General features: G+C 40.7%; 1 protein-coding gene across 1 annotated transcript; it reads left to right on the top strand.

The window, feature by feature from the left end:
- Positions 1-44,115: 44,115 nt before the first annotated feature.
- Positions 44,116-71,637, top strand: LOC135557109 (72 kDa type IV collagenase-like). The gene is made up of 13 exons (XM_064990350.1): positions 44,116-44,493; positions 44,902-45,128; positions 46,511-46,659; positions 47,260-47,388; positions 47,640-47,813; positions 49,102-49,275; positions 55,192-55,365; positions 55,646-55,801; positions 56,047-56,173; positions 63,477-63,613; positions 68,384-68,543; positions 68,941-69,050; positions 70,604-71,637. The coding sequence occupies exons 1-13, from the start codon at positions 44,338-44,340 to the stop codon at positions 70,708-70,710; spliced, it is 1,980 nt and encodes a 659-aa protein (XP_064846422.1). The 5' UTR covers positions 44,116-44,337; the 3' UTR covers positions 70,711-71,637.
- The last annotated feature ends 452 nt before the right edge of the window (positions 71,638-72,089 follow it).

Raw genomic sequence — 72,089 nt, 5'->3', positions numbered from 1 at the left:
ACAATATGACATATAGGTTACTGTAGACTAGAACAATATGACATATAGGTTAATGTAGACTAGAACAAAATTACATATAGTTTAACGTAGACTAGAACAATATGACATATAGGTTACTGTAGACTAGAACAATATGACATATAGGTTGCTGTAGACTCTAGAACAATATGACATATAGGTTACTGTAGACTTGAACAACGTGACATATAGGTTACTGTAGACTAGAACAATATGACATATAGGTTACTGTAGACTCTAGAACAATATGACATGTAGGTTACTGTAGACTCTAAAACAATGTGACATATAGTATACTGTAGACTAGAACAATGTGACATATAGGTTACTGTAGACTAGAACAATGTGACATATAGGTTACTGTAGACTAGAACAATGTGACATATAGGTTAACGTAGACTAGAACAATATGACATATAGGTTACTGTAGACTAGAACAATTTGACATATAGGTTAACGTAGACTAGAACAATATGACATATAGGTTAACGTAGACTAGAACAATATGACATATAGGTTAATGTAGACTAGAACAATGTGACATATAGGTTAATGTAGACTAGAACAATGTGACATATAGGTTAATGTAGACTAGAACAATGTGACATATAGGTTACTGTAGACTAGAACAATGTGACATATAGGTTACTGTAGACTAGAACAATATAACATATAGGTTACTGTAGACTAGAACAATATGACATATAGGTTACTGTAGACTAGAACAATATGACATATAGGTTACTGTAGACTCTAAAACAATGTGACATATAGGTTACTGTAGACTAGAACAATATGACATATAGGTTACTGTAGACTAGAACAATATGACATATAGGTTACTGTAGACTAGAACAATATGACATATAAGTTACTCTAGACTAGAACAATATGACATATAGGTTACTGTAGACTCTAAAACAATATGACATATAGGTTACTGTAAACTCTAGAACAATATGACATGTAGGTTACTGTAGACTAGAACAATATGACATGTAGGTTACTGTAGACTAGAGGAATATGACATATAGGTTACTGTAGACTAGAACAATATGACATATAGGTTACTGTAGACTAGAACAATTTGACATATAGGTTACTGTAGACTAGAACAATATGACATATAGGTTAACGTAGACTAGAACAATATGACATATAGGTTAACGTAGACTAGAACAATATGACATATAGGTTAATGTAGACTAGAACAATGTGACATATAGGTTAATGTAGACTAGAACAATGTGACATATAATGTAGACTGAGAACAATACATATAGGTTACTGTAGACTAGAACAATATGACATATAGGTTGATGTAGACTAGAACAATATGACATATAGGTTAATGTAGACTAGAACAATATGACATATAGGTTACTGTAGACTCTAGAACAATATGACATATAAGTTACTGTAGACTCTAGAACAATATGACATATAGATTACTGTAGACTCTAGAACAATATGACATATAGGTTACTGTAAACTCTAGAACAATATGACATATAGGTTACTGTAGACTAGAACAATGTGACAGAGGTTACTATAGACTTGAACAATATGACATATAGGTTACTGTAGACTAGAACAATGTGACATATAGGTTAACGTAGACTAGAACAATATGACATATAGGTTACTGTAGACTAGAACAATTTGACATATAGGTTACTGTAGACTAGAACAATATGACATGTAGGTTACTGTAGACTAGAACAATATGACATGTAGGTTACTGTAGACTAGAACAATGTGACAGAGGTTACTGTAGACTTGAACAATATGACATATCGGTTACTGTACACTAGAACAATTTGACATATAGGTTACTGTAGACTAGAACAATATGACATGTAGACTGTAGCAGAACAATATGACATATAGGTTACTGTAGACTAGAACAATATGACATATAGGTTACCGTAGACTAGAACAATATGACATATAGGTTACTGTAGACTAGAACAATATGACATATAGGTTACCGTAGACTAGAACAATATGACATATAGGTTACCGTAGACTAGAACAATATGACATATAGGTTACCGTAGACTAGAACAATATGACATATAGGTTAATGTAGACTAGAACAATATGACATATAGGTTAATGTAGACTCGAACAATATGACATATAGGTTACTGTAGACTCTAGAACAATATGACATATAGGTTACTGTAGACTCTAGAACAATATGACATGTAGGTTACTGTAGACTCGAACAATATGACATATAGGTTACTGTAGACTAGAACAATATGCAATATAGGTTAACGTAGACTAGAACAATATGACATATAGGTTACTGTAGACTAGAACAATATGACATATAGGTTACTGTAGACTAGAACAATGTGACATATAGGTTACTGTAGACTAGAACAATATGACATATAGGTTACTGTAGACTCTAGAACAATATGACATGTAGGTTACTGTAGACTCTAAAACAATGTGACATATAGGTTACTGTAGACAAGAACAATATGACATATAGGTTAATGTAGACTAGAACAATATGACATATAGGTTGATGTAGACTAGAACAATATGACATATAGGTTAATGTAGACTAGAACAATATGACATATAGGTTACTGTAGACTCTAGAACAATATGACATATAGGTTACTGTAGACTCTAGAACAATATGACATATAGATTACTGTAGACTCTAGAACAATATGACATATAGGTTACTGTAAACTCTAGAACAATATGACATATAGGGTACTGTAGACTAGAACAATGTGACATATAGGTTACTGTAGACTCTAGAACAATATGACATGTAGGTTACTGTAGACTCTAAAACAATGTGACATATAGGTTACTGTAGACAAGAACAATATGACATATAGGTTAATGTAGACTAGAACAATATGACATATAGGTTAATGTAGACTAGAACAATATGACATATAGGTCACCGTAGACTAGAACAATATGACATATAGGTTGATGTAGACTAGAACAATATGACATATAGGTTAATGTAGACTAGAACAATATGACATATAGGTTACTGTAGACTCTAGAACAATATGACATATAGGTTACTGTAGACTCTAGAACAATATGACATATAGATTACTGTAGACTCTAGAACAATATGACATATAGGTTACTGTAAACTCTAGAACAATATGACATATAGGTTACTGTAGACTAGAACAATGTGACAGAACTATATTGAACAATATGACATATAGGTTACTGTAGACTAGAACAATGTGACATATAGGTTAACGTAGACTAGAACAATATGACATATAGGTTACTGTAGACTAGAACAATGTGACATATAGGTTACTGTAGACTAGAACAATATGACATGTAGGTTACTGTAGACTAGAACAATATGACATGTAGGTTACTGTAGACTAGAACAATGTGACAGAGGTTACTGTAGACTTGAACAATATGACATATAGGTTACTGTAGACTAGAACAATATGACATATAGGTTACTGTAGACTAGAACAATATGACATGTAGGTTACTGTAGACCTAGAACAATATGACATATAGGTTAATGTAGACTAGAACAATATGACATATAGGTTACTAGAACAATATGACATATAGGTTACTGTAGACTAGAACAATATGACATATAGGTTACCGTAGACTAGAACAATATGACATATAGGTTACCGTAGACTAGAACAATATGACATATAGGTTACTGTAGACTCTAAAACAATGTGACATATAGGTTACTGTAGACAAGAACAATATGACATATAGGTTAATGTAGACTAGAACAATATGACATATAGGTTAATGTAGACTAGAACAATATGACATATAGGTTACTGTAGACTAGAACAATATGACATATAGGTTATGTAGACTAGAACAATATGACATATAGGTTAATGTAGACTAGAACAATATGACATATAGGTTACTGTAGACTAGAACAATATGACATATAGGTTACTGTAGACTAGAACAATATGACATATAGGTAGACTAGAACAATATGACATAGGTTACTGTAGAACAATATGACATATAGGTTACTGTAGACTAGAACAATGTGACAGAGGTTACTGTAGACTTGAACAATATGACATATAGGACTTATCGGTTACTGTACACTAGAACAATATGACATATAGGTTACTGTAGACTAGAACAATATGACATGTAGGTTACTGTAGCCTAGAACAATATGACATATAGGTTAATGTAGACTAGAACAATATGACATATAGGTTACATGTAGACCGTAGACTAGAACAATATGACATATAGGTTACTGTAGACTAGAACAATATGACATATAGGTTACTGTAGACTATAGGTTACTAGAACAATATGACATATAGGTTACTGTAGACTAGAACAATATGACATATAGGTTACTGTAGACTAGAACAATATGACATATAGGTTACTGTAGACTAGAACAATATGACATAGGTTACTGTAGACTAGAACAATATGACATATAGGTTACTGTAGACTAGAACAATATGACATATAGGTTACTGTAGACTAGAACAATATGACATATAGGTTACTGTAGACTAGAACAATATGACATATAGGTTACTGTAGACTAGAACAATGTGACATATAGGTTACTGTAGACTAGAACAATATGACATATAGGTTACTGTAGACAGAACAATATGACATATAGTTACTGTAGACTCTAGAACAATATGACATATAGGTTACTGTAGACTAGAACAATATGACATATAGGTTAATGTAGACTAGAACAATATGACATATAGGTTACCGTAGACTAGAACAATATGACATATAGGTTAATGTAGACTCGAACAATATGACATATAGGTTACTGTAGACTAGAACAATATGACATAGGTTACTGTAGACTAGAACAATATGACATATAGGTTACTGTAGACTAGAACAATATGACATATAGGTTACTGTAGACTCTAGAACAATATGACATATAGGTTACTGTAGACTAGAACAATGTGACAGAACTGTAGACAATATGACATATAGGTTACTGTAGACTAGAACAATGTGACATATAGGTTAACGTAGACTAGAACAATATGACATATAGGTTACTGTAGACTAGAACAATATGACATATAGGTCACCGTAGACTAGAACAATATGACATATAGGTTGATGTAGACTAGAACAATATGACATATAGGTTAATGTAGACTAGAACAATATGACATATAGGTTACTGTAGACTCTAGAACAATATGACATATAGGTTACTGTAGACTAGAACAATATGACATATAGGTTACTGTAGACTCTAAAACAATGTGACATATAGGTTACTGTAGACTAGAACAATGTGACATATAGGTTACTGTAGACTAGAACAATATGACATATAGGTTACTGTAGACTAGAACAATATGACATATAAGTTACTGTAGACTAGAACAATATGACATATAGGTTACTGTAGACTCTAAAACAATGTGACATATAGGTTACTGTAGATTTGAACAATATGACATATAGGTTACTGTAGACTAGAACAATATGACATATAGGTTAATGTAGACTAGAACAAAATTACATATAGTTTAACGTAGACTAGAACAATATGACATATAGGTTACTGTAGACTAGAAAAATATGACATATAGATTACTGTAGACTCTAGAACAATATGACATATAGGTTAATGTAGACTCTAAAACAATATGACATATAGGTTACTGTAGACTAGAACAATGTGACAGAGGTTACTGTAGACTTGAACAATATGACATATAGAAGACTAATGTGACATATAGGTTACTGTAGACTAGAACAATGTGACATATAGGATAACGTAGACTAGAACAATATGACATATAGGTTACTGTAGACTAGAACAATTTGACATATAGGTTACTGTAGACTAGAACAATATGACATATAGGTTAACGTAGACTAGAACAATATGACATATAGGTTAACGTAGACTAGAACAATATGACATATAGGTTAACGTAGACTAGAACAATATGACATATAGGTTAATGTAGACTAGAACAATGTGACATATAGGTTAATGTAGACTAGAACAATGTGACATATAGGTTACTGTAGACTAGAACAATGTGACATATAGGTTACTGTAGACTAGAACAATATGACATATAGGTTACTGTAGACTAGAACAATATGACATATAGGTTACTGTAGACTAGAACAATATGACATATAGGTTACTGTAGACTCTAAAACAATGTGACATATAGGTTACTGTAGACTAGAACAATATGACATATAGGTTACTGTAGACCAGAACAATATGACATATAGGTTACTGTAGACTAGAACAATATGACATATAGGTTACTGTAGACTAGAACAATATGACATATAGGTTACTGTAGACTCTAAAACAATGTGACATATAGGTTACTGTAGACTAGAACAATATGACATATAGGTTACTGTAGACTAGAACAATATGACATATAGGTTACTGTAGACTAGAACAATATGACATATAAGTTACTGTAGACTAGAACAATATGACATATAGGTTACTGTAGACTCTAAAACAATGTGACATATAGGTTACTGTAGATTTGAACAATATGACATATAGGTTACTGTAGACTAGAACAATATGACATATAGGTTAATGTAGACTAGAACAAAATTACATATAGTTTAACGTAGACTAGAACAATATGACATATAGGTTACTGTAGACTAGAACAATATGACATATAGGTTGCTGTAGACTCTAGAACAATATGACATATAGGTTACTGTAGACTTGAACAACGTGACATATAGGTTACTGTAGACTAGAACAATATGACATATAGATTACTGTAGACTCTAGAACAATATGACATATAGGTTAATGTAGACTCTAAAACAATATGACATATAGGTTACTGTAGACTAGAACAATGTGACAGAGGTTACTGTAGACTTGAACAATATGACATATAGGTTACTGTAGACTAGAACAATGTGACATATAGGTTACTGTAGACTAGAACAATGTGACATATAGGATAACGTAGACTAGAACAATATGACATATAGGTTACTGTAGACTAGAACAATTTGACATATAGGTTACTGTAGACTAGAACAATATGACATATAGGTTAACGTAGACTAGAACAATATGACATATAGGTTAACGTAGACTAGAACAATATGACATATAGGTTAATGTAGACTAGAACAATGTGACATATAGGTTAATGTAGACTAGAACAATGTGACATATAGGTTACTGTAGACTAGAACAATGTGACATATAGGTTACTGTAGACTAGAACAATATGACATATAGGTTACTGTAGACTAGAACAATATGACATATAGGTTACTGTAGACTAGAACAATATGACATATAGGTTACTGTAGACTCTAAAACAATGTGACATATAGGTTACTGTAGACTAGAACAATATGACATATAGGTTACTGTAGACCAGAACAATATGACATATAGGTTACTGTAGACTAGAACAATATGACATATAGGTTACTGTAGACTAGAACAATATGACATATAGGTTACTGTAGACTCTAAAACAATGTGACATATAGGTTACTGTAGACTAGAACAATATGACATATAGGTTACTGTAGACTAGAACAATATGACATATAGGTTACTGTAGACTAGAACAATATGACATATAAGTTACTGTAGACTAGAACAATATGACATATAGGTTACTGTAGACTCTAAAACAATGTGACATATAGGTTACTGTAGATTTGAACAATATGACATATAGGTTACTGTAGACTAGAACAATATGACATATAGGTTAATGTAGACTAGAACAAAATTACATATAGTTTAACGTAGACTAGAACAATATGACATATAGGTTACTGTAGACTAGAACAATATGACATATAGGTTGCTGTAGACTCTAGAACAATATGACATATAGGTTACTGTAGACTTGAACAACGTGACATATAGGTTACTGTAGACTAGAACAATATGACATATAGGTTACTGTAGACTCTAGAACAATATGACATGTAGGTTACTGTAGACTCTAAAACAATGTGACATATAGGTTACTGTAGACTAGAACAATATGACATATAGGTTACTGTAAACCCTAGAACAATATGACATATAGGTTACTGTAGACTAGAAAAATATGACATATAGATTACTGTAGACTAGAAAAATATGACATATAGATTACTGTAGACTCTAGAACAATATGACATATAGGTTAATGTAGACTCTAAAACAATATGACATATAGGTTACTGTAGACTAGAACAATGTGACATATAGGTTACTGTAGACTAGAACAATGTGACATATAGGTTAACGTAGACTAGAACAATATGACATATAGGTTACTGTAGACTAGAACAATTTGACATATAGGTTACTGTAGACTAGAACAATATGACATATAGGTTAACGTAGACTAGAACAATATGACATATAGGTTAACGTAGACTAGAACAATATGACATATAGGTTAATGTAGACTAGAACAATGTGACATATAGGTTAATGTAGACTAGAACAATGTGACATATAGGTTAATGTAGACTAGAACAATGTGACATATAGGTTACTGTAGACTAGAACAATGTGACATATAGGTTACTGTAGACTAGAACAATATAACATATAGGTTACTGTAGACTAGAACAATATGACATATAGGTTACTGTAGACTAGAACAATATGACATATAGGTTACTGTAGACTCTAAAACAATGTGACATATAGGTTACTGTAGACTAGAACAATATGACATATAGGTTACTGTAGACTAGAACAATATGACATATAGGTTACTGTAGACTAGAACAATATGACATATAAGTTACTCTAGACTAGAACAATATGACATGTAGGTTACTGTAGACTCTAAAACAATATGACATATAGGTTACTGTAAACCCTAGAACAATATGACATATAGGATAACGTAGACTAGAACAATATGACATATAGGTTACTGTAGACTAGAACAATTTGACATATAGGTTACTGTAGACTAGAACAATATGACATATAGGTTACTGTAGACTAGAACAATTTGACATATAGGTTACTGTAGACTAGAACAATATGACATATAGGTTAACGTAGACTAGAACAATATGACATATAGGTTAACGTAGACTAGAACAATATGACATATAGGTTAATGTAGACTAGAACAATGTGACATATAGGTTAATGTAGACTAGAACAATGTGACATATAGGTTACTGTAGACTAGAACAATGTGACATATAGGTTACTGTAGACTAGAACAATATGACATATAGGTTACTGTAGACTAGAACAATATGACATATAGGTTACTGTAGACTAGAACAATATGACATATAGGTTACTGTAGACTCTAAAACAATGTGACATATAGGTTACTGTAGACTAGAACAATATGACATATAGGTTACTGTAGACTAGAACAATATGACATATAGGTTACTGTAGACTAGAACAATATGACATATAGGTTACTGTAGACTAGAACAATATGACATATAAGTTACTGTAGACTCTAAAACAATATGACATATAGGTTACTGTAGACTAGAACAATATGACATATAGGTTACTGTAGACTAGAACAATATGACATATAGGTTACTGTAGACTAGAACAATATGACATATAAGTTACTGTAGACTAGAACAATATGACATATAGGTTACTGTAGACTCTAAAACAATGTGACATATAGGTTACTGTAGACTAGAACAATATGACATATAGGTTACTGTAGACTAGAACAATATGACATATAGGTTAATGTAGACTAGAACAATATGACATATAGTTTAACGTAGACTAGAACAATATGACATATAGGTTACTGTAGACTAGAACAATATGACATATAGGTTACTGTAGACTAGAACAATATGACATATAGGTTACTGTAGACTGAACAACGTGACATATAGGTTACTGTAGACTAGAACAATATGACATATAGGTTACTGTAGACTCTAGAACAATATGACATGTAGGTTACTGTAGACTCTAAAACAATGTGACATATAGGTTATTGTAGACTAGAACAATATGACATATAGGTTACTGTAGACTCTAGAACAATATGACATGTAGGTTACTGTAGACTCTAAAACAATATGACATATAGGTTACTGTAGACCCTAGAACAATATGACATATAGGTTACTGTAGACTAGAAAAATATGACATATAGATTACTGTAGACTAGAAAAATATGACATATAGGTTACTGTAGACTCTAGAACAATATGACATATAGGTTAATGTAGACTAGAACAATATGACATATAGGTTACTGTAGACTAGAACAATATGACATATAGGTTACTGTAGACTAGAACAATATGACATATAGGTTACTGTAGACTAGAACAATATGACATATAGGTTACTGTAGACTAGAACAATTTGACATATAGGTTACTGTAGACTAGAACAATATGACATATAGGTTAACGTAGACTAGAACAATATGACATATAGGTTAACGTAGACTAGAACAATATGACATATAGGTTAATGTAGACTAGAACAATGTGACATATAGGTTAATGTAGACTAGAACAATGTGACATATAGGTTAATGTAGACTAGAACAATGTGACATATAGGTTACTGTAGACTAGAACAATGTGACATATAGGTTACTGTAGACTAGAACAATATGACATATAGGTTACTGTAGACTAGAACAATATGACATATAGGTTACTGTAGACTCTAAAACAATGTGACATATAGGTTACTGTAGACTAGAACAATATGACATATAGGTTAATGTAGACTAGAACAATATGACATATAGGTTACTGTAGACTAGAACAATATGACATATAGGTTAATGTAGACTAGAACAATATGACATATAGGTTACTGTAGACTCTAAAACAATATGACCTATAGGTTACTGTAAACTCTAGAACAATATGACATGTAGGTTACTGTAGACTAGAACAATATGACATGTAGGTTACTGTAGACTAGAGGAATATGACATATAGGTTACTGTAGACTAGAATAATATGACATATAGGTTACTGTAGACTCTAGAACAATATGACATATAGGTTACTGTAGACTAGAACAATGTGACATATAGGTTTATTGTAGACTAGAACAATATGACATATAGGTTACTGTAGACTCTAGAACAATATGACATGTAGGTTACTGTAGACTCTAAAACAATGTGACATATAGGGTACTGTAGACTAGAACAATATGACATATAGGTTACTGTAGACTAGAACAATATGACATATAGGTTACTGTAGACTAGAACAATATGACATATAGGTTACTGTAGACTAGAACAATATGACATATAGGTTACTGTAGACTAGAACAATATGACATATAGGTTAATGTAGACTAGAACAATATGACATATAGGTTACCGTAGACTAGAACAATATGACATATAGGTTACTGTAGACTAGAACAATATGACATATAGGTTAATGTAGACTAGAACAATATGACATATAGGTTACTGTAGACTCTAGAACAATATGACATATAGGTTACTGTAGACTAGAACAATATGACATATAGGTTACTGTAGACTAGAACAATATGACATATAGGTTACTGTAGACTAGAACAATATGACATATAGGTTACTGTAGACTAGAACAATATGACATATAGGTTACTGTAGACTCTAGAACAATATGACATATAGGTTACTGTAGACTCTAGAACAATATGACATATAGGTTACTGTAGACTAGAAAATATGACATATAGGTTAATGTAGACTAGAACAATATGACATATAGGTTACTGTAGACTAGAACAATATGACATATAGGTTACTGTAGACTAGAAGAATATGACATATAGGTTACTGTAGACTAGAATAATATGACATATAGGTTACTGTAGACTCTAGAACAATATGACATGTAGGTTACTGTAGACTCTAAAACAATGTGACATATAGGTTACTGTAGACTAGAACAATATGACATATAGGTTACTGTAAACCCTAGAACAATATGACATATAGGTTACTGTAAACTAGAAAAATATGACATATAGATTACTGTAGACTAGAAAAATATGACATATAGATTACTGTAGACTCTAGAACAATATGACATATAGGTTAATGTAGACTCTAAAACAATATGACATATAGGTTACTGTAGACTAGAACAATGTGACATATAGGTTACTGTAGACTAGAACAATGTGACATATAGGTTAACGTAGACTAGAACAATATGACATATAGGTTACTGTAGACTAGAAAAATTTGACATATAGACTGTAGACTAAACAATATGACATATAGGTTAACTAGAACAATATGACATATAAACGTAGACTAGAACAATATGACATATAGGTTAATGTAGACTAGAACAATGTGACATATAGGTTAATGTAGACTAGAACAATGTGACATATAGGTTAATGTAGACTAGAACAATGTGACATATAGGTTACTGTAGACTAGAACAATGTGACATATAGGTTACTGTAGACTAGAACAATATAACATATAGGTTACTGTAGACTAGAACAATATGACATATAGGTTACTGTAGACTAGAACAATATGACATATAGGTTACTGTAGACTCTAAAACAATGTGACATATAGGTTACTGTAGACTAGAACAATATGACATATAGGTTACTGTAGACTAGAACAATATGACATATAGGTTACTGTAGACTAGAACAATATGACATATAAGTTACTCTAGACTAGAACAATATGACATATAGGTTACTGTAGACTCTAAAACAATATGACATATAGGTTACTGTAAACTCTAGAACAATATGACATGTAGGTTACTGTAGACTAGAACAATATGACATGTAGGTTACTGTAGACTAGAGGAATATGACATATAGGTTACTGTAGACTAGAATAATATGACATATAGGTTACTGTAGACTCTAGAACAATATGACATATAGGTTACTGTAGACTAGAACAATGTGACATATAGGTTTATTGTAGACTAGAACAATATGACATATAGGTTACTGTAGACTAGAACAATATGACATATAGGTTACTGTAGACTAGAACAATATGACATATAGGTTACTGTAGACTAGAACAATATGACATATAGGTTACTGTAGACTAGAACAATATGACATATAGGTTAATGTAGACTAGAACAATATGACATATAGGTTACCGTAGACTAGAACAATGTGACATATAGGTTACTGTAGACTAGAACAATATGACATATAGGTTAATGTAGACTAGAACAATATGACATATAGGTTACTGTAGACTCTAGAACAATATGACATATAGGTTACTGTAGACTAGAACAATATGACATGTAGGTTACTGTAGACTCTAGAATAATATGACATATAGGTTACTGTAGACTAGAACAATATGACATATAGGTTACTGTAGACTAGAACAATATGACATATAGGTTACTGTAGACTCTAGAACAATATGACATATAGGTTACTGTAAACTCTAGAACAATATGACATAGGTTACTGTAGACTAGAAAAATATGACATATAGGTTAATGTAGACTCTAGAACAATATGACATGTAGGTTACTGTAGACTAGAACAATATGACATGTAGGTTACTGTAGACTAGAAGAATATGACATATAGGTTACTGTAGACTAGAATAATATGACATATAGGTTACTGTAGACTCTAGAACAATATGACATATAGGTTACTGTAGACTAGAACAATGTGACATATAGGTTACTGTAGACTAGAACAATATGACATATAGGTTACTGTAGACTCTAGAACAATATGACATGTAGGTTACTGTAGACTCTAAAACAATGTGACATATAGGGTACTGTAGACTAGAACAATATGACATATAGGTTACTGTAGACTAGAACAATATGACATATAGGTTACTGTAGACTAGAACAATATGACATATAGGTTACTGTAGACTAGAACAATATGACATATAGGTTACTGTAGACTAGAACAATATGACATATAGGTTAATGTAGACTCTAGAACAATATGACATGTAGGTTACTGTAGACTAGAACAATATGACATATAGGTTATTGTAGACTAGAACAATATGACATATAGGTTAATGTAGACTAGAACCACATGACATGTAGGTTACTGTAGACTAGAACAATATGACATATAGGTTACTGTAGACTAGAACAATATGACATATAGGTTACTGTAGACTCTAGAACAATATGGTTACTGTATAGAACAATATGACATATAGGTTACTGTAGACTAGAACAATGTGACATATAGGTTTATTGTAGACTAGAACAATATGACATGTAGGTTACTGTAGACTCTAAAACAATATGACATATAGGTTACTGTAGACTCTAGAACAATATGACATATAGGTTACTGTAGACTAGAACAATATGACATATAGGTTACTGTAGACTAGAAAATATGACATATAGGTTAATGTAGACTCTATATGACATGGTTACTGTAGACTAGAACAATATGACATATAGGTTACTGTAGACTAGAACAATATGACATATAGGTTACTGTAGACTAGAACAATATGACATATAGGTTAATGTAGACTCTAGAACAATATGACATGTAGGTTACTGTAGACTAGAACAATATGACATATAGGTTATTGTAGACTAGAACAATATGACATATAGGTTAATGTAGACTAGAACCACATGACATGTAGGTTACTGTAGACTAGAACAACATGACATATAGGTTACTGTAGACTCTAGAACAATATGACATAGGTTACTGTAGGCTCTAGAACAATATCACATATAGGTTACTGTAGACTAGAACAATATGACATATAGGTTACTGTAGACTAGAACAATGTGACATATAGGTTACTGTAGACTCTAGAACAATATGACATATAGGTTACTGTAGACTCTAGAACAATATGACATATAGGTTACTGTAGACTAGAACAATATGACATATAGGTTAATGTAGACTAGAACAATATGACATATAGGTTAATGTAGACTAGAACAATATGACATATAGGTTACTGTAGACTAGAACAATATGACATATAGGTTACTGTAGACTCTAGAACAATATGACATATAGGTTACTGTAGACTAGAACAATATGACATATAGGTTAATGTAGACTAGAACAATGTGACATATAGGTTAATGTAGACTAGAACAATATGACATATAGGTTACTGTAGACTAGAACAATATGACATATAGGTTAATGTAGACTAGAACAATATGACATATAGGTTAATGTAGACTCTAGAACAATATGACATATAGGTTACTGTAGACTAGAACAATATGACATATAGGTTACTGTAGACTAGAACAATATGACATATATGTTACTGTAGACTAGAACAATATGACATATATGTTACTGTAGACTAGAACAATATGACATATATGTTACTGTAGACTAGAACAATATGACAAATAGGTTACTGTCGACTAGAACAATATGACATATAGGTTACTGTAGACTAGAACAATATGACATATGGGTTAATGTAGACTAGAACAATATGACATATGGGTTACTGTAGACTAGAACAATATGACATATGGGTTAATGTAGACTAGAACAATATGACATATGGGTGTGCCATTTCAAACAATAGCTAATCAAAAAAATCTTGGAATTTGATTATGAAGTTCAAGATAAGTTCAGAGTTAAATTTGATCATTTATGTTGATGATATTCATAGCTCTCAGTTTTATTTGAGTGAATGTAAGAGTCCCAAAAGACTTCAAGTCACTCATCACATTCTGATAAGTCAAGATTCTGAACTGGCCTCTCTCATGCTCATAGGAGGAACAGTCAAGATCCAGCAGGCCATCTTATCTCACCTGCCACATGTGACCCCAACACAATGCACATCTAGAGAAAGAACCTCCTTACAGTGTCACTACTCAACCTATGTTAATATGCCACAGAGGAAATATGAGGACAAGTTTTGTTGTTGAAGATGTTTGGTTGGGTATCTAGGTCTGTTTGTATTAGTGTATATGTGTGGGTGTGTGTATCAGTGTGTGTGTGTGTGTGTGTAAGGATTAACTAGAGATCATAGAGATCAGGAGTGTGTGTGAGTGATGTGGGCATTAGCCACAGTATGGGGCTCTATAGGGGCCAGTCCCAGCCCCCCTGCACCCCTGTGTGTGTTACCCCTGTGTCCTGTCCAGGGGCGAAGTGATCACCTCTGTGTGAAAAGGCCAGACTGAATTACCGGAGAGGTGGCTCAACGTGGCGTGCGTATCTCTGGAATTAAGCCATGCGTGACGTGACTGCACTCCCCTTTAAAACATGCAAGAGAGAGCTAGAGCCAGCGGGATCTCAAGGCGGCTTTGGAAATCAGTGAAAAGAATCAATTACTGTAAATACATCAGGAGCAGCCATGCATGAAACACATGACATATCTTAGCATTTCAGCCAGCCCGGGCCTCCTGGACTACCATCACGGGGGCTATTGCTATCTATTGTGTGATTGTGGAGGTGTTAGATGTGGAGGGTGTCCATATTCTAAACTAATATCCCTAATATATAGGCAAGTGTATGTCATTAAATTACACTTTTTACGATGAATTGTTGCCCCCTCTTTTGTTGAACAACTAATATCAAAGCGTGTCAGATGAGATGTCTTGTATCTGGCACCAAATAGCACATTAGTTGTATGGTGGATGTTTTCAGGCTGTTTTTCAATCATAGGAGTAAAATGACCCCCCCCCCCCTTTCAACACAAACCCATCTTTCTGAGAAACATTTTTCTTCCTTGTAAAAAAGAAAATCATGGTTTACTTATAATTGTATGTGGTCATACAATGTTTGTATTAAAAACATTGTTTAGTTTATTTGATTTTGTTTACAACAATATTTTGATGCCTGTTCAATAGATTATAATGTGTCATTGATGCACTATAGTCTCAAAATGTTTTCAAAATACACAACATAACATTACTGAGCATAGGATTCAGTTGTGTCCTCTGAATACATTTCAGAACATTAGAGCCAAAAAACATTAAGGAAAGAGGAAATGTTGTTGTCATCTTTTAGCCTACCCCAAATCTCCCCAATATCACATAACCTGCCGTGACCCCAATCAGCCCAAAAGCCTTTCTTTAGCTTTATATCAAGAGTAACATCCCTAATCTGATGTCCACCAAAATAACACATCACAAAAACATCATCCCATAACATCATCCAACCGCCTGTGCCTAAATCTTTTTCCCATGTTGCTCCTGAGTGGACAAGCAATGTTTATTACTGTCAAACAAGGCAGGGACAAGGTTTAGGATCCCCCTGTAGACACGGTCTGAAGACCAAACCACTGTTTTCACATCCATTCCCAATGTCTACACGCTGTAAACCCACGCTGGTATCAGACACAAACCTTTGTTAACACTCGTTTATAGGTGGCTTCTCTTGATTAGATAGCTGGTCAAAATATTGATCGTTACACATTTCAGACATTGTCTGCATGTATACAGGACAGCAACCTTTAAAGTGGAGACGAGGATAGGATTCTCTCTCTGGATGGAAGAGAGAAACGGGAACAGGCCCTGTCTAATACTGTATGTGCCCACAGAATTATGGCACCAAACACACACACACACACACACACACACACACACACACACACACACACACACACACACACACACACACACACACACACACACACACACACACACACACACACACACACACACACACACACACACACACACACACACACACACACACACACACACACACACACACACACACACACAGGCCTCTGTGTTCTCACTCCTCTGTTCAGTTTGAGGGGCATTAGCTGATCGTTCATTATTAGCTCCCGTCTGTCAAACGAAACAATGAATGGACTGCTCAGAATTGATGACTATATAGAAGTGCATATGAGCAAAAAGCCTTCCATTTAGTGCCCTACCTCTCTGTATAAGAGGTGACAGCCATGATGGATATGACACTATACACCAGATTTATCTTGGAAATTGAATAATTACCCAGTGGATGCATGGCTGGTGGTCTGCATTAATACTGATAGCTAACAGGACACCCGCCCACCCACCCACGCTACAGCCAGGATATGCATAAAAGGGAGATGGGGGGTCAGATGGTGTGACGATGGTGATGGTTAAATCCCAAAGGCCTTATAGCAGTGCATTGGAAATCTTCACTATGGGAAAATAGATTTTCCTGGTTCAAGGTTAAGACACTAGTCTAATGTTATGCAAAGTGGCACTCTGACTATGTCACCTCCATCGGGGATAAAGAAGCTCATAGCAAGGTGACCCCAGAGCACCCAATGGTGACTAATACGCCTGTAGAGAGAAGCCAGGGGTTACCAGGTGCCAGGCCATTTACACCCAGACCAACACGAGTTCACATCATGGATCAATAGGGGAAATTACACATCCCTCCACCTTTCTTTTGTCCCATTCCTTCAAAATCTAGTGAGGAAACACATCCTGGTAATGTAGAAATAATGTCGATGTTCTAATCGACTCCCTAGGTTTTACATAGTGAAGTCGATACATCAACGTAGAGCCATGTAAATGCTCCACTGTTTCAATAGAATGATTTTCCATTACAAGTTATCAGTTGAGTTGTTCTGCTCTGTCTGGAAACAGAACAAACAGCTCTACTATGCACTGAGCCTTTATAATTGACTGTGTGTTTCCCAGACATCAAAACAATCAGAATGTGTCGGCTTTGGGCCGCTCTGTCTCTCTCTCTCTTCATCATATCAGCCTAACTTCGGATAGGCTTTGTTTTCTCTCTCTTCTCTTCTCTTCCTCTCTCTCCTCAGGGATGAAGCAATCCTTCAGTGGTGTCATGGAGGGTGTTTTGTAAAACACAAAGGAGAATCATCTCCTCTCTCAGAGGTATATTTTCTTTTACAGGTATCAGTCATCCTGCTGTCAATCCTGCCCAGCAGATTTCACACGCCACTGCCACCTCTACTCCACAGTCGCACCTCACACTCACACACATATACACACACACACACACTTTGCATCTCACCTCCACGTCCTGATTGCATTTATATATACACCCGCCAGTCTGTTCCACAGTGGACTGACTGCATCCAATTCCACAGCAACTCAAACATTTCATGCAAGTACATGCACAGGCCATCAGAGGAAGGAAACCATCAACTAATATACAGTAGGAAGCCATTTGAGGATGGTGGGACTGTGGGATTGTGGTTGTTGTTCCAGATCGCAAGACTACAGATCCACTCACAATTATTAGTTACTGTGTTGTGATGTGAAGCAGGACTGTGGATGAACTCACTCCACTACAGTGACGAAACAAGAGAGAGGGAGGGAGTGAGAGGTACAACACTGAGTAATGCAAACAGTAGTTAAAAAAATCTTTTTTTTTAACCTTTATTTAACTAGGCAAGTCAGTTCAAATCAAATCAAGCCAAATTGATTTATATATCCCTTCGTACATCAGCTGATATCTCAAAGTGCTGTATAGAAACCCAGCCTAAAACCGCAAACAGCAAGCAATGCAGGTGTAGAAGCACGGTGGCTAGGAAAAACTCCCTAGAAGGGCCAAAACCTAGGAAGAAACATAGAGAGGAACCAGGCTACGAGGGGTGGCCAGTCCTCTTCTGGCAGTGCCGGGTGGAGATTATAACAGAACATGGCCAAGATGTTCAAATGTTCATAAATGACCAACATGGTCAAATAATAATAATCACAGGCAGAACAGTTGAAACTGGAGCAGCAGCACGGCTAGGTGTACTGGGGACAGCAAGGAGTCATCATGCCAGGTAGTCCTGAGGCATGGTCCTAGGGCTCAGGTCCTCCAAGAGAGAGAAAGAAAGAGAGAATTAGAGAGAGCATACTTAAATTCACACGGGACACCGGATAAGACAGGAGAAATACTCCAGATATAACAAACTGACCCTAGCCCCCCGACACATAAACTACTGCAGCATAAATACTGGAGGCTGAGAAAGGAGGGGTCAGGAGACACTGTGGCCCTATCCGATGATACCCCCGGACAGGGACAAACAGGAAGGATATAACCCCACCCACTTTGCCAATGCACAGCCCCCACACCACTAGAGGGATACCTTCAACCACCAACTTACCATCCTGAGACAAGGCCGAGTATAGCCCACAAAGATCTCCGCCACGGCACAACCCAAGGGAGGGTCCCATCCCAGACAGGAAGATCACATCAGTGACTCAACCCACTCAAGTGACGCACCCCTCCTAGGGACGGCATGAAAGAGCACCAGTACTCAGCCCCTGTAATAGGGTTAGGGCAGAGAATTCCAGTGGAAAGAGGGGAACTGGCCAGGCAGAGACAGCAAGGGCGGTTAGTTGCTCCAGAGCCATTCCTTTCACCTTCACACTCCTGGGCCAGACTACACTCAATCATATTACCCACTGAAGAGATGAGTCTTCAGTAAAGACTTAAAGGTTGAGACCGAGTTTGCGTCATTCACATGGGTAGGCAGACCATTCCATAAAAATGGAGCTCTATAGGAGAAAGCCCTGCCTCCAGCTGTTTGCTTAAAAATTCTAGGGACAATTAGGAGGCCTGCGCCTTGTGACCATAGCGTACGTGTAGGTATGTACGGCAGGACCAAATCAGAGAGATCGGTAGGAGCAAGCCCATGTAATGCTTTGTAGGTTAGCAGTAAAACCTTGAAATCAGCCCTTGCCTTGACAGGAAGCCAGTGTAGGGAGGCTAGCACTGGAGTAATATGATCAAATATTTTGGTTCTAGTCAGGATTCTAGCAGCCGTATTTAGCACTAACTGAAGTTTATTTAGTGCTTTATCTGGGTAGCCGGAAAGTAGAGCATTGCAGTAGTCTAACCTAGAAGTAACAAAAGCATTTATTAATTTTTCTGCATCATTTTTGGACACAAAGTTTCTGATTTTTGCAATGTTACGTAGATGGAAAAAAAGCTGTCCTTGAAACAGTCTTGATATGTTCGTCAAAAGAGAGATCAGGGTCCAGAGTAACGCCGAGGTCCTTCACAGTTTTATTTGAGACGACTGTACAACCATCAAGATGAATTGTCAGATTCAACTGAAGATCTCTTTGTTTTTTGGGACGAACAAACATCTCTGTTTTGTGCGAGTTTAAAAGTAGAAAGTTTGCAGCCATTCACTTCCTTATGTTTGAAAAACAGGCTTCTAGCGAGGGCAATTTTGGGGCTTCACCATGTTTCATTGAAATGTACAGCTGTGTGTCATCCGCATAGCAGTGAAAGTTAACATTATGTTTACGAATGACATCCCCAAGAGGTAATATATATATATATATATATATATATTGAAAACAATAGTGTTAAGAATAAATTCTTATTTTCAATGACAGCCTAGGAACAGTGGGTTAACTGCCTTGTTCAGGGGCAGAACAACAGACTTTTACCTTGTCACCTCAGGGATTTGATCTTGCAACCTTTCCGTTACGAGTCCAACAGTCTAACCACTAGATACCCTGCCGCCCCAGTATGAGTGTAATCACATCTCAATGAAAGCCACTCCATGGTTAAACTAATTTCAATCATTAGCTTCACTAATTCTCCATATATTTATGTGTTACCATTCGACCGGCAGTTGTTCAAAGATACATGAAAAAGCACAAATCCACCTTGCCTCCGGGAGACATGTTTGACAGATAGTACCCAACCAAATGATAGTCTCAAGACTGATGGAAAGAGGTTTCAACCACATGCCTGAACTGAACCCATCTGCCTGGTTGATGATGATTCCCATTCATTCCTGTTCTAGTGATACGGGTGCTGTGTCAGTGTCTTTGATCAGCTGGATGGAGACAATAGTAGCTGTCCCCAGCCTGTGGTACTGGGTTTACCTGCTGCTAAGCCAGGTATCACAGCCTGCTGGGGGACGACAGAGCACCTTAAAGCAGCTTTAGCCCACCTCCCTCTGGATCGGCATTCAGCTGACATGATTCATGTGGGCCGGGACGTGGATTGGAGAGAGTCCCTACTGTGGAGGAACGTCGTATTTCATGTCTCTGAGGAGTGTTTATGAGGATATGGAGACGTGAGGACGGTGTAGCGAGGGGGTGTTTCGTTCCTTTAAGCACTGATACTGAAACGACCTCAGGCTGGGTTAAGGCTTGATCCCTTCTCTGACGAGGAGGAGAAATCTACCTCTGGATGAATCCCCTTGTAGTACAGTTAATTCCCATAAGAACATGGCGCGTGAGGAAGCCTCATCTTGGTAAAAGAAAGGAATATGAGAGCAGATGAATATTACGAACAGTAATATTCCTGGCAGCAGCATCTGCATGCACCAGGGATTACAGGGCTCCCGGGTGATTACCGGCGGGGGAAGAGGGGTTACAAGTCCACACAACTTTTCATCTTCGTCCAGGGCACAGAGCACACACACATAGACATACAGACACACACATGCACATGCACACACACACCATATGCTCAGTATAGCAATGACATGACATACTTCCGTTACTGGATCACAGTACACAAATAGTCTTGACACAGGGTGGAACACAGTAGATACACTGTATATCTACTGTCAGCTGATTGCATGTTCTAGCGATGTTATATGTTCCCATGATGAATAGGCCTAAAGTTGTTAGAGCACATTTTGTATGGATTGCAGACCGCATTAGCAGTAAATAAATAATGCAGTGTGTGAGCTTGAAAAGCATCCAACAATAATCTACTAACTACATTAAAACATGATGTTTACATTCAGCACATCAATTTATATATTGTTTCTGTATTTTCCTGTAAGTGTGAGCACAGGAACTTTCAAAGGTACAAGGGTTAGCAAAGCCAAACTCCCATAGGACAGAGTGAGTGGAGCCCCTCAGGGCTGTGTGTCCGGCCCACTGATGATGTGGCGATCAGGTTCCAGTGAGGCTGAGGCCTGTGTGGTGTGTGAGGGGCCTGCCAGGGCCAGTCTGAGCCCCAGTTCTCTGTAAGCTCTCTTTATCCCCCCCTGCCATCGGGCAGGCAGACGCCGGCCACGCGTGCAAAGCAAGCCCAGGAAATCGCAGCCAGGAGATGTCTTACGACCGATAGAACTCAGCAATTTCCTTGGCACCTTTCGCGTGAGGAATAACACACAAGTCTAGTCTGTGACCAATAAGCAGGCCTAATGAAGGCCAGGCGGGGGCAGACTCGGGGGCGACGCAGGGCTCAAACAGGCCTCTGATGTCTGAGAGGATCCTGAGGAAACTACCCTGACATTCTACTCTAGCTGCTGGCTGTAGTGTGAAAGAAAAGAAACAACACTGTTTCCATTTAGAGACTAAAGCCAAGAATCACAGGGTAGACATATTTGCTGGGAGAAAAACAGTGGGACGTTTCCCGTCTTCAGACTCAACTGTTGGCTTTGTAGTATGCCGCGGGGTCCCTGGATTTTGGACCAGAGGAAGGAAGGAGAGGGGGTGCAGGGCGACACTGCTGTGCTCCCCCATGTGGCGTCTAAACGTGTGTCTGCACCTCCTAATCTGGAGGTTCAAAGAAACCTCTGATAGAAGGGGGTACCAACCTACCAGCGGATCTCTCCTCAGCTGCCAGCTGACTGCTTCCGATAATCACCCACCAGTCATCAATTAGGAACCTGACGTCCACCATCCATCCACGCACAAACACACACACTACCCGACTGACGGACCTAGCGTGTGGAAAATACATACCTTTACTGAAGCTGGAAATCTAATATAGAAGGCTATACACTGGGGCCCACTCACAGAGCTATAGCGGGAATAGACTTTCTACTTTGACATGTACAGTACTACTTTCACATGTCAGACCTACACTCAGCTACTTTTTTTGCAGAAATGAAAACATATTGCAACAAAGTGTGACTGTTAAAATAATCAATGATTGATCACAGGATATATTGCAAAGAGAAAAACACATTTGTTAGTTAATACTTGAAAAAAACAGAAGAGGAGAGGCTATACAATCATGCAGAAGCAGTTGGAAATGAATATGTTTCTCATTCTGCATATATTTCCAAAGGTAGCAATGAAGTGCAGTAATGCTCCATGAGAGGAACTCACATGAATAAGAAATAATTTCGCTCTTTCATTTTTCTTTTCTAATTCAACCAGTCTTAACGCACGACACATTCCCCCACAAAGGCACTAAACGCTCTGTTGAAGAATGTGATTGGAAGGCGGGCGGGCCGGGTCATTGGTGTAATGGTCGCCAAGGTGATTATACCCCACAAATTGCTCTTTGCTATTAGAATAAGATTTCATGCAGATGGTGACAATGTGCTCCGTCTCTGAAATTAAAGGGCAGCAGTAATCTTCGCTCCCCTCTCCTAAATATAATTTAAAGCATTGTAGCGAGGAAACATCCCAATTCATAATCCCTGAAATATATCATTATTGGGATAATGCGAGTGGATGAATTACTTTGCATACACTAGCCGTCTGGAAGGCTGACCCTGGCTGGCAACAATTCCAACACTTCTCCAGAGCCATTTGAATTCATTTTCATTTTCCTGCATGGCTGTCCTAATCAGCATGCCTTATTGTGACAGAGGGTTCATTATTGCTGTTCAGATTTCCTGGGTGCTACAGGAGCCTATGGGTGCTGTTCAGATCGCTGGACATGGGAGTTAGAGGAGCCTTTGGGTGCTGTTCAGACCGCTGGGCCTGGGAGTTAGAGGAGCCTATGTGTGCTGTTCAGACCGCTGGGCCTGGGAGTTAGAGGAGCCTATGGGTGCTGTTCAGACCGCTGGGCCTGGGAGTTAGAGGAGCCTATGGGTGCTGTTCAGATCGCTGGGCCTGGGAGTTAGAGGAGCCTATGGGTGCTGTTCAGACCGCTGGGCCTGGGAGTTAGAGGAGCCTATGTGTGCTGTTCAGACCGCTGGGCCTGGGAGTTAGAGGAGCCTATGGGTGCTGTTCAGACCGCTGGGCCTGGGAGTTAGAGGAGCCTATGGGTGCTGTTCAGACCGCTGGGCCTGGGAGTTAAAACTTTCCTGTAATGCAGGAAATGTCAAACGTGTACTGTATTTGTCATTTATAAAGGCTTCTGAAGTTTGTAAATTGTACTTTAATTTTTTTGCTGATTTTCCCTTATGAAAAAATGTCAACCCCTAAAAAAATGTCCATTAAATTTAATCCACATAATAATTCATATTTCCTGTTGCTGCAGGATTATTTTCCTGCTATAGCAAACTGGCTCAAATGAAGACCCAACATGGGCATTTCACTGTATGTTGTAACACACCAGACAGAAAGTAGGGTATGAGTAAAGGTTGACAGGATGAGGAACTGGGGGATTATAGTCTGAATAGCATCCCATCTGGAACCCAAACCAAACATAAGGTCAAATTAATCATCTGCCTGTATCAAAATCCTCACTTATAACCTAATTGTGACAGGAACATGTGACCCATTGGGCCAGAGAATCACTGCTTTATGGAGACTGACAAATATTTTTTTTACCTTTATTTTACTAGGCAAGTCAGTTAAGAACAAATTCTTATTTTCAATGACAGCAGTGGGTTAACTGCCTGTTCAGGGTCAGAACAACAGATTTTGTACCTTGTCAACTCGGGGATTTGAACATGCAACCTTTTGGTTACTAGTCCAAAGCTCTAACCACTAGGCTACACTGCCGCCCCAGTGTAGCCCAGGCAGTTTCACAGGACATTTAAAAAACAGATGGGAACTGCAGATAGGTGACATAAATGCATAAACAGGCCTGGTGCCGTAAATCAATACAGGCTTCTATTTGCATCACTTTGATCATGTTAAGGCAGAAGCAGGAGATTAAGAAACACAAGCTCTGCCTGACAGGCCGATCGTTTACATTAACATTAACACCAGTAGCAATCTGTCTGTACCTCCATCTACACGTCCTGTCTAACACTAGGGGAGATGCCTTCGGGAAGACCAGACAAGTGTAGAACATCAGTGAATTGCAGAGTGCAAATGTACTGTAAGACTGCAAACATACAGTAACAAACTGTACCTGTTTGTGTACCTGCAGTTAGTGTTGTTTGCTGTTAGGTGAGTGTGCACATTGTGCACAACGTGTGTCAAGTAAACCTCAAATCATACATAACCTGACCTGACCAATTTCATCATCTAGTCGTCTTGAGTAGTATTATTATCAAACAGGTTACACATTTAACCAGAGAAAAGAGATCAGAATTAATACTTCCATTTCCTGGGAAAATTATAATCAGGGTATTGTAGAATTTGGGTCAACAGAGGCAATGTAAAATGGTGACCTCTGCACTTTCCTCTCTCAAACCCAAAAGGCCTCAATATCCACCTCTCTCAGACCCCTCCTCACCCCTCCCTTCCCCATTCTCACCCCCTCCCTGTAATCCTTTCAAGGATTGGTCCTCTTAAAATGATTAAGCGACTCTGATCTGAGGAAACAGACTGCAATTTCATACGTCAGTGATATTCACAATGCTGTAGGTAATTTCAGGGCATATTGTCCACCCCCACCCATTCACTGTTGTTCAAAACACACACTACACACACACACACACACACACACACACACACAAACATAAACACACACTGTAATCACCAAAGCAGGTCTAACAATGTTGTTGATGAGGGAAATCACTGTCCCTGATATATTACAGAGCTATAAAAAAATATGTGTAGGATTACGTCCTGATACCAGCTCTTACTTACTCCTATTGGTATAATAAAAACACCTGCCTCCAGTCCTGACCCAATAGGATCAGAGGATTCATCTTGGTAAGTTGGTAAGACTAAATACATACAGATGGTCAGACAGGAGATATTAGAAAAATATGCAATATGAATACATTTGTCTTGCATAATATGAAATATGATTCATCTATGGGAGAGATTACAGCCTGATGTATTAGTGTACTTAGCAAAGAGACAAAGTGAATTTCTTTATAGGCCAAATGTTCCTGCCAAGACCTGGGAATAATAATGATTCTTCTGGAATATCATAGAAATGACAGTTAGGCCGTCTATCCGGGTTGCATATTAATGTTGCTGGGGTTAGCACAGAGCACTGATTCATTTCATTCCCTGTCACATTCCCATATTAAAGATAAAATACACTGTGTCTAACATGTGACTGCCTGTCATGTGCCTTTAGTTATTTTACAAAGAAATAAAATGTTCATACCCTAACTAGGAAACATGCACTGAAAACTAGAGGATAACAGACCTGCTACACAAACTTAAAACACAAACTCACTACACAAACCCACTACACAAACCTACTACACAAACCCACTACACACGCCCACTACACAAACCTACTACACAAACCTAATACACAAACCCACTACAAACCTAATACACAAACCCACTACACAAACCCACTACACAAACCCACTACACACGCCCACTACACAAACCTACTACACAAACCTAATACACAAACCCACTGCACAAACCCAATACACAAACCCACTACACAAACCCACTACACAAACCTACTACACAAACCCAATACACAAACCCAATACACAAACCCGATACACAAACCCACTACACAAACCCAATACACAAACCCACTACACAAACCTACTACACAAACCAATCTTTATTATTTTGAAATAGAGAGTTTATCCTTGACATCCCTATATTTCGGTATCTCAACACCAGTGGGGGCTGCTGAGGGGAGGACGGCTCATAATAATGGATGGAACGGAGCCAATGGAAAGGCATCAAGCCATGTGTTTGATACCATTTCACCAATCCCTCTCCAGCCATTACCACAAGCCCGTCCTCCCCAATTAAGGTGCTACCAACCTCCTGTTCAACACAAGGCTCTGATCCCAGTGCTTTACAAACCTCCAAACACACAAACCTGTCACCCATCAGACACAACTTCTGCTGTTACCTGGAGAGAGAGAGAGGTGATACAGTAATCTAGAGCAACACCACCTCCGCTCCCCAATAGCCTGTGGGCCTCCACTTCCTGACACAGGTCTTTTCCAATATCCGGTAAACTAACATCCCTGGTGGGTGGGCGGGTGGGTGGAGAAAGGAAAGAGAGGTGGCGTGCTTAGTTAAAGAGGGGGCCTACGGGCCACAGACTGACAGGCCTATACAACAGGACCCAGATCCTAGATCACAGGCTGCAGAAATAGGAGGAGGCATGGGCTTCCATGACCATGACCATGACTGGCTCATAAATGGAACCACCTCCGGGCCGCCGCCTGCTAACACGCATCACAACACAATGCTGTTTTCATAACCTACCATGCAGACCAGGCCAGGGTAGAGTCTCTGTGGTGACAACATACAGTAGCATGGCTCTGCAGCCTGAAGAGCTGCACGATGAGTAATAGTGTCTTCATATCTGGATCAACAAAGCCACTAGTTTAAGGCTATGTGACTAAAAGTGAATGAGTGATATAAGGTGGCGCAGTGGTCTAAGGCACTGCATCTCAGTGCAAGAGGTATCACTGCAGTGCCTGGTTTGAATCCAGGCTGCATCACATCCAGCTGTGATTGGTCCAGTTGGTCCAGTGTCGTCCGGGGTAGGCCGTCATTGTAAATAAGAATTTGTTCTTAACTGACTTGCCTAGTAAAATAAATGTTTAAAAAAAATTGATATATATATACTGTATTTCATGGAAATTACAACCGGCTTCACTCAAAGTCAATCTTAAATGAATCATTCTTTATTACTATCAGTGCGCTGAAGAGGTTCCAACCAACTCAATGCACCATAGTCAATCAGGAGCTCTGCTGTGGCAGTCCCAGCAGTTGTCTTATACTGTATACGGCAATACACAGACAAGTTATATTTGCATGATTTAGCATAATTAATTCATCATTACCGTTTTGTTTCATTCATGTGGCAGACCAATACCTCACAAGGCTTCTTCTCTCTAAGCCGAGACCTTGAAACTGAGATATCTTTTGTTCTCAAAACAAAGGTCTGGGCGTACTGCCAAATTGCAGCTACTGATAGTGAGGGTTCGTTCAGTCAGTCACTTGCATGAACATAGAAAACGGTTATTAGAAAAGCACATGAATAGAACACAGAAATTAGTTAATAGAAAAGCACAAACATTCAAAATGTCCAGCACAGGCGACTTCTTTACCAGCGTGTGATTCTGAGAGGGGCTTGAAAACAGCTGCACAATGACTGGGGTCTGTGGACAGTGTAGGCCAAAGAGGAACTGATGTAGCCAGTCGGATGTGTTTCTGTTTCTTGGGAAGGCTATAAAGGTTACATACATGGTGGAAAAGCAACGGTAATCCAACTCCTGGACTAACAAGGGTAACGCGGGGTCAAAGTGGAATAAATAAGTGACAGGTTGATTGAATCATGCTTCCTCACTTTCAGAGGTGATACTCTGGGTGTTATTGACAGGGAATAGGAAATTCACTTCTGTCTGGAATTTGTGACAGAGGGTACGAAACCATAACAATGCCATACTGAGCTTTAAAGCTATTATGTTTTTCCAGGAAGCCGGGCCAATAAGGTGACTGAGGGACATTTGTTTGAAGCAGTTCGGGTTGTGAGAGAGATTTAAGTTTAAAATAAAACATGTCAAAACATGTTAAAACTCATATCGAGGCCAGCTGTTGAAATGTGCTGTTTGATGTAAAGCGGGTAGATACACATCAAATCAAATCAAATTCTATCTGCTCTGTATGCAAGCCCAAAGCAGATTAAACCTGCTTACCTGGGTGTATTACACATTCTCTGAATTAAGAGCCGAGCCTGAGGGACAAGCTGCTGGAGACCTCATAGTAGACTAGAGAGAGGCAGACAGGCTATACTCAATGATGAGGTCATCTCAGCCACTAAGCACACACAGACACAAACAGTGTCACACACATCACAATCACACACACTGTGTCACACACACACACGTCACACTCCCATACACAAAAAACAACACATTATTAAGACGACAGACTAGGGTTGGAATACATTAGTGCCAGGAAGGTGATGATACGAGCCCCCTGGAAAGAAGGAGAGAAGGGAGAATGGATTAGAGAGACGCTCCACCACCTCATGTTCAAAGAGGGATTTGTGTTCTTCTAGCCTGGGCCTTGGCATCTGCTCTCCCTCTCCCCAGAGGGCATGGGAACATGTCCTTCTAAAGTGCCTATACATACCCTCCATTAAGAGTCAGTCATCAGGTAGTTACTATTCTACCATCATTTTCTTTTCTCATGAGATTTACTATAGGTCAATCCTAACAACTGGAGCGCATTTACTAAAATAAGGAATCTCACGTGTTCTTTTTTCACAAAGCACTTATGAAAAATGTAAATCTTTCGAAGAAGGAAGGAAGCTAAATTACTAGCTTGAGATCAGAAATAGGACTCTGGAAAAAAAACATTATAGCTCTTTAAAACAAAACGTGATATGCTCTAAATCATACACAGGCCACGGGTAAAGAAATTAAGACCATTGATTGACTACATGTAATTTCTACTCATCATGCTAATTTCCTTAACAAACAGTAATCACTAGAAACACAATTGTCCCTGTCTCCACCTGACATGTACAAACAGCACCAGGAGCTAATCTGCAGCAGAGCTCTTAGAACTGTCAGACAGAATGCTTTCACTCACTTACATCATATTTCATTCACATCCCTCACCATCGGTGCAGGTACATCCAAACCTGAACATGACTTATCAAGGCTATTCATTTTCTTCTGTGACGGCCGAATCAGAACAACCACTGACAAAGTAATCCCCTACTGTCAACCTGCCAGCTTGTGCATAGCAAGCAGGGGAGTGAGGATTTCATTCCATAAATACCACTTTGAATATTTTACAATTACTAAAAGCAATTCAAGGTAAGCATTCATATTTCATTTCCATGTCCGGGTATGTACCTCTCTGGGATATCTTTCGAGAGTAATTTGTCTTAGACGTGAAAAAGGCATCAATATTTGAATTTCTCTAAAACATATACTGTACATACAGGCCCAACGGTGCCATCATTGCCTAGTGGTGCTGATTCTTTTACAAACTGTTGTTTAGCTGTCTTCTATTGAGATGACAAAATGATATATGTACTACTTCACATTAAAAACTCTGATGCCTAATCTAAATCCCTGTTGTCTGACAGTCATGGAGGTTAAGGAAGAAAACAAATAAATGAGAGAGAGAGAGATAAAGCCCAAAGACTGGGTTCTGATGCCTTGCTCTCTCTTGGTAATTTCTATGATGTGTATTTGCGAGGCCCCACCACAGAGTGGAGCAGCAGGAGCATGAGGATCTCTGCCTTGTAGTGACGCAGGGCCGGGGTCGGCCCCATGTCCTATAAACACAATTCAAATCATTTACATGCTGCACTCATCAAAGCCACCTCTTCCTCCCTCATCTCCATAGAGATTCACTGCTGATCTGAGCTCCAATTGCATCTCGGAGCGCCGCCACCGCTGCTAACCTTTGCAACTGCCCAAAATGTTATACATTTTTCAAATAGCTGTTGACCTATTATTGAGATGGAGAGGAGCCACGGGAGACGAGACGCAAGTCTCTTCCTCTCAGCGCTATAATGGAATGCATTATTGCATCAGTGTTTACACATCAACACTAAAAGAGAAACAGAATGGAGGGGAAAAGCATTAAATAAAACAATTCTGTTCATGTTGCTCTCTGGGCCAGGCTCTCAGATTTCACATACAACACATCAGTCAGTCAAAACTGAGCGAGTAAAGTTGTGATTCATTGCATTTCAACTAACTTTGGTAGTTTGCAAGCATCCAAGAGGAGCAGACCTGGGTTCAAAAACTATTTGAAATATTTCAAACAAGTGAAATATGAATAAAAGTGTATTATATAAAAGTGCCAGATGGGAAGGGTTTACACTTTCGGGACTATTCTATTGGTTAATTACGACAGGCAAGTTCTACCAAGTACATGTTAAGGATTCTAAATGTTTTTAAATAATATTTGAACCCAGGTGTGGAGAGGAGCAGTGACACAATATGCAACAATAATGACCCAGCAGTGCTGAACTGTCTTAGTGCGCTTATAAATTAAATATGTCCAAGATAATGGATGTATGTTCTATAATTCATCATCACAATGTTTCAAAATGAGGGATATAATATGTGCCATACTATTCGAGAACACAGTGCTTAGCCAAATTAAAATAAATTAATTGGTCAGGGGGAAGATGTTGGGTTTTGTTTACTCAGCAACCATTGCTTAATCATTTCAAACAACCAATCCTACCAGACTGATTATCAACCTCTCTGTGTCAGTCTTAATTGCTCTCAACATAACAACTACAATTCCATTCCACCACATCGACTTGAATACTAAGGCATGCAAGGAGGGACATGGCTTTTCCAGTTCCAGTCTGTTTCACTCAAAGCTGTGTGTGCCACTCCATCCTCCTAAGTTCTACTACTATCAGAACCTCTCCACAACTTTGAGTGAGAGGAGAGGGTGGAAGTGTATGTAGAGGAACTGTGACTTTTACCAGGTTGGACATTTAGAGAATCATGAAGAGGTTTGGTGATTCATCAGGCTTCTAAGAAGAGCCAGAGGAGCAAAGGAAGGTGTGTGTGTGTGTGTGTGTGTGTGTGTGTGTGTGTGTGTGTGTGTGTGTGTGTGTGTGTGTGTGTGTGTGTGTGTGTGTGTGCGTGTGTGTGTGTGTGTCTCTTCTGTTGGACTGGGGTCAATCAGTAGTACTTGAGCAGACCAAGGACCACTGGAGAGGCTTGATACAGTAGAAGAAACTCTTAATGTCCAGTCTGTCCCATTCCCATCCCTTGTCACATCCAGTGATTTATATACAGGGCCTTGCAAGAGTTTTCACCCCCTTGGCATTTTTCCTATTTTGTTGCATTACAACCTGTAATTGAATTATATTTTTTATTTGGATTTCATGTAATGGACATATACAAAATAGTCCAAATTTGTGAAGTGAAAAAGCGTACTTGTTCCAAAAAAGTCAAAAAAATAAAAAAGGGAAAAGTGCTGCGTACATATGTGTTCACCCCTTTGCTATGAAGCCCCTGAATAAGATCTGGTGCAACCAATTACCTTCAGAAGTCACATAATTAGTTCAATAAAGTCCACCTGTGTGCAATCTAAGTGTCACATGATCTCAGTATACATACACCTGTTCTGAAAGGCCCCAGAGTCGTCAACACCACTAAGCAAGCGGCACCACCAAGCAAGCGGCACCATGAAGACCAAGTAGCTCTCCAAACAGGTCAGGGACAAAGTTGTGGAGAAGTACAGATCAGGGTTATAAAAAATATCAGAAACTTTGAACATCCCACGGAGCAACATTAAATCTATTATTATAAAATGTAAAGAATATGGCACCACAACAAAACTGCCAAGAAAGGCGCGCCCACCAAAACTCACGGACCAGGCAAGGAGGGCATTAATCAGAGGCAGCAAAGAGACCAAAGATAATCCTGAAGGAGCTGCAAAGCGGCCAAAATATAACTTTTTGGTAAAAACTCAACTCGGCGTGTTTGGAGGAAAAAGAATGCTGAGTTGCATCCAAAGAACACCATAACTACTGTGAAGCATGGTGGTGGAAACATCATGCTTTGGGGCTGTGTTTCTGCAAAGGGACCAGGACGGCTGATCCGTGTAAAGGAAAGAATTAATGGGGCCATGTATCGTGAGATTTTGAGTGAAAACCTCCTTCCATCAGCAAGGGCATTGACGATGAAACGTGGCTGGGTCTTTCAGCATGACAATGATCCCAAACACACCGCCCGGGCAACAACGGAGTGGCTTCGTAAGAAGCATTTCAAGGTCCTGGAGTGGCCTAGCCAGTCTCCAGATCTCAACCCCATAGAAAATCTTTGGAGGGAGTTGAAAGTCTGTGTTGCCCAACAACAGCCCCAAAACATCACTGCTCTCGAGGAGATCTGCATGGAGGAATGGGCCAAAATACCAGCAACAGTGTGTGAAAACCTTGTGAAGACTTACAGAAAACGTTTGACCTCTGTTAAATACCCTTTGTTGGCAATGACAAAGTATTGAGACACTTTTGTTATTGACCAAATACTTATTTTCCACCATAATTTGCAAATAAATTCATTAAAAAATCCTACAGTGTGATTTTCTGGATTTTTTTTCTTTCTCATTTTGTCTGTCATAGTTGAAGTGTACCTATGATGAAAATTACAGGCCTCTCATATTTAAGTGGGAGAACTTGCACAATTGGTGGCTGACTAAATACTTTTTTGCCCCACTGTATATACTAGGCTGTGTCAGAGGAAGGCGCAAAAAATGAATGAAGTCCCCAGTCACCTAAGTCATAGACTGTTCTCTCTGCTACCGCACGGCAAGCTGTACCGAAACACCAAGTCTAGGTCCAAAAGGCTTCTTAGAAGGTTCACACCCAAGCCATAAAATGGCTGAACAATAAATCACATGGCCACCCGGACTATTTACATTGACACTTCCCGTTTTTACACTGCTACTACTCTCTGTTTATCTATGCATGGTCACTTTACCCCTACCTACTTGTACAATTTACCTTGACTAAGCTTTAACCCTGTATATAGCCTTATTGATATTTGATTTACTTACTTTTCATTTTATTTTGTACTTTAGGTTTTTTAGTAAATATTTTCTTAACTCTATTTCTTGAACTGCATTGTTGGTTAATGGCTTGTAAAGTAAGAATTTCATGGTAAGGTGTTGTATTTGGCACATGTGACAAATACAATTTGATTTGAGTAAGCATACTGCACACAAACTGAACATCTTCCCTATGTAAAACAAAATATCTGTTAGCCATTAAATCAAATATGTGGGATGTTTATGATTATATTTAGGGCCTGTGCTATGTATGAAGTTATATACTGTCAATTATAGAAGTACTATACGGCATATTCTATTACAATCAGGTTTGTTTCCCTTTAAAAGTCAACCATCAAGACGACATAAAATACAAAGGAGGAGATCAACACATGCAGACATTTGCAATCAAAACAACAAGAACAACACACACACACACACACACACACACACACACACACACATGGAGGAGCGAGAACTTGAGAGTCGCTGCCTTCAATCTAAAGGAGCTGTGGAAGTAAACAGAGAATAAAAGAAACAATTTACATGCAAATCAAAGTTTATCATCTCAATCTCTTTATGCCCGTATCCCCTGCAAATGTGCATTCATATGCACAAAGGCATTCACTTAGCTGTTACCCAAGTTTACACGCCTCAGCATTTTCTATTTGAAAAAGGCAGGGTGCATGTACATTTAATGGGCATCCCTCTCTATTTGTCAGAGCTGTGAGAGATCTGTGAGTGTGTGTGTGTGCGCATGAGTCTGTGTGTGTGTGTGTGCATGTGTGTGTGTGTGCATGAGTCTGTGTGTGTGCGTGTGTGTGCGTGCATGTGTGTGTGCATGAGTCTGTGTGCGTGTGTGTGTGTGTGTGCACCTGCGTCAGTGCGTGCGTGTGTGTCCCACTCCCTGCGTGTCAGTCTGCGCAGATGGCTGCATGTATCAGTGCATGAAATGAAGCCCTGCTCTGCAGTGACAGGCCCAGGATATTGTAGGCAAATGGATGTTACATTTACTCTGCTTCAGCCACAAACAGGCCTATGCTATGAAAAATTAACTGTACTCTTGGCTAAAAGCACAGGAAATTGGTTTATGAGATAAGCCACAGAAATCCTATTTGCTAGCTATAGTATATCCGCCTGTCTGTCTGTCAGATCTCTGGGTAAAGTCCTTTGGCTTCCTCTATTAAGGAGTCAGTCCACAGTTATACTGTCAGGGGTAATCCACGGTGATAGGAGAAACAAAGAGATGTCAAATGGAGTTAGGATATCTCTTAGAGATCCTGAGGCTGTGATGTGGCTGGCCTAGCGTTGCTCTATGTGAGCTACTGATGAGAAAGAGATGTCAAATGGAGTTAGGATATCTCTTAGAGATCCTGAGGCTGTGATGTGGCTGGCCTAGCGTTGCTCTATGTGAGCTACTGATGAGAAAGAGATGTCAAATGGAGTTAGGATATCTCTTAGAGATCCTGAGGCTGTGATGTGGCTGGCCTCTATGTGAGCTACTGTTGCTCTATGTGAGCTACTGATGAGAAAGAGATGTCAAATGGAGTTAGGATATCTCTTAGAGATCCTGAGGCTGTGATGTGGCTGGCCTAGCGTTGCTTGTGAGCTACTGATGAGAAAGAGATGTCAAATGGAGTTAGGATATCTCTTAGAGATCCTGAGGCTGTGATGTGGCTGGCCTGGCGTTGCTCTATGTGAGCTACTGCGTTGCTCTATGTGAGCTACTGATGAGAAAGAGATGTCAAATGGAGTTAGGATATCTCTTAGAGATCCTGAGGCTGTGATGTGGCTGGCCTAGCGTTGCTCTATGTGAGCTACTGATGAGAAAGAGATGTCAAATGGAGTTAGGATATCTCTTAGAGATCCTGAGGCTGTGATGTGGCTGGCCTATGCGTTGCTCTATGTGAGCTACTGATGAGAAAGAGATGTCAAATGGAGTTAGGATATCTCTTAGAGATCCTGAGGCTGTGATGTGGCTGGCCTAGCGTTGCTCTATGTGAGCTACTGATGATGTGGAGTTAGGATATCTCTTAGAGATCCTGAGGCTGTGATGCTCTATGTGAGCTACTGATGAGAAAGAGATGTCAAATGGAGTTAGGATATCTCTTAGAGATCCTGAGGCTGTGATGTGGCTGGCCTAGCGTTGCTCTATGTGAGCTACTGATGAGAAAGAGATGTCAAATGGAGTTAGGATATCTCTTAGAGATCCTGAGGCTGTGATGTGGCTGGCCTAGCGTTGCTCTATGTGAGCTACTGATGAAAGAGATGTCAAATGGAGTTAGGATATCTCTTAGAGATCCTGAGGCTGTGATGTGGCTGGCCTAGCGTTGCTCTATGTGAGCTACTGATGAGAAAGAGATGTCAAATGGAGTTAGGATATCTCTTAGAGATCCTGAGGCTGTGATGTGGCTGGCCTAGCGTTGCTCTATGTGAGCTACTGATGAGAAAGAGATGTCAAATGGAGTTAGGATATCTCTTAGAGATCCTGAGGCTGTGATGTGGCTGGCCTAGCGTTGCTCTATGTGAGCTACTGATGAGAAAGAGATGTCAAATGGAGTTAGGATATCTCTTAGAGATGATGATGTGGCTGGCTCTTGCTCTATGAGCTACTGATGAGAAAGAGATGTCAAATGGAGTTAGGATATCTCTTAGAGATCCTGAGGCTGTGATGTGGCTGGCCTAGCTACTGTTGCTCTATGTGAGCTACTGATGAGAAAGAAAGATGTCAAATGGAGTTAGGATATCTCTTAGAGATCCTGAGGCTGTGATGTGGCTGGCCTAGCGTTGCTCTATGTGAGCTACTGATGAGAAAGAGATGTCAAATGGAGTTAGGATATCTCTTAGAGTCCTGAGGCTGTGATGTGGCTGGCCTAGCGTTGCTCTATGTGAGCTACTGATGAGAAAGAGATGTCAAATGGAGTTAGGATATCTCTTAGAGATCCTGAGGCTGTGATGTGGCTGGCCTAGCGTTGCTCTATGTGAGCTACTGATGAGAAAGAGATGTCAAATGGAGTTAGGATATCTCTTAGAGATCCTGAGGCTGTGATGTGGCTGGCCTAGCGTTGCTCTATGTGAGCTACTGATGAGAAAGAGATGTCAAATGGAGTTAGGATATCTCTTAGAGATCCTGAGGCTGTGATGTGGCTGGCCTAGCGTTGCTCTATGTGAGCTACTGATGAGAAAGAGATGTCAAATGGAGTTAGGATATCTCTTAGAGATCCTGAGGCTGTGATGTGGCTGGCTACTGATGAGAAAGAGATGTCAAATGGAGTTGGATATCTCTTAGAGATCCTGATGTGAGCTACTGATGAGCTAATGAGAAAGAGATGTCAAATGGAGTTAGGATATCTCTTAGAGATCCTGAGGCTGTGATGTGGCTGGCCTAGCGTTGCTCTATGTGAGCTACTGATGAGAAAGAGATGTCAAATGGAGTTAGGATATCTCTTAGAGATCCTGAGGCTGTGATGTGGCTGGCCTAGCGTTGCTCTATGTGAGCTACTGATGAGAAAGAGATGTCAAATGGAGTTAGGATATCTCTTAGAGATCCTGAGGCTGTGATGTGGCTGGCTCTATGTGAGCTACTGATGAGAAAGAGATGTCAAATGTTGCTCTATCCTGTGTGATGCTACTGATGAGAATGAGAAAGAGATGTCAAATGGAGTTAGGATATCTCTTAGAGATCCTGAGGCTGTGATGTGGCTGGCCTAGCGTTGCTCTATGTGAGCTACTGATGAGAAAGAGATGTCAAATGGAGTTAGGATATCTCTTAGAGAACCTGAGGCTGTGATGTGGCTGGCCTAGCGTTGCTCTATGTGAGCTACTGATGAGAAAGAGATGCATGGCTTTGTTCAGCCACTAGAGGGAAATGATACAAATCCACAACCCTTTACAGTTTTTTTTGATTGCTAAACGACAGTGGACACAACTGGAGTCACATGTGCAAAACTCTAACTACAGTCTGCACAGCAGCAGTTCATGTGGACCAAACTCTAGTTCGTTTTTCATTGCTTGAACACAGTTTTCAAAACTCTACACACTTATCCCATGACTTTAACCACAACCTGCACAACACTGTGGATTTACAGCACTTTGTTCAAACGCTAACACACTGCTGTCAAAACTGTGAACCACACATTCAAAACGGAATAGATTTCAGCCTTGTGCCTTTCGAACACTGCTGATCGCAATTTCAGCTGAAAGGCTAAGCAGGTGTCTTGTTTTAGACTTGTTAGTGAACACACACACATATTACAGTATATATAGGTAGAGCTCAGAAAGACTAATTTTGGAAATGGAACAAGGAAGATGGGTTCGTGGAGGGAGAAGGGTGGCAGGGAGAGGGCGGATGCGTGGAGGAAGACAAAGAAGACAAAGAGCTGTTATTTCAGATGAAATAAGGGCTACACTTATAGACCATGTCGTGAACCATGGTCTCTCTCATTGAGAGAGGCAGGGTTGAGGGTGCAACCCAATCTGCAAAGATCCACAGTGGCATCTGTAATGCGAATTTTCCATCATACAAACAGGTGAGAGTTACATCCTTACAGTAAATGAAAACATTACAGGAATCTATTTTGTATTGCAATTATATAATATTTACACAGACCCACTGGCTCCAGGTCATCTACAAGTCCATGCTAGGTAAAGCTCCGCCTTATCTCAGTTCACTGGTCACGATGGCAACACCCATCCGTAGCACGCGCTCCAGCAGGTGTATCTCACTGATCATCCCTAAAGCCAACACCTCATTTGGCCGCCTTTCGTTCCAATACTCTGCTGCCTGTGACTGGAACGAATTGCAAAATCCCTGAAGTTGGAGACTTTTATCTCCCTCACCAACTTCAAACATCTGCTATCTGAGCAGCTAACCGATCGCTGCAGCTGTACATAGTCTATTGGTAAATAGCCCACCCATTTTCACCTACCTCATCCCCATACTGTTTTTATTTATTTCCTTTTCTGCTCTTTTGCACACCAATATCTCTACCTGTACATGACCATCTGATCATTTATCACCCCAGTGTTAATCTGCAAAATTGTCATTATTCGCCTACCTCCTCATGCCTTTTGCACACAATGTATATAGACTCCCCTTTTTTCTACTGTGTTATTGACTTGTTAATTGTTTACTCCATGTGTAACTCTGTGTTGTCTGTTCACACTGCTATGCTTTATCTTGGCCAGGTCGCAGTTGCAAATGAGAACTTGTTCTCAACTAGCCTACCTGGTTAAATAAAGGTGAAATAAAAAAAATATAATAAATAAATAAATATATTACAGTAAGTTTGACTGTAAAATATATTTTTTACAATAGGACCCAAAGGCTGCCCCCAACAGGGGGAAGAGGAAAAATATTTTCAGATGCGCAGGAAAATGCTATTGTTGACATGGTTGTTTTCAACAATGCAATAAAACTGCGGGAGATTCAAGATAGAGTGCTGGCTGATAATGATATATTTGAAAATGTTAATTCTGTCAGCACAACAACTATTGCTCAAGTCCTAAAGAAACACCAAGTTACAATGAAACAGTTATACACTGTACCGTTCGAGAGAAACAGTGAACAGGTAAAAGAGCAAAGATACCAATATGTCCAGGTAAGACGTCTGAGGTTACGTACACAGCTATACAAAATATTTACAGTAAAAAAAACACTAGCATTTCTACAGTAAAACTGTGCACTTACTGTTTTTCAGAGAGTAATGGAGGTGGAAGCACTGGAAAGACCACATTCATTTGTATTTATCGATGAAGCTGGATTTAACCTTGCCAAAACACGGCGCAGAGGAAGGAATGTTATAGGTCAAAGGGCCACTGTGGAGGTTCCAGGCCAAAGGGGGGGGAAAATCCCCATGTGTGCTGCAATGGCCAATGATGGTTTGCTTCTCAACACACCACTCTGGCCCATACAACACAGAAAGGCTTATAGCTTTCCTAGAACAGCTCTATGCTCAGCTAGTGCCAGCAGAACAGGGGGAGCCAGTAAGAAACCCCCAAGTTTTTGTCATAGTTTGCGATAACATTGCTTTTTACCACTCTGCAGCTGTCACAGATTGGTTTGCAGCACATCACATATTTATGGTTTTGTACCTGCCTGCATATTCACCCTTCCTCAACCCAATAGAGGAGTTTTTCTCTGCCTGGAGGTGGAAAGTGTTTGGTCACCACCCACATGACCAAATGTCTCTTTTGGAAGCCATGCGTGCCGGATGTGAGGACACGAGTCCAGAGGACTGCCAGGGATGGATAAGGCACTCCAGAAGGTTCTTCCCCAAGTGCATGGCAAGAGAAAACATTAGATGTGATGTTGAAGAAAACCTGTGGCCTGATGCTAGAGAGAGGCAGGATTAGCCCCTCAATTATTTGTTCGAATTACAGTATGTACTTTTAGTTTCTACCTTTTTTTTCTCATTACTGTAATTCCGTAAATTACTACAGACTATTGAAGCAAACTGCTAATTTTCATTTACCTTCAAGAATTGTTATGTTCTAAAAAAATATATAAATCATGTGAAAGAATGTCACTCTTTTCTTTGAAGAAAATATTACTTTGTATGAAGTCACTGAAATTGTTCAAACTGTAAAGATGAAAAGTTTGTATTTTCTGTATTGGTGTTTGATGCTAGTGTTTTTACTCTCAGTGTGTTCTGAGAGACAGTGTGTGTTATCTCAGTGAGGGTTGTGCATAGTGTTTGGCTGCACTGAGCGTGTTTTGAGCCATGTGTTAAGAGTTGTGTTGCTTGGAATGAGTTTTGCAGGTGATGTGAACTGTTTAGCTCAGGTGACTGTTGGTAGTGCAGACTGTAGTTAGAGTTTTGCACATGTGACTCCAGTTGTGCCCACTGTCGTTTAGCAATCGAAAAAAACTGTAATGATGAAGCTGCCTCACCACAATCCTTCACACCAAGCTGCCTCATCAAACAGGACAGGCTCCTGCTACTATGAGCTGCTCTGGCTTGTGGAAGGCTACTTACTATATATCTGTTCTAGAGTATAACAACAGCTCATGGATATGATGTTAAAGGGACTGCATTCAGCTTGATGATATGGGCCAAGATTGCCATTGGTCCAATACAGCACAATGTACAGTAGCATACTGTATGGAAACAGAGGTAGCAAACATGAGTCAAGAAACACCCATGTCTTTAAACAAAACACATTTTCTAAGTGAGATAATGACAACAGGCCAAAGTCTATGTTGCCTTGTGTGGTGCCCAATTAAATAGTTCAGCATGATTTTCCTGACTGCACTTCTTTCAGTACATAATGTATTTACACCACATGACCACCAGATGTCAGCCTTTCACCTCATATTGTATCACACAGAGTTTAGAGATGGAGCATAATCTGGCCCAGACTGAGAGGACCTCCATGTATGCAATGTTGAATGAGTTACATTTTATGACTTTCTTTGGTGGTTACCTTGGTCTACAACAATTTAAATAAATACAATAAATACAAATACAATTTAAGTAAAGTCCTAATGAAAGGAAAAGATCAAAGCAGAAGCTGCTTAATGTCTATTGTTGAGCCATTCAACACATTCAACAAACCGCTATTATGTTGTATAGGCTGCTATACTCTACCAACCCTGTCATACTGAGCAGCCTATGAACATAGACCTATTATTGGGCCAATGGGTCCTCGTGCCATCTTCATTAGAATTCGACTGAAATTGGGTTTGTGGGTCAGATTGCGATTTTTGGGATGACAAAATTGACCAATACCGATATATCTGCCAATTACAGCAGGAAATTAAAAAGTGCTGTTGTTCCACACTGAGTTCTCTTAAATTGCCATCCCAAAGCGCAATTGTCCAAGAAATTAGTTTAAAATGTTGATTTCTTACACAGTGACAATAATGACACATCATGAGAATGATAAGCATGAGACTAACATTTTTTGAATATCGGTTATCGATGGGATTGTCACACGATATTGATATATCAGCTCTAATCTCCATGACACCACTAGAGATGATGTAATGTCACCAGCGTGGTTGAATTATGAAATTGCCTTCGTTTTGCCATAGACTACTTATTTTCCAAGATTATCATTTGTTTTCCATAATACATTTTCCAAGAGGCACATTTTGGAATTAAAAGACAGTCCCACAAGATCAGCACAGAGGCTGTGTGAAGAGATTAAGGGATGATTTACTTTGCATCCATTGGTTGGCATTGGCACCACTGTTCACCATCAGAGTCCGAACCTCAAACGGTCCAATTGTAAACTCTCAGAAGCTGGGAAAAAAATACCACAATAAAGTGCATTCCATGACATGTTCACATGGAACTAGTGCTTGACATAGCTGGTGATTGATGTAGCCTAGTCCACGAGAGCAACATTACTATTCTTATCATGATTTGGAGCTATACATAATTTTTTAGTTAACATCACATTTTTTTAAAATTGTATTTTGGGTTATGGTAAGATATAGTATTAGGAGACGGTCTAAGCTTGCTAAGGTACATTCTTAGATAAAGGGTTCCAAAAGGGTTCTTCAGCTGACCCATAGGAGAACCCTTTTTGGTTCCATGTAGAACTCTCTCTGGAAAGAGTTTTACATGGAACTCAAAGGGGTTCTACCTGGAACCAAAAAGGGTTCTTCAAAGGGTCCTGCTATGGGGACAGCCGAATAACTCTTAGTTTCAAGATAGCATCTTTTCGTCTAGGATACTAAATGTACTGTTCCTTGCAGCAACAGGTGTCAGGGAAACATTTTTGCTAACGCCTTTTGTAGGCATTTTGCTAACATAATCAGAAAGGTCTTAAGAGGGGCGCTGCTTACCTTGTCGCCAGGACAGAACAGGTGAACTCTCAACTTCAGGGCCTGGTTAGAGAGCAACTTTGCTGACCTCATGTTCCAACTTTTTCAGTGGTTTTAACATTTTGTTAACTATTTCTAGCGATATTAGGCTACACACGTTACCATTTCGTTGTCACTGTTAAAGTGGTTGTTTTGATTCCTTGCCGCAACATTTGTCTCTTTCCTTAATTCATGTCATTATCTGGTGTTTGGTCCTCTGAGTGGATGAATGCGGTGTATAGGAGCTCATAAACATTTTCTAACACACCGACCTAGTCATTGCATTTTGGTACACCAGAATTAAGTTAATCTCCAATGAAAGCTGCGTTTGCCTTGCAGCGTGTTGGATTTATTGAACATATGCGGTCAAACTATATGTACAGCGGCTTGATAGAAATGGTAGCAGAAGTCTAATGTTGAACTTTTGTTGAATACATATCCAGATAATGCTCCGTACTATTCTGCGCAATCCCTGTGATCGAAGCGTCACAAGACATTCCCTGTCGTCCCGCGGTCGATGGCCTCTGTTCGCCCGCAGCCTAGAAAGGCGCGCTCTTTTCGGCGTTGAGTTATTTTATGCTATGACATAGACCTTGGTTACAACTGTGTTCATTGCAATTTATGCTGAATTTTCCCTATCTGTTTGGTTTCATTGTTAATCTATCTACTATTTATGCTGGATTCGTGCCTTCATTGTACCCGCTTCAATGTATGCGCAAATACAACATTGTAGGCCTAGCCTACAATGCAAAGAAAACAGACCACAGAGGCTAGGAATTACACAGTAAACTCGTAATTGGAACAGGTCTCCGGTTACATTTCTCCAACGTTCCACGATTTGGGGAGACTGCGCAGTCTGTAGCCTACACTTCCCGTGGAAAGCAGCATACAAAATTGCATGTGTAAGCACAACTGAGTTAGCAGACCTTGGTTGCAGAGCAGAATGTCCCGTTGATGAGAAAATAAAGCAACAGAAGAGGCAAGAGGACCACATCCAACCCAGAAACGTTCTGTTTTTCTCCATCCTGATTACATACACAGCGATTCTCCACCGGGGAAAGATGGGGTGCCAGACGGCATTTAGCCCCCGACACCTTGTCCTCAAAGTGTTTTTGGTACAGTTAATCGCCTTTCTCCAGAAAACCTCTGCAGCCCCCTCGCCCATTATCAAGTTCCCAGGAGACGATAGTCCAAAAACAGACAAAGAAGTGGCTCTGGTAAGTGTTCCTTAAACAACTTTCCATAGTGGGAATGTAATGTGACTTTTGCTTCAAAATACTTTATCGGTTATTTTCAATAAATTCAGGAATAGCAAACTTAAATGCCATTCTACCATTTGTGAGTTACTTTAAAATGGCAAATAATTCATGAAACTCATGTTTTGGCTTCAGATACCCACTGGGTATCCAACTGTTTCCACGCCATTTCAATTAAATTACATTAAACCAACGTGGAATAGACATTGAATTGACATCTGTGCCCAGTGGGGATGTTTCATTGTGTAATGCACACAAATGTTCATGTATTCATTGATACAGTATGGATGAATGCACTATATAGAGTAGGAAGACATCAGAATAGATCCAATATCAACTCATAGGCTTGTCTTTTATTCTGTTCTGCAGCACTATCTGAACAAGTTCTATGGCTGCCCACAAGACAGATGTAATCTCATGGTGCTGAAAGACACCCTGAAGAAGATGCAGAAGTTCTTCTCTCTGCAAGAGACGGGCGAGATCGACCCCAAGACAGTGGAGGTCATGAAGAAGCCCCGCTGTGGAGTTCCTGATGTTGCCCAATACAACTTCTTCCACAGGAAACCCAAGTGGCAGCAAAACGCCATCACCTACAGGTCAGTGGTCAAAGCATGTTCGTTTGGCCCACATAGTGTTCTGCTATAGGGAGTTGTGCAACAGGCTTTGAACCCCATGTGCAGTAGGGTTGTACTCCATATAACTCCCTATGTTGCTGTGCAATGTGCTGACTGCTGAACTAAGGAAATGACTCCTCCAGCCCCTGCAGTTTGTTTTGGGGAGATGAAAACCTCAACTATGTGCTGCCCACCAACCCAACCACAATCTGCTAACTCCAAGATTCTTGTACAATGTGTTCTTGTTTGATATGTTTTATTTGAGGTTAAGAAGAGAGTAAAGTTCTGTTGTTTACATCAGCTTTTTCTGTGTCCTCATGACCACTCAGACTCACTGTATGTACCATGGAGAAAAACAAAGATGGGGAGGAGTTAACCAAAACAACAAGAGACAGAGTGTTATCCTGCTCAAGAGGAATTAACCAAAACAACAAGAGATAGAGTGTTATCCTGCTCAGGAGGAGTTAACCAAAACAACAAGAGATAGAGTGTTATCCTGCTCAGGAGGAGTTAACCAAAACAACAAGAGATAGAGTGTTATCCTGCTCAGGAGGAGTTAACCAAAACAACAAGAGATAGAGTGTTATCCTGCTCAGGAGGAGTTAACCAAAACAACAAGAGATAGAGTGTTATCCTGCTCAGGAGGAGTTAACCAAAACAACAAGAGATAGAGTGTTATCCTGCTCAGGAGGAGTTAACCAAAACAACAAGAGATAGAGTGTTATCCTGCTCAGGAGGAGTTAACCAAAACAACAAGAGACAGAGTGTTATCCTGCTCAGGAGGAGTTAACCAAAACAACAAGAGACAGAGTGTTATCCTGCTCAGGAGGAATTAACCAAAACAACAAGAGACAGAGTGTTATCCTGCTCAGGAGGAATTAACCAAAACAACAAGAGACAGAGTGTTATCCTGCTCAGGAGGAATTAACCAAAACAACAAGAGACAGAGCGTTATCCTGCTCAGACAGGCTCACATAGCAGGGGTTAGTTGCTGGACTCTCTCATGGAGCATTCTAACCACATGAGTCATAGGCAAGGCCTGAAGACTGATGGACTTTATGTCCAGAAGGGGAGTTTAGGAAAGCTCTGTTCTATTGCTTTTGTCCTGTAAATAGAAGAGAGATGTGTGTACAAGCTTTTGTCTTCTGCATTTTGACATTGGTGAATCTCACATTTGAGGGTTTTTAAATGTTGACGTTGGTCCCTCTTCTGCTTGTAGTACATGTATTTCCTCAAGCATACCTAGTCAATCACACAGTAATATTCCATTATGTAAGATGTTTCATGCGGCACATCTTCATCCAGGGATGAGCTGTTTAATGAGTCTCCTCAGTTTCTTCTCCTCTCTGTGTTCCACCTCTCAGGATTCTAGGCCACTCTCCTGACCTGGACGAGGAGACTATTGATGACGCCTTCTTAAGGGCCTTCAAAGTCTGGAGTGACGTCACCCCACTCAAGTTCACCCGCCTCATGGATGGAGAGGCTGACATCATGATTAACTTTGGCCGCAACGGTACGGTATTACAGAACAGTTTTGACTTTTATATTCTGCTGAATGTACTGTATGAAACGTCAGCAATGCCAGATGATGAGTAGCCTAGTTAAACCAGACTTAATTCTGCTCTCACCTTCGTTCAGACTAGTTCAACCAGGCTACTCATCATCCGGCTATTGCGCAAAAGGGCGGAAGTGGCTGGGAACTAGATTAGATGATGTGTGCTCAGTGCTGCTAATCGGATAAGAGCGTCTGCTAAATGACTTAAATGTAAATGTATAGTGTAGTACCGTAGGCCTGCCTATGTCTGAGTTACTAGTTTCTCTTTCTCTGGGTTCCCTGTGTCTCACATAAAGTCAATATTCTCGTGGCGAGGCCAGACATCACGTAAGAACATATAGAGGTCACTCTCTGTGGTCAAAACAAGCCCAGAATGACGTGTTTTCATTATATGTCTTCATGGCACCATCCCATACGTGATCTACACTGTTGAAGTCTAACACTAGCTACTTCAGAAACAGTTCTATTCTGAGTTGAATCCATCCAGTAAGGCTGTAATTGTATACTGATCTGTGCCTTGAGTCCTTTTCTTTTAGCCCTTGTTATGTGAATCCACAGAGCATGGTGATGGCTACCCCTTCGATGGTAAAGATGGTCTGCTGGCTCATGCCTTCGCTCCTGGACCAGGCACCGGAGGAGACTCCCACTTTGATGACGACGAGCAGTGGACCCTGGGAGAAGGACAAGGTACTGGAGACTGTACTGTCTGAGTTGTAAATAAAGTCTGTAAATACAAGTTCATCCTGATCTAATATATAAACCTACTTGTTTTTACTAGTCACCTATTTATTCATGGTCACACATTTTTAAAGCAATTTGCGGTTAACATTTCACCAATGAAATGGAGATAGCTGAACCACACGGTATCTGAAACAGCTCTGTTTGAGCTCTTTGGATCATCACCTCTCCCCTCACCCCCATCCCCCTCCTCTCCACAGTTGTGAAGGTGAAGTTTGGTAATGCAGAGGGGGAGTTCTGTAAGTTCCCCTTCATGTTTATGGGGAAGGAGTACAACAGCTGTACCAATCAGGGCCGTGATGATGGATTCCTCTGGTGCTCCACCACATACAACTTTGACGACGACGGCAAATACGGTTTCTGTCCCCATGAGTGTGAGTAGGAGCCAACATGGCTGTGTTTTTCTTTTTCCTCTAAAGACTTCCTGGGTTTCTGTCCCCATGAGTGTGAGTAGGAGCCAACATGGCTGTTCTTTTTCCTCTAAAGACTTCCTGGGTTTCTGTCCCCATGAGTGTGAGTAGGAGCCAACATGGCTGTGTTTTTCTTTTTCCTCTAAAGACTTCCTGGGTTTCTGTCCCCATGAGTGTGAGTAGGAGCCAACATGGCTGTGTTTTTCTTTTTCCTCTAAAGACTTCCTGGGTTTCTGTCCGCATGAGTGTGAGTAGGAGACAACATGGCTGTGTTTTTCTTTTTCCTCTAAAGACTTCCTGGGTTTCTGTCCCCATGAGTGTGAGTAGGAGCCAACATGGCTGTTCTTTTTCCTCTAAATAGTTCCTGGGTTTCTGTCCCCATGAGTGTGAGTAGGAGCCAACATGGCTGTTCTTTTTCCTCTAAAGAGTTCCTGGGTTTCTGTCCCCATGAGTGTGAGTAGGAGCCAACATGGCTGTGTTTTTCTTTTTCCTCTAAAGACTTCCTGTGAATGTATTGTGCAAAACAGTTATAGTGTGCATTTTGATATCTACATGGACTGTATAAAGTTAAGAGTGTTGCATTCAGCAGTCCCTCAAGGAACGTCTATTGTGGTGTTTTAGCTATAGTTTCTGATGAGGAGTTGGCCAGGAGTTAGTCCAGATGAGAGGTTTGTGATTAGTTAGAAGAAGCTTTGTTGCTGTTGGACTGGGACCAAGTGGGTGGGAGTACATTCTGGGAAACTAGTGTTGTTGTCTGGGTCATAAAATACTCCCACTTCTCTGTGTTGCTGGGCAAGATTCATGAAGCTTTTCATCAGTCCTTTTGTCTGTCTCTTTGTGCTGCTGTCCATGGTACTGACATTAGGGTATAGACTCACCATAAATGAGCGCAAAGACATATTGATACATATAGGCTTACAGTCGACTCATATGAGACCAACAGTCTTATGAAACTTCCTAACTGGTTATCCTTTGATCTTGAGAAAATGGCGTACTCAGTGAAGTCTTGTGAAACATTTCTGTTGTTGATAGTTTTATACACATTGATATACTGTAGCAATAAACATTTTAGTCTGGACAGAGTGGATTTGTAACACCCTGACAAACAATGATTTTGCGGTTCAGTTAGCTTAAGATTGAGTCTGTGAAATCACTCAAACTCAGGCTCAACGTAACTGCCATGGCATTTGATTAAATTATGGAAACCTACTGTAAACTGTATAGATAATTCCTTCAACTTCCTGTGTTACAGTGCTGTTCACCCTGGGTGGAAACGCGGACGGAGCTCCCTGTAAGTTCCCCTTCACGTTCCAAGGGGAGAACTATGATGGTTGCACCACTCAGGGGCGTGACGACGGCTACCGCTGGTGTGCTACGACTGAGAACTATGACAATGACAAGTCCTACGGGTTCTGCCCTGAAACAGGTGGGTTCCCAGTTCATACTGCCAAAGTCCGAAGGTGTCTCTCCGTCCATATAGCATACAAGCCTCATCAGCTGTGTTAACCCAAACAGCTAAGGGCACTGATGTGTCCAACAGACCTGACTGTTGCATGGAAACCATAATCTGAGGATTATATTGAAATATGTGTGTGCTTTCGATTATACTTGAGCCAGGTTGTGTGTGTGTGTTAGTGGTGCGTGGGTCAGCTGTTTCTTCACCCGCCCACTATTGCTATTAACCCATCCGCAACCGCCCGACTATATGTGATAGTGAAAATCTGAGGCCCTCACCCAACCCTAACCCCTGTGTCAGGTATGCATAAATGGCTGTAAGGGAGTCAGGTGCAGGAGAGCAGATATTGGGTAGCCAACAGAGCCTTTTATTTAGGTGAACCAAAAGCACACGGCAAAGTGTACACGAAGTAACAATACGGGTTAACATAACCCAGTGCAACAGACTAACGTGAGCACAACATGAAACAGAATAAACAATATCACACAGACATGGGGCAAACACGGTTAAATACACAACACATAATGAGGGAAATGAGAACCAGGTGTGTGGGAAAACAAGACAAGACAAATGTTAAATTAAAAATGGATCGGCGATGGCTAGAAGACCGGGCGAAGTCGACCGCCGAGCACCGCCCGAACAAGGAGAGGCATCGACTTGGGCAGAAGTCGTGGCACCGGGAATGTAGAAAATGTTTTATAGGCTACAGTCAAAGACGGCAAAACCATTTTTTGACAGGGGGTACAGGATATTTTTTTGCCTGATTTAAATATGTGTCTGCTTATAATTTGACATTTTGGTGTGCTATTTGTTTGTCAACTTGTCTATAATTAGATACATGTAGCTGTCATTATACAGTGCACACATTTTGTTACGTTACAGCCTTATTCAAAAACAAAATATATGTTTTACCCCATAATGACATAGCGAAAACAGGTTTTTAGAATTTTGTGCAAATTTATAAAAAATACAAATCTGAAATACCTTATTTACATACACTAATGTTAAAAAGTTTGGGGTCACTTAGAAATGTCCTTGTTTTCCATGAAAACAAACATGAAATGAGTAGCAAAATGAATAGGAAATATAGTCAAGATGTTGACAAGGTTATAAATAATGATTTTTTTTAAATATATATATATATTACCCTGTTTTCTCCCCAATTTCGTGGTATCCAATTGTTGTAGTAGCTACTATCTTGTCTCATCGCTACAACTCCCATACGGGCTCGGGAGAGACGAAGGTTGAAAGTCATGCATCCTCCGATACACAAACCAACCAACCCACACTGCTTCTTAACACAGCGCGCATCCAACCCGGAAGCCAGCCGCACCAATGTGTCATAGGAAACACTGTGCACCTGGCAACCTTGGTTAGCGCGCACTGCGCCCGTCCCGCCACAGGAGTTGCTGGTGCGCGATGAGACAAGGATATCCCTACCGGCCAAACCCTCCCTAACCCGGACGACGCTTGGCCAATTGTGCGTCGCCCCACGGACCTCCCGGTCGCGGCCGGTTACGACAGAGCCTGGGCACGAACCCAGGGTCTCTGGTGGCACAGCTGGCGCTGCAGTACAGCGATAAATAATGAATTTTAATTGAAATAATATTGTGTCCTTCAAACTTTGCTTTCGTCAATGAATCCTCCATTTGCAGCAACTACAGCCTTGCAGACCTTTGGCATTCTAGTTGTCAATTTGTTTAGGTAGTCTGAAGAGATTTCACCCCATGCTTCCTGAAGCACCTCCCACAAGTTGGATTGGCTTGATGGGTACTTCTTACGGTCAAGCTGCTCCCACAACAGCTCAATAGGGTTGAGATCCGGTGACTGTGCTGGCCACTCCATTATAGACAGAATACCAGCTGACTGCTTCTTGCATAGTTTGGAGCTGTGCTTTGGGTCATTGTCCTGTTGCAGGAGGAAATTGGCTCCAATTAAGCACCGTCCTCAGGGTATGGCATGGCGTTGCAAAATGAATAGCCTTCCTTCTTCAAGATGCCTTTTACCCTGTACAAATCTCCCACTTCACCAGCACCAAAGCATCCCCAGACCACCACATTGCCTCCACCATGCTTGACAGATGGCGTCAAACATTCTCCAGCATCTTTTCATTTTTTCTGAGTCTCACGAATGTTCTTCTTCGTGACCCAAACACCTCAAACTTAGATTTGTCTGTCCATAACACTTTTTTTTCTAAATTTTCCTCTGTCCAACCGGGCTGTTGGGCTCTGGCTAAACAGGCTGTCTGCATTGTGTCTCGCCACCCACCACCCGCCTACCCCTCTTTTACACTACTGCTGCTCTTTGTTTATCATATATGGATAGTCACTTTAACCATATCTACATGTACATACTACATCAATCAGCCCGACTAACCGGTGTCTGTATGTAGCCTCACTACTGTATATTGCCTCGCTACTGTTATTTTTCACTGTCTTTTCACTGTTGTTTTATTTCTTTACTTACCTATTGTTCACCTAATACCTTTTTTGTACTGTTGGTTAGAGCCTGTAAGTAAGCATTTCACTGTAAGGTCTACTACATCTGTTGTATTCAGGCGCACTTGACAAATAAACTTTGATTTGATTTCAAGCTCCAGATACACAACTAGTCTAAAGAAGGCCAATTTTATTGATTCTTTAATTAGAACAACAGTTTTCAGTTGTGCTAACAATTGCAAAAGGGTTTTCTAATGAACAGTTAGACTTTTAAAATGATAAACTTGGATTAGCTAGTTTCCAGCTACATTAGTCATTTACAACATTAACAATGTCTACGCTGTATTTCTGATCAATTTTATGTTTGTTTTTTTAATGGACAAAAAAAATGCTTTTCTTTCAAAAACAAGGACATTTGTAAGTGACCCCAAACTTTTGAATGGTCGTGTAAGTATTCAGACCCTTTGCTATGAGACTTGAAATTGAGCTCAGGTGCATCCTGTTTCAATTGACCATCCTTGAGATATTTCTACAACTTGATTGGAGTCTATCTGTGGTAAATTCAGTTTATTGGACATTATTTGGAAAGGCACCTGTCTATATAACGTCCCACAGTTGACAGTACATGTCTGAGCAGAAACCAAGCCTTAAGGTCAAAGGAATTGCAAGAAATGCTTAATTCTGCATGAGTTATTTTTAAGGCTATGTGAGAGGTTATAGACCTACAGTCAGTGTCCAGATTCCAGTTTCCATTAACCAATCTGAACAGTAGGCTACAGTTCCCTTGACATGCCATAGGCCTATTTGAAGTCCCGTCTTGTGGCTGTGGAATTTGTGTACCACCTCACAATCATCACACATAACGTAGCCGGTACTGCTATAATCCTCTCTTACCACTTCACCAAATATTTTCTGAACATGACATTATTTGGCTTTCTGCCCATTCCCAAAAGCATTATTTGGCTTTCTGCCCATTCCCAAAAGCATTATTTGGCTTTCTGCTCATTCCCAAAAGCATTATTTGGCTTTCTGCTCATTCCCTAAAGCATTATTTGGCTTTCTGCCCATTCCCAAAAGCATTATTTGGCTTTCTGCCCATTCCCAAAAGCATTATTTGGCTTTCTGCCCATTCCCAAAAGCATTATTTGGCTTTCTGCTCATTCCCAAAAGCATTATTTGGCTTTCTGCCCATTCCCAAAAGCATTATTTGGCTTTCTGCCCATTCCCAACAGCATTATTAGGCTTTCTGCCCATTCCCAAAAGCATTATTTGGCTTTCTGCCCATTCCCAAAAGCATTATTTGGCTTTCTGCCCATTCCCAAAAGCATTATTTGGCTTTCTGCCCATTCCCAAAAGCATTATTTGGCTTTCTGCTCATTCCCAAAAGCATTATTTGGCTTTCTGCCCATTCCCAAAAGCATTATTTGGCTTTCTGCTCATTCCCAAAAGCATTATTTGGCTTTCTGCTCATTCCCAAAAGCATTATTTGGCTTTCTGCCCATTCCCAACAGCATTATTAGGCTTTCTGCCCATTCCCAAAAGCATTATTTGGCTTTCTGCCCATTCCCAAAAGCATTATTAGGCTTTCTGCCCATTCCCAACAGCATTATTAGGCTTTCTGCCCATTCCCAAAAGCATTATTAGGCTTTCTGCCCATTCCCAAAAGCATTATTTGGCTTTCTGCCCATTCCCAAAAGCATTATTTGGCTTTCTGCCCATTCCCAAAAGCATTATTTGGCTTTCTGCTTATTCCCAAAAGCATTATTAGGCTTTCTGCTCATTCCCAAAAGCATTATTTGGCTTTCTGCCCATTCCCAAAAGCATTATTTGGCTTTCTGCCCATTCCCAAAAGCATTATTTGGCTTTCTGCTTATTCCCAAAAGCATTATTTGGCTTTCTGCTCATTCCCAAAAGCATTATTTGGCTTTCTGCTCATTCCCAAAAGCATTATTTGGCTTTCTGCCCATTCCCAAAAGCATTATTTGGCTTTCTGCCCATTCCCAAAAGCATTATTTGGCTTTCTGCCCATTCCCAAAAGCATTATTTGGCTTTCTGCCCATTCCCAAAAGCATTATTTGGCTTTCTGCCCATTCCCAAAAGCATTATTTGGCTTTCTGCTCATTCCCAAAAGCATTATTTGGCTTTCTGCCCATTCCCAAAAGCATTATTTGGCTTTCTGCCCATTCCCAAAAGCATTATTTGGCTTTCTGCTCATTCCCAAAAGCATTATTTGGCTTTCTGCCCATTCCCAAAAGCATTATTTGGCTTTCTGCCCATTCCCAAAAGCATGATTTGGCTTTCTGCTCATTCCCTAAAGCATTATTTGGCTTTCTGCCCATTCCCAAAAGCATTATTTGGCTTTCTGCCCATTCCCAAAAGCATTATTTGGCTTTCTGCCCATTCCGAAAAGCATTATTAGGCTTTCTGCCCATTCCCAAAAGCATTATTTGGCTTTCTGCTCATTCCCAAATGCATTATTTGGCTTTCTGCTCATTCCCAAAAGCATTATTTGGCTTTCTGCTCATTCCCAAAAGCATTATTTGGTGATTGGCGGTGTAGGCTATTTGGCACACGTACAGTTAAGCCCTGAAGCTTAGGTTTATGCACTAATACCAGATAGCCTAAAATAATCCAAGAAAAACCTCAATGTAACCTATATGTATTGCACAATAATTATACATATATGTTTTTTTAAAGGTATTGTTTCTCGTTATTCCACCCGCCCGCCTACCCACCCACACAATATTTAATGACCCTAAACCCATCCTCTCGGGACTGCAGGTTATGAGTCAACCTGCGCATCACTAGTGTGGGTGCTTGCATTTATTAGTCAAGGTGTGCTGTGCTGATGCCTCCATGTATTGGTGTAGGAGAATATTATAATGTTCCAGACGTATGGTTTCCAGCAGCAGCTCGTCTCCTGAATGACTGTAAAAGTATTTTACTGAGTGGCTGCTGGCGGGGGTTATTTTCCATTGTGTCAGTGGGGCTGGCTCAGGGGTTTGGGGTAGAGTCGAGAAAGTGGGATATGGGGAGGGAGAGAGGGGGGGGGGGGTTAAGGCTGAGGTTTTCATCTGGTTCTAATTGGTTGGGAATGCTGGTGTGTAGTCTTGTGTGTAAGAAGCACTGAATAAGAAACAGCCTGCTTAAAAAAAATATGCACAGGCCCAGTATTTTGCTGTACCAACCCAGATCCCAGATATAATATAATATTATCATGCAGGAAAAGAAAAGCCCCTTTTTGGAGAGTAGTATTTGGTTTTGTTTTGGATATACCGTAGATACAAAATACATCTGATGTCAATGTCATTACAGTCATGGTAGTTTCTCAAGTAAATCCATTTAGCAATTGAACCCAAATCAAGTTGATAACTTTTAGCACGACCTCATCGGCACACAAAGAAAAGTCCATTTGGTCCTGAAATATGTATTTTGTTCACCCATGCAGCCATGTCCACCGTTGGAGGAAACTCTGAGGGTTCCCCCTGTGTGTTCCCCTTCACGTTCCTTGGAGACACTTATGACAGTTGCACCGCCTCTGGACGTAGCGACGGTAAGATGTGGTGCGCCTCCACCAAGAGCTACGACGACGACCGCAAGTGGGGCTTCTGTCCTGATCAAGGTAAATATGTCATTGATGACCTTTGACATTATGCTTGTTTGTAGGTGGTTTTAGCAGTTTAGTGGACAATGACAATTCATGTTTATTTATTTGAATCATTTGTATTATTATTCTGTTTTATTCATTATTGTATTCAGTCATTGTCTATGCAGAATGAAGGGAAAGTGGCCAACAGGAATTTCCCAACATGGAAACTATTTTAATTCACCTGAATATAACTTGACTTGTTATGCTTTGAATATGTGTTGCTGTGTCTCTCACTCCTATTGGTGTTGTCCAGGCTACAGTCTGTTCCTGGTTGCGGCCCATGAGTTTGGCCACGCCCTGGGCTTGGAGCACTCCCAGGACCCTGGTGCTCTGATGGCCCCCATGTACACCTTCACCAAGAACTTTAGACTGTCCAACGACGACATCAAGGGCATCCAGGAGCTCTATGGTCAGTTTGAAATTCTTATGTACTGCTTATGGGTTATGTATGGGTTATGTATGGGTTATGAATGTGTTATGAAGTCATTATGTAGGTACCTTTTTAAAATAACGTGTAACCATGACTTCACCCGCTGTTCATAACCAGAGTGCTTTGGTGAATGTCCTGCAGGTAACAAATGCATTTCTCCTTGTTGAAGGATATCAATCTCATCTACTGAATGCTCACCATGTTGCCTCTCCTTTTCCTCTCAGGTACTGGTACAGACAAGCCCGTGCCTCCCACCCAGGGCCCAGTCACTCCTATGGACATCTGTAATGAACCTGTGGTGTTTGATGCTGTGGCCCAGATCAGAGGAGAGACCTTCTTCTTCAAGGACAGGTAAATGATTTACTGGGGATTCTACAGTATTACTTCTGATTTCCAATGGTTAGAGCAACATTTGACCTTTAGGTAATTCACTTTTGTTTGGCAACATGCTTTTTGAGAAGACCAATCTGACCACTGATCTGTCTAAACAGGCAGAAAGAAAACAGGCAGAAGGAACATTTAACCTGAAGACCTTATTTTAGACTCTGGTTAGAGTCATTGGAGCAGACCAGTCCACAAGTTAGACCTCACAATCCACAACTAAATCATTTCACCACAAACAATGGGTAGTTTAATAGGGGGCTTTGTTTGGTCTCAGAATGAATTATTTTCTCTTGGCAATCTTGTTTTGTTTGAATGAAGGGGGTGGTGTTATCTCTGTTTGTCTGAGCTCTAATGCTTCGTATAAGTATACAGTTCTGAAAGAACTGGTAATAATAACCACTCTCACAATCCTGTATCAACTATGGTAAACCAAAATGGCTGCCTGTTATTAAGATTGTAAACCAGAGCCTACTGTACAGTACAGTGTACAGACTTCAACTGGGATTGTCCTATGTAGTGTAGAAAAGGAATAGGCTTTCTGTATCTCTCCATCTTACATTATCTGTTGTGGTTCATTCTGAGCTTTCCATGACTCAGTGTACTTTCCCTCTGAAACATGAACTCTTCACCACAACAGATTGATCCTGTCTGGGACAATTTATGTTAGGAACACTTTCAACCCAAACAATAAGCAATTGCATGCCAAAAAAATTATTTTATTTTTTCTTTATTTTACTAGGCAAGTCAGTTAAGAACAAATTGTTATTTTCAATGACGGCCTAGGAACAGTGGGTTAACTGCCTGTTCAGGGGCAGAACTGAAGATTTGTACCTTGTCAGAACTTGCAACCTTCTGGTTACGAATCCAACACTCTAACCACTAGGCTACCCTGCCACCCCAAAATGTTGAGTGAAAAGCAGGTTTAGATTAGGATTCATTGGACATTTCTATGTTCCTTCTCAGACTTTGCCGCCACATCTTTTGGCCTTCAAGGTTTTAAGGTGAGCTTTACTATATAGCTGTCATTGCTGACTTGGAACGGTTTCCAAAGCAAACAAGTAGACTGCCTGGCTTTGCCCCCTGCAGGGGCTGGAGGGAAACCACCCTCAAATCATGCTTACAAATCCTGCTTTAGTTCATGGAATCCTGCTTTAGTTCATGGAATCCTGCTTTAGTTCATGGAATCCTGCTTTAGTTCATGGAGTCCTGCTTTAGTTCATGGAGTCCTGCTTTAGTTCATGGAGTCCTGCTTTAGTTCATGGAGTCCTGCTTTAGTTCATGGAGTCCTGCTTTAGTTCATGGAGTCCTGCTTTAGTTCATGGAGTCCTGCTTTAGTTCATGGAGTCCTGCTTTAGTTCATGGAGTCCTGCTTTAGTTCATGGAGTCCTGCTTTAGTTCATGGAGTCCTGCTTTAGTTCATGGAGTCCTGCTTTAGTTCATGGAGTCCTGCTTTAGTTCATGGAGTCCTGCTTTAGTTAAGCGTTGAGTCTTTACTTGCTGTGGTTCACCATGCATTAACACTGTTCAGGGAACAGGGTCAAACATCATGCTGAAGGCTGTTCTGTGGACTATAAACTACTGTATAAACAGTGTCGTGTTTGGTTGATGTGTCAACTTAATATTCACTGTTAAAGGAGGGAGGACTGCCAATTAAAACCGGAGTATGGTTTTAACAGTCTCAATAGTTAGTTTAGAAATGATTTGACTATGCCTGTAAGTCATATCTCTGATTGGGTTAGTTTGGTTATTTTTTTAGGTATATCATCTGTTGTCTGCTGCTCAAACATCCTAGAGAATGAATACAGTGATGTGTTGTGGACAAGACACTGGACCTGGGGATTTCAGGAGAGATTCCCCATTTCCTCATCAGCAAGATCATTGTTTCATTCAAAATGATTTGCGGTGTTCTCAATATCACATATACCATGATATCATTAACAATGGCACATATTCAATGATAGCTATAATTATGGGGTGTGTCTCTCAGATGGAGGGAAATGCCATTACGGAGGGAGTTACGGCTGTAGGACCTTCATTTGAGCCAGTTTGCTACATTAGGGAAATAATCCTGAAACAAAAGGAAATGTGAATAATTATGTGGATCATAATTCATGGATATTTTTGTAGGTGTTGATACATTTTAAGTTAGTGCAAATCGAGTCTGAAATGTTAGTGTAAATTACAAACTTAAGAAGCCTTTTAAAAACGTGAATAAACTGCTGTGCAGGAAAATTCTCATCAACAAAAGAGTGGTCAAATTAAGATCCGACATCTCTATGGAGGAATTACAGTACCAAACCCATGGCTGCAAGATATCTGGACTCAGAGGGCCAGTTAGGCTGTATCTCAGGTTTCAGTGGTGGGATGACTTTGGTCCCTAGTTATTAATTGTTGGCTCTAGGTCACCAGATGGTTTAGCTATCAGAGCCATGGAGCAGAGGAGTGAGAAGAGATTAAAGTCTAGTGGGCCAATGTAATGTCTGGAGGGCAGTCACCAGTCTAGTGGGCCAATGTAATGTCTGGAGGGCAGTCACCAGTCTAGTGGGCCAATGTAATGTCTGGAGGGCAGTCACCAGTCTAGTGGGCCAATGTAATGTCTGGAGGGCAGTCACCAGTCTAGTGGGCCAATGTAATGTCTGGAGGACAGTCACCAGTCTAGTGGGCCAATGTAATGTCTGGAGGACAGTCACCAGTCTAGTGGGCCAATGTAATGTCTGGACGGCAGTCACCAGTCTAGTGGGTCAATGTAATGTCTGGAGGACAGTCACCAGTCTAGTGGGCCAATGTAATGTCTGGAGGACAGTCACCAGTCTAGTGGGCCAATGTAATGTCTGGAGGGCAGTCACCAGTCTAGTGGGTCAATGTAATGTCTGGAGGGCAATCACAAGTCTAGTGGGTCAATGTAATGTCTGGAGTCTGGAGGGCTACTAGACTGAACACTGTGTACATCAGTTTAAAAGTGTTGGTGTAGGTAGAATCCTCTCTCTAATCTCTCTGGTGTAGGTAGAATCCTCTCTCTAATCTCTCTGGTGTAGGTAGAATCCTCTCTCTAATCTCTCTGGTGTAGGTAGAATCCTCTCTCTAATCTCTCTGGTGTAGGTAGAATCCTCTCTAATCTCTCTGGTGTAGGTAGAATCCTCTCTCTAATCTCTCTGGTGTAGGTAGAATCCTCTCTCTCATCTCTCTGGTGTAGGTAGAATCCTCTCTCTCTGGTGTAGGTAGAATCCTCTCTCTCTGGTGTAGGTAGAATCCTCTCTCTCTGGTGTAGGTAGAATCCTCTCTCTCTGGTGTAGGTAGAATCCTCTCTCTCATCTCTCTGGTGTAGGTAGAATCCTCTCTCTCATCTCTCTGGTGTAGGTAGAATCCTCTCTCTCTGGTGTAGGTAGAATCCTCTCTCTCTGGTGTAGGTAGAATCCTCTCTCTCTGGTGTAGGTAGAATCCTCTCTCTCTGGTGTAGGTAGAATCCTCTCTCTCATCTCTCTGGTGTAGGTAGAATCCTCTCTCTCTGGTGTAGGTAGAATCCTCTCTCTCTGGTGTAGGTAGAATCCTCTCTCTCTGGTGTAGGTAGAATCCTCTCTCTCTGGTGTAGGTAGAATCCTCTCTCTCTGGTGTAGGTAGAATCCTCTCTCTCTGGTGTAGGTAGAATCCTCTCTCTCTGGTGTAGGTAGAATCCTCTCTCTCTGGTGTAGGTAGAATCCTCTCTCTCTGGTGTAGGTAGAATCCTCTCTCTCATCTCTCTGGTGTAGGTAGAATCCTCTGTCTCATCTCTCTGGTGTAGGTAGAATCCTCTCTCTCATCTCTCTGGTGTAGGTAGAATCCTCTCTCTCTGGTGTAGGTAGAATCCTCTCTCTCTGGTGTAGGTAGAATCCTCTCTCTCTGGTGTAGGTAGAATCCTCTCTCTCTGGTGTAGGTAGAATCCTCTCTCTCTGGTGTAGGTAGAATCCTCTCTCTGGTGTAGGTAGAATCCTCTCTCTCATCTCTCCTGTCTCAGCATGTTGATGGAAAGCAGATCTGGACATGAAGGATGAGTAAGACATGCTGGTGGTCTAACTTCACTGTGTGCTCAGCACCTTATTTACAGTCAATGGCTCAGCACAGGGCTGGGTGGGAAGTCTGCAGAATAATCCACTGAACTGAACCCACAGATCACTAGCCTAATGATTTTTTAATTTATTTTATTTAACCTTTATTTAACTAGGCAAGTCAGTTAAGAACAAATTCTTATTTACCATGACGGCCTACATCGGCCAAACCCAGACTACGCTGGGGCAATTGTGCACCGCCCTACGGAACTCCCAGTCACTGACACTGAACACAGACAGCCCTGCTAGCTAGGTTTCTCTAACCTCTCTGGCTACATCTTATGCAGGAAGTGTATTACATATGCATCCAGAATGTGACAATAGTGAGTGAAATGATGAAATCTCTGTGACCCAGATATAGTATTTCCTGTAATCTCACAATCAGAGGTGGACATTAATTGTCTTCCTGTCTGATTCAAGGTCAGGTTGGCTTGTTTTGTGGGACTAATTCAACATACCTCAACCTTGAATAGATTGCTATAGCAGATCATCATATGACTACTTTGTCCATATCTGCATAGCATTTTATAACCATTAACAGGCTTTATCTATCTGAGAAATATCTGGCTCTTTAAAAAATAGGTCAATGGACAAGACTTGTGGAGCTGCTGCTGCTGTTGTTGCTCATGCAGCTGCCTGTTGGAAATCTGTGCAAGATGGGTCTTGTTCCCCTGGCTTCTATAAACCCCGGTCCTAACGAGAACCAGATGCTGAATGAATCAGCCTATTGTGGCTTCGCTGCCTGGGCTGCTAAGACTCTCCCTCTCACTCACTGCCCCTCTCTCTCTTTCCCCCTTACTTTCCCCTCTCACATCTCTTACTGTCCTTCACTTTCCCCTCCCCTCTGTCTTTCCCTCTTCCCTCCTCTCTTTTCCTCCTCCCTCCTCTCCCCTCTCTCTTTTCCTCTTACCTCCTATCCCCTCTCTCTTTCCCTCTTCTCGTCTCCCCTCTCTCTTTCCCTCTTCTCGTCTCCCCTCTCTCTTTCCCTCTTTCTCCTCTCTCTTTCCCCTCTCCCCTCTCTCTTTTCCCCCTCTTTCCCTCCTCTCTTTCCCTCTTTCCCCTCTCTTTCCCTCCTCTCCCCCCTCTCTTTCCCTCTGTCCCCTCTCTCTTTCCCTCTTTTCCCTCTCTTTCCCTCCTCTCTTTCCCTCTTTCCCCTCTCTTTCACTCTTTCCCCTCTCTTTCCCTCTTTCCCATCTCTCTTTCCCTCTTTCCCTCTCTCTTTCCCTCTTTCCCTCCTCTCTTTCCCCCCTCTCACCCCTCTCTTTCCCTCTCCCCCCCTCTCTTTCCCTCTTTCCCCTCTCCCTCTCTCTTTCCCCTGTCCCCTCTCTTTCACTCTTTCCCCTCTCTTTCACTCTTTCCCCTCTCTTTCCCCCTTTCCCTCTCTTTTCCCTCTTTCCCTCCTCTCTTTCCCCCTCTCACCCCCTCTCTTTCCCTCTCCCCCTCTCTTTCCCTCTCCCCCCTCTCTTTCCCTCTTTCCCCTCTCTTTCCCTCTTTCCCCTCTCTCTTTCCCTCTTTCCCCTCTCTCTTTCCCTCTTTCTCCTCTCCCCTCTCTCTTTCTCCTCTCCCCTCTCTCTTTCCATCTTTCCTCTCTCTTTCCCTCTTCCCCCTCTCTCTTTCCCCTCTCTTTTCCCCTCTCCCCTCTCTCTTTCCCTCTTTCCCCTCTCTCTTTCCCTCTTTCCCCTCTCTCTTTCCCCTCTCTCTTTCCCTCTTTCCCCTCTCTCTTTCCCTCTTTCCCCTCTCTCTTTCCCTCTTTCCCCTCTCTTTCCCTCTTTCCCCTCTCTCTTTCCCTCTTTCCCCTCTCTCTTTCCCTCTTTCCCCTCTCTCTTTCCCTCTTTCCCTCCTCTCTTTCCCCCCTCTCACCCCCCTCTCTTTCCCTCTCCCCCTCTCTTTCCCTCTTTCCCCCCTCTTTTTCCCTCTTTCCCCTCTCTCTTTCCCTCTTTCCCCTCTCTCTTTTCCTCCTCTCCCCTCTCTCTTTCCCTCTTTCTCCTCTCCCCTCTCTCTTTCCATCTTTCCTCTCTCTTTCCCTCTTTCCCCTCTCTCTTTCCCCTCTCCCCTCTCTCTTTCCCTCTTTCCCCTCTCCCGTCTCTCTTTCCCTCTTTCCCCTCTCTCTTTCCCTCTTTCCTCTTTCCCCTCTCTCTTTCCCTCTTTCCTCTTTCCCCTCTCTCTTTCCCTCTTTCCCTCTTTGCCTCTTCCCCTCTCTCTTTCCCTCTTTCCCCTCTCCCCTCTCTCTTTCCCACTTTCTCCTCTCTTTCCCTCCTTTCTCCTCTCTTTCCCTCCTCTCCCCTCTCTTTCCCTCTTACTTTCCCCTCTCACATCTCTTACTGTCCTTCACTTTCCCCTCCCCTCTGTCTTTCCCTCTTCCTTCCTCTCTCTTTTCCTCCTCCCTCCTCTCCCCTCTCTCTTTTCCTCTTACCTCCTATCCCCTCTCTCTTTTCCTCTTACCTCCTCTCCCCTCTCTCTTTTCCTCTCCCCTCTCTCTTTTCCTCTTCCCTCTCATTCACACTTTCCCCTCCCTTTCACTCTTTCCCCTCTCTTTCACTCTTTCCCCTCTCTTTCCCTCTTTCCCCTCTCTTTCACTCTTTCCCTTCTCTTTCCCTCTTTCCCCTCTCTTTTCCTCTTTCCCCTCTCTCTTTTCCTCTTTCCCCTCTCTCTTTCCCTCTTTCCCCTCTCTCTTTCCCTCCTCTCTTTCCCTCTCTCCACCCTCTCTTTTGCTCTTTCCCCCTCTTTCCCCCCTCTCTTTCCCTCTTTCCCCCCTCTCTTTCCCTCTTTCTCCCCTCTCTTTCCCTCTTTCTCCCCTCTCTTTCCCTCTTTCCCCTCTCTTTCTCTCTTTCCCTCCTCTCCCCTCTCTCTTTCCCTCCTCTCCCCTCTCTCTTTCTCCTCTCCCCTCTCTCTTTCCATCTTTCCTCTCTCTTTCCCCTCTCTCTTTCCCTCTTTCCCCTCTCTCTTTCCCCTCTCTCTTTCCCATCTCCCCTCTCTCTTTCCCTCTTTCCTACCCGCCACTCTCTCTTTCCCTCTTTCCTCTCCCCTTCCTTGCTCCTTCTCTTCCATCTCCCCTATCCCCTTCCCCCCTCTCCTCTCTTCCCCACTGCCCTCTACTCTCCCTTCATCTGACCTTCTCTCCTCTCCTCTCTGCACCCTCTTGCATGATTTGAACCAGAGGTAACTCCTCTCTCTGCTCTCTCTATCAGGTTCATATTCAGGTCAACCAACTTCCGGGGCAAGCCTTCAGGTCCCATGCTGGTAGCCACCTACTGGCCTGAGCTCCCGGTCACCATCGACGCTGCCTATGAGAACCCACTGGAAGAGAAGACTGTGTTCTTTGCAGGTAATGTATGTATGGGAGACTGAATTGTGTCATCCACTGTTGAGATACAGAGCCTTCAGAAAGTATTCCGACTTTTTCCACATTTTGTAACGTTACAGCTTTATTCTAAAATTGCTTTTTTTAAAACACACAATATCCCATAACAACAAAGCGAAAACAGGTTTTTAGATTTTGGGGCAAATGTATTAAAAATAAAAGTATTCAGACCCTTTCTATGAGACTCAAAATTGAGATCAGGTGCATCCTGTTTATATTGATGATCCTTGAGATGTTTCTACAACTTGATTGGAGTCCACCTGTGGTAAATTCAATTGATTGAAAAACATGAGCTGGCTCACACACACCCATAATTTTTTTGTGTGGAGGTGCTGACTAACGGCAAATAAACTATAAAAATAAAGAGAGTCACACACTCCATATATAAACTCCCAGTCATTTATTGGGTAAATCACCAACGTTTCAGCATCAGTGTGCCATTTCGGACATGATTTGGAAAGACACATACCTGTCTATTTAAGGTCCCACAGTGGACAGTGCATGTCAGAGTAAAAACCAAGTCATGATGTCGAAGGCATTGTCCATAGAGCTCCAAGACAGGATTGTGTCGAGGCACAGATCTGGGTAAGGGTACCAAAACAATTCTGTAGCATTGAAGGTCCCCAAGAACACAGTGGCCTCAATAATTCTTAAATGGAAGAAGTTTGGAACCACCAAGACTCTTCCTAGAGCTGGCCACCCAGCCAAACTGAGCAATGGGGGAGAAGGGCCTTGGTCAGGGAGGTGACCAAGAACTCGATGGTCACTCTGACAGAGCTCTAGAGTTCCTCTGTGGAGATGGGAGAACCTTCCAGAAGAACAACCATCTCTGCAGCACTCCACCAATCAGGCCTTTATGGTAGAGCGGCCAGACTGAATCCACTCCTCAGTAAAAGACACATGACACCCTGCTTGAAGTTTGCCAAAAGGCACCTAAAGACTCTCAGACCATGAGAAACAAGATTCACTGGTCTGATGAAACCAAGATTGAACTCTTTGGTCTGAATGCCAAGTGTCACATCTGGAGGAAACCTGGCACCATCCCTACGTGAAGCATGGTGGTGGCAGCATCATGCTGTGAGGATGTTTTTCAGTGGCAGGGACTGGGAGACTAGTCAGGATCGGGTCAAAGATGAATGGAGCAAAGTACAGAGAGATCCTTGATGAAAACCTGCCCCAGAGTGCTCAGGACCTCAGACTGGGACGAAGGGTCCCCTTCAAACAGGACAATGACCCTAAGCACACAGCCAAGACAACGCAGGAGTGGCTTCAGGACAAGTCTCTGAATGTCCTGTTTTTGCTTTGTGATTATGGGGTATTGTGTGTAGATTGTTGAAGAAAAAACACAATTGTATAAGTTTTAGAATAAGGCTGTAACGTATCAAAATGTGGAAAAAGTCAAAGGGTCTGAATACTTTCCGAATGCACTGTAAATGCGTACATACATTACATACATAATAGGGTTGAATATTTTCCCTGTATTTTACAAATGGTCCATCCCTAGAATAAATCACTTTTCTCCCGGGTAACCCGGTAATTTGGCTAAAACCAGAAGTGTCATTGAAAAGCATTATAAGGAATACAAATATGTCTGGATGTGATTAGAGCTTTGATCAGCATGAAGATTAAAACCTGATGCTACCTGAGCCTGACGAGCCATATATTAAATACATTTAATGAGACATATATTAAATACATTTTATGAGACACACATTAAATACATTTTATGAGCCCTACATTAACCACATTTAATGAACCCAAACCCAAAAAAGCCCAAGTAATTGTGCCGTTATCCAATAAATGCCCATAGTTGTAGCTAGCTATATGCTCTCTTTGGTAGATAAATGAAACTATCTCCCGTAGGCTAGTCTTTTTGAGTGTGAACAGTATTACTATACTGTATTATATTATACTGTATTATATGGGCTGGAATTACACACATCATTCAAACCATGATAAAGCAGAATAGAACATGCAATTCTGAAGCAGCATATGTGGCCTACAAAGTTCAAGTATAGCCTAGAAATGTGAATTTAATTTTGAAATTTGTTCAATTAGTTGGCTGACGCTTCATTTCTTCCTCGCTTTCAACAGTTCAATGAAATACGTTTTGTTGTCCTTATCTTCATCATTCTAAAGAAATCATTGACTAATATAGGACCAGAATTAGATGCAGAAGGCTTTCACTTCTCTTCATGAAGATTGAATGGTTATGGGTCGGAATAAATAACTGTTGTAACCTACCACCATCGTGAGTTCGCTCTTCTTTCAGACTACCTGTGAGTTCTATTGGCTGCTGTATTTAACATTCAGCAAAAAAAAGAGCTTGGGCTGTCTGTCCCCACCCTGAGCGTTGATTCATCATGCAGAGGCCGTAGAATAGCCAGATTTAGAAATTGCTAATAATTTAAACAGCATGGCGTGAAATGGAATTGTTATCTAAATAATTTATTGTAATTTACCGGTTTCTCAGTTACTGTATTTATCCTGGGAAAGGGGAGTGGTAAATCTCAGTAACCAGTTTCTCACTGTTACTGTATTTATCCCGGGAAAGGGGAGTGGTAAATCTCAGTAACCGGTTTCTCACAGTTACTGTATTTATCCTGGGAAAGGGGAGTGATAAATCTCAGTAACCAGTTTCTCACAGTTACTGTATTTATCCTGGGAAAGGGGAGTGGTAAATCTCAGTAACCAGTTTCTCACAGTTACTGTATTTATCCTGGGAAAGGGGAGTGATAAATCTCAGTAACCGGTTTCTCACAGTTACTGTATTTATCCTGGGAAAGGGGAGTGGTAAATCTCAGTAACCAGTTTCTCACTGTTACTGTATTTATCCCGGGAAAGGGGAGTGGTAAATCTCAGTAACCGGTTTCTCACAGTTACTGTATTTATCCTGGGAAAGGGGAGTGATAAATCTCAGTAACCAGTTTCTCACAGTTACTGTATTTATCCTGGGAAAGGGGAGTGGTAAATCTCAGTAACCAGTTTCTCACAGTTACTGTATTTATCCCGGGAAAGGGGAGTGGTAAATCTCAGTAACCGGTTTCTCAGTTACTGTATTTATCCCGGGAAAGGGGAGTGGTAAATCTCAGTAACCGGTTTTACACAGTTAATGTATTTATCCTGGGAAAGGGGAGTGATAAATCTCAGTAACCGGTTTCTCACAGTTACTGTATTTATCCCGGGAAAGGGGAGTGGTAAATCTCAGTAACCGGTTTCTCACAGTTACTGTATTTATCCCGGGAAAGGGGAGTGGTAAATCTCAGTAACCGGTTTCTCACTGTTACTGTATTTATCCCGGGAAAGGGGAGTGGTAAATCTCAGTAACCGGTTTCTCACAGTTACTGTATTTATCCTGGGAAAGGGGAGTGATAAATCTCAGTAACCAGTTTCTCACAGTTACTGTATTTATCCCGGGAAAGGGGAGTGGTAAATCTCAGTAACCGGTTTCTCACAGTTACTGTATTTATCCCGGGAAAGGGGAGTGGTAAATCTCAGTAACCGGTTTCTCACTGTTACTGTATTTATCCCGGGAAAGGGGAGTGGTAAATCTCAGTAACCGGTTTCTCACAGTTACTGTATTTATCCTGGGAAAGGGGAGTGATAAATCTCAGTAACCGGTTTCTCACAGTTACTGTATTTATCCTGGGAAAGGGGAGTGGTAAATCTCAGTAACCGGTTTCTCACAGTTACTGTATTTATCCTGGGAAAGGGGAGTGATAAATCTCAGTAACCGGTTTCTCACAGTTACTGTATTTATCCTGGGAAAGGGGAGTGATAAATCTCAGTAACCGGTTTCTCACAGTTACTGTATTTATCCTGGGAAAGGGGAGTGATAAATCTCAGTAACCGGTTTCTCACAGTTACTGTATTTATCCTGGGAAAGGGGAGTGATAAATCTCAGTAACCGGTTTCTCACAGTTACTGTATTTATCCCGGGAAAGGGGAGTGGTAAATCTCAGTAACCGGTTTCCTACATACATACAGTTTTTTTGGTATGTATGGGATAGTATGTAGATTAGTTGTCATTGATGTTGAGAACAATCCACAGGAGAACAATCCAGGATTGCACGCTTGCATATATGCATTTCATTGTTGTGCTTATTGACTTGATCAGAAAAACACACAATGACATTTTAATGGCTGTTTCCTCTCTCTATCACCATTAAACGGCTGTGACAATTTCCACTAAATAACATCCTATTTCTAAGAAGTTCACCGTTAGGAGAATCATAAGTGTGTCTTTTAGTATTTCAGTCAAGTATACTGCTAGTATGTGGTTTGCACATTTTGGACATTAGTACTGTAAGTAGTTATTAGTGGTTTATAATACATGCCATGCATTGTAGAAGCATGCCATTCTCCTTTAGAAAAGCTCCATGAAAAGACCATGAAATCAGAGCTATTCCAAAACATAGTGTCTCTATTTAAGAAGATTAATGCTTGGCCTTGTAGAACAGAACCATTTATTTTCCATCCAGCCCTTCAATTGTAAAGCTATGAGTCACATTTCCTCAATCATTTATCCAGTCCTCCCTAACCACAATATATGATCAAATGTTAGCCTGGCCCCAGATCTGTTTGTACTGTCTTGCCAACTCCTATGATCATTGTCTCTCTGTGGCTAATGAAAAGGTAAGAGTTTAGAGAAACTCTATCCTCACAAACCCTTCCCTGTGAGCATCTTGACCTGTGCTCATTTGCCATCTCTCCCCTCCTCTCTCTCTCATATAGGCAATGAGATGTGGATCTTCAATGCAGACCAGATAGAGAAAGGCTACCCCAAGAGAATCTCCTCTATAGGCCTGCCCACAGACCTGAAAGGCATTGACGCAGCCTTCTCCTTTGGAAAGAGCCAGAAGACCTACCTGTTCGCTGGAGACCAGTTCTGGAGGTGAGTCACCACAACACAACCCCTACCAAAGCCTGTGTCTGATCCACTCAGGATTGTAACGATGACATCGCTATAGAATTAGAATTACTTTAGAATCTAATTCTATAGACGTCACTGTGTGCTGCTGTGCTGAGCCATGTCTGCTTTTAATGAGAGACCTTAGCTTCCAATGGACTGTTAAAACAGCTCACTCTGCTCTTACCTAATACAGGGATAATGTAAGATACTGTTGCTGTATGTACTTAACTCTTGCATGACTGCTGTGATTTGTCAACCAAAACAGCCCAATCTTCTCGTACCTAACAGACTAACATAGTATCATGTACTTAACATAGCATCATGTACTCATGACTAAACATTGGTATCATGGCCTCTGTGTGTTATCATGCCCCTCCAGGTACAATGAAGCCAAGAAAAAGATGGACCCTGGCTTCCCCAAACTCATCGCTGACTCCTGGAACGGAATCCCAGACGGCATTGACTCTGCCTTTAGTCTGAATGGCATCGGTAAGCATACTAGAATATAATACTGTATAATAGATACTTTATTGAACATCACTTAGAGTGACATCACCACACACACAGAGCAGGGGGTAGAGAGGGAGAGAGAGGGGAAGACAGAGAGAGGGGGGGCGGGTATAGAGAGAGATACCCACTGGACACAGACATCAATTCAACGTCTATTCCACTTTGGTTCAATGTAATTTCATTGTTTCCACGTCAGTTCAATGTTGCTTCAACCAGTGTGTGCCCAGTGGGATATCTACTGAAGAGAGAAATAGAGAGAGAGATGTCAACTGGCGAGGTAGCTGGGGCCTGTGTGAACATGGAGGGAGCACTGCTTCCTCCTTCAGTCTGAGCTGTACTGACACACCACTGGCTGCAGGCTTACATTCCTGGCAGTTAGAACCCAACCTGACCCAGCCAGTCCTCTCATTATGAACTGGCACCTGGCCTTAAAGCTGGAATCCTTAGTGGTGAAACTGCCACGTCTGTTTAGATATTACAACAACAAAGACGTTACTTCAAACAACCAAAACTGTTACATTCCCTCTGACATCATTGCACTGCACATCATTGCACGCCCGAAGAGAGAGCAAGGAGAGAGAGTAGAGGTAGGAGGAGGAGAGAGAGTAGAGGCAGGAGGAGGAGAGAGAGTAGAGGCAGGAGGGGGAGAGAGAGTAGAGGCAGGAGGAGAGAGAGTAGAGGCAGGAGGAGAGAGAGTAGAGGCAGGAGGAGGAGAGAGTAGAGGCAGGAGGAGGAGAGAGTAGAGGCAGGTGGAGGAGGAGAGAGTAGAGGCAGGAGGAGAGAGAGAGCAAGGAGAGAGAGTAGAGGCCGGAGGAGAGAGCAAGGAGGGAGAGTAGAGGCAAGAGGAGAGAGGGCAAGGAGAGGGGGCAGAAGCAGGAGGATAGAGAGCAAGGAGAGAGAGTAGAGGCAGGAGGAGAGAGAGTAGAGGCAGGAGGAGAGAGAGTAGAGGCAGGAGGAGAGAGAGTAGAGGCAGGAGGAGAGAGCAAGGAGGAGAGAGTAGAGGCCGGAGGAAAGAGATTAGAGGTAGGAGGCGAGAGAGCACAAGGAGAGAGAGTAGAGGCAGGAGGAGAGAGTAGAGAGAGGAGGAAGTAGAGAGCAAGCAGCGAGAGTAGTATAACACAGGAGGTAAATCTAAAGTCTATGGCAGTTAACCAGTGTTTTTTTATACCCTTGCTTCTGACACACATATACTATACATCACACACTGCGCTTCCCGACTAAGAAACAGTGTTTGATAGAGCCAGCCTGTGCTGCTTCACAGAGGTACCTCTGTCTTCATTCTAATTAGCCTGAGCTCCTCCACCACTGATTCCTGATTGGGTGTTTTTACTGAGGAGACGAGTGACATCATCATGTCCTCTTCCTCTGGCTTCTAAGCTTCTAGGGGAAATATTTTACACTATCTCACATTTTCCCTTCTAGTGTGTAAGGCCTCGTGGCTTGCTCAAGGTAAAATTAGATGTATATTTGATGAACTGAATGTGATGATTTTGATGTACCTTGTCTCTCATCATAATGTTTGTGTTTTCCAGATTACACCTACTTCTTCAAAGGTGCCCACTACTTCAAAATGGATGACAGTAGCCTGAAGATCGTCAAACTGGGCGAGATTACAAAGGACTGGCTGGGTTGTCACTAAGCAACATGGAGACGAATAGACGTTGGCTAAGCTCTCAGCGGACTGATTCCCCCATCCCTATCCAACCAGCCTATCCTGCACCCTAGCCTAGAAACTAAAGACACCCTCTAACACACCGTGGGACCATCTACACAGGCTGAACATAGGCATCAGGATATTGTATTATATTACTGTGTGATATTATCAGTTTCTATGTTATGATTTACTTTGATCTCTTTACCCCCTTGTTTGTTATTAGAAACTCAGACATCCGGTATGTCCACACTACATAGAGACAGGCAGTGTTGTACTGGAAGATATTCTCCTATATAAATGTACCTTCACCTGAGCAGTATTGCATCATCTGGAGAATGAATGCTGTCTATATTTACTTCTATGTCTGCAATCTAGAGACTACATGATACTGCAATAGAATGTGAAATAGTCAATAGTAATTTCAGTGTTGTGGAATACATTTGAAAATATGAATTTGCACAATATGTCTGGACAGATAATGGTGCTTATAGAAAATGCTTAATTGCATGATCCTATATTTGATATGCAGTTTTTCTACATTCTGTTCAGACTATTTTCAGAAGTAAGTACTTATAGACACACCTTATTCTTCAAATAGGGCAAGCACTTTGTATTAGACTATACAGGGGTACTGCACAAATATGGAGACCAAATTCTCCATTTTGTAGGATCTGTCTATTGTTTCACTGATGGTACAGGGAGATGAAAGGCACGGACTGCCTAGAGACTATCTGGTTTGTTGTTGCATGATGGAGTCATGACAAGAGAAGTACCACAGAAGTATTGTGTAATCATCTTTTTGTTTTGTTGTTTTGATACTAGTCATTTTGTTTTGATTCATATGCTTTTTTATAATGTTTTGTGCAATGTGTCATTCTCTGTCTGTAAAATAATAAAGATGGATGGTCAATACATTGTGTGTGTGTGTGAGAGAGAGAGAGAAACGCCCTTAACGTTTCTTACCAGATAGGACTGTCACACTAGATATGACTATGCCTTTCTGTAGCCTACTACCACACAATCTGTAATCAGCAAATTAATAGTTTATAAATAGGTGTAGTTCTAAAACATTTTTTCTCAAGTACACTTCATACTGTATATTTGTATTCAGGTCCTTGTTGAGCCGTTCTGAGGGGCCTTACATACAGTATCTCTGTGGTCAATGTAAATGCCATATTTGACTAACAGGTGACATCTTGCGGATGGATGAAGCTCTGAAAAACGCTTTTCTGTGGTTTTTATTATTGAGCAGAGCATGTCATCACGCAGCCATAGTATGTATGCCTTTGCACTTGAGATATGACTTCGTTTATTTCATACAAATGAATACAACAATTTCACCCCAATTGCTAAACTGTGAAAAT

This window comes from Oncorhynchus masou, chromosome 2 (genome assembly GCF_036934945.1).
Source record: "Oncorhynchus masou masou isolate Uvic2021 chromosome 2, UVic_Omas_1.1, whole genome shotgun sequence".
In the NCBI taxonomy this organism is placed as follows: Eukaryota; Metazoa; Chordata; class Actinopteri; order Salmoniformes; family Salmonidae; genus Oncorhynchus; species Oncorhynchus masou.
The sequence above is the reverse complement of the archived record's forward strand: the minus strand, read 5'-3'. Positions and strand labels throughout refer to the sequence as shown.

Bases quoted from the DNA above. Each gene is read 5' to 3' on its own strand.
- LOC135557109 (XM_064990350.1), top strand. From the start codon at position 44,338: ATGGGGTGCCAGACGGCATTTAGCCCCCGACACCTTGTCCTCAAAGTG. The intron at 44,494-44,901 runs GTAAGTGTTCCT...TCTGTTCTGCAG, and splicing joins CAGACAAAGAAGTGGCTCTG to CACTATCTGAACAAGTTCTA. The intron at 45,129-46,510 runs GTCAGTGGTCAA...TCCACCTCTCAG, and splicing joins CAAAACGCCATCACCTACAG to GATTCTAGGCCACTCTCCTG.